Source organism: Lactuca serriola, chromosome 4 (assembly GCF_051521515.1).
Source record: "Lactuca serriola cultivar US96UC23 chromosome 4, Lser_US96UC23_V15, whole genome shotgun sequence".
NCBI classification, from domain to species: domain Eukaryota; kingdom Viridiplantae; phylum Streptophyta; class Magnoliopsida; order Asterales; family Asteraceae; genus Lactuca; species Lactuca serriola.
The window spans coordinates 23,943,878-24,015,966 of record NC_136411.1 but is presented as its reverse complement, the minus strand read 5'-3'; the positions used below and the strand labels follow the sequence as shown (position 1 = coordinate 24,015,966).

General features: G+C 37.9%; 3 protein-coding genes across 3 annotated transcripts; 2 read left to right on the top strand and 1 right to left on the bottom strand.

The window, feature by feature from the left end:
• The first annotated feature begins 31,833 nt into the window (after positions 1-31,833).
• Positions 31,834-32,690, top strand: LOC145101199 (uncharacterized). The gene has a single exon (XM_079038370.1). It carries the CDS (start codon positions 31,932-31,934, stop codon positions 32,493-32,495), a length of 564 nt encoding a protein of 187 aa, XP_078894496.1. The 5' UTR covers positions 31,834-31,931; the 3' UTR covers positions 32,496-32,690.
• A 147-nt stretch (positions 32,691-32,837) lies between these two features.
• LOC145101198 (sec-independent protein translocase protein TATC, chloroplastic-like) lies at positions 32,838-34,587 on the top strand. The gene is made up of 4 exons (XM_079038369.1): positions 32,838-33,199; positions 33,376-33,668; positions 33,756-34,046; positions 34,157-34,587. Exons 1-4 carry the CDS (start codon positions 32,956-32,958, stop codon positions 34,364-34,366), a joined length of 1,038 nt encoding a protein of 345 aa, XP_078894495.1. The 5' UTR covers positions 32,838-32,955; the 3' UTR covers positions 34,367-34,587.
• Positions 34,576-37,486, bottom strand: LOC145101197 (protein DETOXIFICATION 12-like). Its single transcript, XM_079038368.1, has 7 exons — positions 36,976-37,486; positions 35,900-36,444; positions 35,710-35,796; positions 35,432-35,488; positions 35,090-35,328; positions 34,787-34,992; positions 34,576-34,713 (listed from the first exon to the last, which is right to left on the bottom strand). Exons 1-7 carry the CDS (start codon positions 37,216-37,218, stop codon positions 34,654-34,656), a joined length of 1,437 nt encoding a protein of 478 aa, XP_078894494.1. The 5' UTR covers positions 37,219-37,486; the 3' UTR covers positions 34,576-34,653.
• Between the last annotated feature and the right edge of the window lie 34,603 nt (positions 37,487-72,089).

Genomic DNA, 72,089 nt, shown 5'->3' with positions numbered 1-72,089 from the left:
ACTCAGGCTGCTAGCTACAGTCAGACATACACGCCAATGAGTGGCAATTGTTATCAACAGTTTAAGCGCTTATCAGTCGTTTATTTAAGGTGTTCATGTCTTAGTATGGTTATAATAACTCATTAAAAAGATATTAACAACACGTTAGTGTATAAACAACTAAACGTAAGTACATCTTCAAAGTACCAGTTTACAAAATGCAAAGTACAATGGTATACTATAGTTTTCAATAACAGCTGGTGAAGCCAAGCACACTCTCGAATACAAGTTTTACAAATACATTGGTTTACAAATAGGACGGTTTTATGGGAATAAAACTACTTTTCACATACCACAGAAAATATGGGATTTTCTAGAAGTGTTTTCATATTCAAAATACAAAGACACCCATTCAAACATAAAGACTTATGTACTCACTCAACTTATTGTTCATTAAGAAGGTATATGTTTTCCATATATATATATATATATATATATATATATATATATATATCAAAACCTTGGGATGTCATGTTCCGATACAGATCAAAAGCATAAACAAGACATTATAAGCCTTTCAACAGTTATTTACAACTACTGGCCTATAATCCAAAAATCTCTCGTTGTACTCCGACTATGCTCGGGGTCCACTACCTGTAACATAAAAAGCTGAGTGGGTCTGTCTTGGGATCCTGGTGAGCATATAGGGTTTTCAACCCACAATAATAATAAACTTACTAAGTTCATCAATCAACAATAACCCTGATTACCTGTTCCCGTTATCCTCACTTTATGCCCCTAAACACTTGTCACAAGGGACCTAGCTTAAAGAATATCATCGGGATAGACACTACTGCAAAGGGGTTTCCTCAGCCATACATGTCCTAAAGGTAACCATGAGGGGGATGGAGTACAGCGAATGAACACTCTCAGTTCATTAACACCTACAGGTTGCGGACCTGCTAATGTTTCCCACTGGACTGTCTAGAAAGTCCATGGTCGTCATCCAAACTCCGCTAGATGACTGGATCTCAAAACACATCGAGGCCTCTCATCAATTTTATTTTTATCACACATCACTATCTACCCATGTTCTACCCAACATATTTGTAGATAAAAATACTTATACAGTTTAAAACTTGTATAAAACATCAACACAACAATCACCTCGAATAAAAACCACTTCAATTGTCTCACATATCCGAATAAAGAATCCAAAGAGATTTTTAACGAGACAAAAGGGGGGTTAAAGACCACTCAATAAAAAAAATATCTTAATTTTATTTAATATATTTGATAATAGTTTCATTCCCATAAAACCGTCCTATTTGTAAACCAATGTATTTGTAAAACTTGTATTTGAGAGTGTGCATGGCTTCACCAGCTGTTATTGAAAACTATACTATATCATTGTACTTTGCATTTTGTAAACTGGTACTTTGAAGATGTACTTACGTTTAGTTGTTTATACACTAACGGGTTGTTAATATCTTTTTAATGAGTTATTATAACCATACTAAGACATGAACGCCTGAAATAAACGCCTGATAAGCGCTTAAACTGTTGATAACAATTGCCACTCATTGGCGTGTATGCCTGACTGTAGCTAGCAGCCTGAGTGCGGGGTTGTCAATCCCAATATAGATCTACACACAACTTGTGTTCGATCCCCTGACTGGAGATTCTGGTTATAATGTCAAGGCTTTACCTTGGTTGTCTAAAATGAATTAAACAACCTGAATTGAATGTCTCATAAAAAGCATATAAACGTTATATGTATATTAGTTATGAAAACCCAATCATTCTTAAATAAATGATTGCCAGTATGTTCTTGAATCAGTATCCCGAACATGTATTTGATAAGTGTAAACCCTTGATTTCTTTTGAATTAAAACCCTTGTTGCATGTAAAACAGTGTATTCATATGAATTATTGCTCTATGTATCATAAATTATACCTATTATAATTTATATGTACTTTATGAATTGGTAAATAACTATTTTTGCATGAAATCCTTTGCTCAACATGTTACAAAGGGTAATTAAACTGATGAAATAAATCTTAGTTATATTAAATTATATATACAAATATGTATATTTGGGAAAAATATAAGTTTATAAAAGAGTTCAAGATTTGGAGTATTTTTGATGTTTTAAAATCATTTTATCGTGATTGGAAATCATTTATTTATAACACAAAGTTGTTGTGTTATACTTGTATTTCCCCTTTTAAAACAGTAGAAATTATGAAAATACGGGGGTATGAACTCACTTGATAGGTGGTAATACGGGCAACGTTTCGTTTCCCGGAAATTAGTTTGTTTGGCGAAAAACCGGCTTAAATCGGGCAGAGTTTTGACAGGAGAGAGGATGAATTCTTGAGAATTTCGAGGCTTCACGGCTTACTTCGGGCTCGAGTCTTGATACCGGGGCTTTAGGGGTTGTATATGAGCTTAGGGGAGTGGAGAATGTGAAAGAGAATGATTTTGGGGGTGAAAAAGTGAAAAATTTCGGAAGCCCTCGCATGCTATATATAGCCCGAAGGTTCGGACCCGAAGCTGCGCGAGGGTGACACGCGTTTGACAGATAGCGAGGCGAGGGGACTCTTCGGACCGGAGGCTCGCTGCTGGCTGGCTCGGATTAGTCTAACCCTCGGTCCAATGGAAAGAAGACACGTGCGAAGGAGCGGGTGCGAGGGAATGCGAGGGGCGTGCGAGGAGCGTGCGAGGGTGAGGTCCGGTGTGTCTCATGCGAGGCTGTCCGGTTCTTACTGGACCTCGGACTTGGTCAAATCAGGAGGTGACACGCGAGACACTGGTCCACTCAGCAGCCGACACGTGGAGGCCTCGCATACGAGGTGTGACGTGGCGTTACTGTTCATGCGAAAATTCCCGGTTTTTGCTATTTTTCTTTATTTTTTTGCCAAAACTTGTAAAATTCATAATTTTTGCATACGAACTCCGTTTTTGACGTTCTTTATATGCACGCGTAGGTAAAATTATACTCTACGACTTTCGTTTAGACTTCTTCGGCTAATTTTGACTTTATTTTTAATATTATTATTTTAAACAGACAGGGACGTGAATCCGTTATAAATTCATAACTTCTTCATACGACGTCCGTTTTTGTCTGTCTTTTTACCGTTGTACTACTAATGACGAGACCTTCAATTCTTGTTTAGGTTGTGTCGACTAAAAACCACTCGATCTTTATTTCGAGTTTTTAGCTGTACACTGCTATACTGAAACTTAGAAAAATCATAACTTCCTCATACGAAGTCAGATTTTGACGTTCTTTTTATGAAAGTTCTCGGTTTAACATAAACTATAACTTTCATTTAGTTTGTTAAGGCTAGAAAGCCTTTTATTAAAAATTTAGTTTTTACACTGAACAATGTTTTGCCGGTTTTGTCGCGGATTTTCGATTGGTCATAACTTCTTCGTTATAACTCGGATTTTAGTGTTCTTTATATTTTTGGTAACCTTGTTACAATCTCTATCACTTGGTTCAACCCAATTTAGATTATTTAATAATTTATTTTTGAGGGTCAATTTTATTAATATACATAGTATGCCAAAATTTCTCTTTATTTATTTAAAAAGAAGTACAAATTGACCTACACTACTACATAAGTTTGAAATAACAGTTTGTTACATTATCCCCCCGTTAGAGAGAATTTCGTCCCGAAATTTACTTTACAGATAGACTAGGGAAAAAGATGTGGGTATTTTTGTTGCATTTGATCCTCCTGCTCCCATGTGAATTCAGGTCCCCACTTTGCATTCCAGCGAACCTTCACTATCGGGATGCGGCTTTGTTTGGTTTTCTTAACTTCCCTGTCTAGTATCTCTACGGGTTCTTCCACAAAATTGAGCCTTTCGTTTAACTCGATTTCCTTGAGTGGTATCACAAGAGTCTCGTCGGAAAGACACTTTTTCATGTTCGAAACGTGGAAGATAGGATGAATGTTACTTAGTTCTTGGGGTAATCGCAGTTTGTAAGCTACAGGGCCGATTCGGGCAAGAATCTCGAATGGTCCTATGTACCTTGGGTTCAGTTTGTCACGCTTTCCAAAGCGTATCATGCCTTTCCAGGGTGAGACCTTTAGCAAAACTCGGTCGCCAACCTAGAATTCCAAGGGTTTTCTCCTTTTGTCTGCGTAGCTTTTCTGTCTATCTCTGGAAGCTTTAAGTCGTTCCCGAATTTGTACGATCTTTTCGGTAGTTTCTCGAATAATTTCTAGACCAGTGAGAGCACTGTCAGGAGTTTGAACTCTAGCTAGCTGCGTGTCATCCACTTCAGCCCAGCACAGAGGGGATTTGCACTTGCGACCATAGAGGGCTTCGAATTGAGCAGCTTTTATGCTAGTGTGATAACTGTTGTTATAAGAGAACTCAACAAGGGGTAAATGAATATCCCATGCCTTTCCAAATTCTATCACGCAAGCTCGTAACATATCTTCTAATGTTTGAATCGTCCTTTCACTTTGTCCATCGGTTTGCGGATGGTAGGCTGTACTCATGTCCAGCATAGTTCCCAGAGAGTTTTGTAAAGACTGCCAAAAACGAGAGGTGAATCTACTATCTCGGTCTGAAATAATAGATATTGGCACACCATTTAGTCTAACAATCTCCTTGAGGTATGTTCTGGTTAGCTTTTCCATCTTGTCAGTCTCCTTGATTGGTAAGAAGTGTGCGGATTTGGTTAATCCATCGACAATTACCCAAATAGTATCATAACCACTTGATGTCTTGGGTAACTTGGTTATGAAGTCCATTGTAATCCGCTCCCACTTCCATTCAGGGATTTCAGGTTGTTGTAATAAGCCTGAAGGTTTCTGGTACTCTACCTTAATTTTGGCGCAAGTAAGGCACTTGCCCACAACGGTAGCGATTTCGGCCTTCATGTTAGGCCACCAATATAGCTTCTTAAGGTCCAGATACATATTGTCTGAACCTGGGTGGATGGAGTATCGGGTTTTGTGTGCTTCATTCATAACCACATCTTTGTAACCACCGAACTTTGGTGTCCAGATACGGTTCATGAAATAATAGACTCCATCATCCCTGACTTCGAAGTTCTTATCCATTCCTCTTAGAGTTTCACCTACTACGTTTTCGGGTTTCAAGGCTTCAAGTTGAGCTTCCTTGATCTGCGTGGACAGATGCAAATGGATTGTCATGGTCAACGACTTTACCTGGCGTCCCGAGTATTGTTTTCTACTAAGGGCGTCAGCTACTACGTTTGCTTTACCAGGGTGATAAAGAATTTCACACTCGTAATCATTCAGTAGCTCTACCCATCGTCGTTGTCTCATATTCAGCTCTTTCTGATCGAAGATGTGTTGGAGACTTTTATGGTCCGTGAATATTGTGCATTTCGTGCCATATAAGTAATGTCTCCAGATCTTTAGAGCAAACACCACTGCTCCTAGTTCAAGGTCATGTGTTGTATAATTGACTTCATGTGTCTTTAGCTGTCTTGAGGCATAGGATATAACATTTCCTCTTTGCATAAGAACACATCCAAGCCCTTGATTAGAAGCATCACAGTACACTATGAAATCGTCTGTCCCTTCAAGGAGAGACAAGATCGGTGCACTACACGAGGCTCGCTTCAGCATTTGAAACGCTGTTTCTTGTTTTTCTCCCCAGCTAAAAGTTACACCCTTATGGGTCAGAGTAGTAAGAGGCTTAGCTATTCGAGAGAAATTTTGAATGAATCTGCGATAATAGCCAGCAAGACCTAAGAATTGACGGATTTCTGTAGGTGTTTTAGGTGCTGACCAGTTTTCAATTGCCTTTATTTTGGAAGGGTCGACGTGTATTCCTTCTGAACCGACCACGTGACCTAGGAAATCTACCTTCCTGATCCAAAATTCACACTTTAAAAACTTCGCATAGAGCTTCTCCGATCTAAGAGTTTGTAATATTTGACGAAGATTTTGGCCATGTTCCTCTTTGCTCTTTGAGTAGATAAGGATATCGTCAATGAAGACTATAACGAATTTGTCCAAGAATGGACGACACACTCTGTTCATTAGGTCCATGAACATTACAGGTGCATTCGTCAATCTGAATGGCATCACTATAAACTCGTAATGACCATAACGAGTTTTGAACGCGGTTTTGGGAACGTATTCCTCCAAAATTCGTAACTGGTGATACCCGGATCTTAAGTCTATCTTCGAGAAGTAGTTCGCCCCTTGAAGTTGGTCGAACAAGTCGTCAATGCGAGGCAGAGGGTATCGATTCTTGATGGTAAGTTTATTCAGCTCGCAGTAGTCTATACATGTAACACCTAAAGTTTTGAAGGCCAAGAAAGGAAAGAAAACCCTAAGTTTAGGGGTCGACTCGGCGAGTCCAAGGAGGGACTCGGCGAGTCCGAGCGGGATCCGGGTCGAGGCGTAAGTGACCAACTCGGCGAGTCGGCCATGTGGACTCGACGAGTCTGGTATGTGCTTGGAAAACCCTAAATTCGGGACTTGGAGCCTATATAAACGTCTTAATCTTCTTCCTAGGGTTCCTTACTGCCTCTTTTGCCCTGGATACCAAACCCTAGCCGTCATATCCTTTGATTGAGCCATTTATTGCCTTGAAGAGTGCATTAAGCTTGGAGAAAGAAGAAGAATCTTGAGATTGCAAAAAGGGGCCTGTAGATCCGGGATTGGGAAGACATTTCTGAGCTTTTGGAGGTAATAAGCTAGTCCTTGGACTCCCTTGCACCTAGATCTATGTGTGTGTTAGGCATTCTTGGCATGACAGTAACCATTCCGAGCTAGAAGTCCAGATCTGAGGGTGCTACCTCAGATCCATGTTTGTTTTGGTCTAGTGTCCCATAAAGTATCTGCCCTTGAGCTCATTATGGAGCCTTCTTGCCTTAAACCCTAGTTTATGGTGTATTTTGCTTAGATCTCCTTCTCTACACGTAAAGTTTGCAACTTTACGTGAGGAATAGGCTTGGGAAGGGTAGATCTACAGATTTGAGTCCCTGCATGACTCAAAAGTCCTCTGCATGTATGAAGGACCGGATGGACTCGGCGAGTCCTCTGAGTGGACTCGGCGAGTACTTGAAGATGAGGAGGAACTCGACGAGTGGGATGAACATATCGTCGAGTCGGATGAAGTTGGGCATGAACTCGGCGAGTTGGAAGAACAACTCGACGAGTTGGATGAGGATTGCCTTGTACTCGGCGAGTCTGTTCTTGGACTCGGCGAGTCAGGTCGCGGAACCCCAAACCCTTCGAGTTAAGACTCGAGTCAGCGAGTCGAGCAAGGACTCAGTGAGTTGGACAGGACAGGATTTGGGAATCAGAAGACTCGGCGAGTCAAGTCGCGATTGGAAGGACTTTGAGCATAAGAACTCGGCGAGTCAGTAAGTGGACTCGGCGAGTAGGGTTGACCTGGAAGGTGACTTTGACCAGAACTTTGACTTAGACCAGAGTTGGCTTGGTAGTCTTTAGGGGGTCAGTTAGACTCAGTGTCGCATTGTTATTGGTAGCTCGGGGAGCGGGTGGAGCCGGAGTTCAGAGAGTTGCCGGGCAGCGGCTAGTGGGATCATCAGCAAGTTCAGCCAGTGCAGGTGAGTTTCCCTTTGTGTGAATGGGTCTAAGGCCACAATGTCGGCCCATGTAGTTATGAGTAGAAGACCCGGGGGTTAGCCCTAGGCACAGTATGTTAGTACGATATTCGGGACGAGGTCCAATGGTAGAGGGCGGGTGCCCAAGGAACGGTTTATGTGATAGTTTATACTTGTTGTCTGTGTGATACTTGTATGTGCCTGGTAGGGAGGTGAGTGTGGGCGAGGTCCCGTATCTCACCAATAGCAGAGTGTGGATGGTGTTCCACATCTCAGTAGCAGCAGAGCAGGGGCGAGGCCCAAGCTAGGGAAGGAGTGAGGGTGGACTGGGCCCTTACCTCACTATCAGCAGGAGTATGGACGGGGTTCCATGACTCATCAGTAACAGGACACGGGCGGGGCCTAGAGATAGGCGAGGCCTTAGAACAAGATCCGTTAGTAGGTATTTAGCTTATGTGATGTGATGTGATATGTTTATGTGCTATTATATGTTAGTGGGCGGGGCCCTGTGACAGGCGAGGCCTAAGTGAAACAGATTTGTATCCGAGCGGGGCTCGAAGCCAGGAGGGGCCTGGAGTGGCGGGGCCGTTGTAGGGGGCGAGGCCCAGGATAGGGGGCGTGGCCCAGTAAGTGCAGTATGTGGTTATGCATGGTATGTGGTAGGGTGGGGAACTCACTAAGCTTCGTGCTTACGATTTTTAGTTTTGGTTTCAGGTACTTCCGGTAGCGGATGATGGAGCTCGGGATGATCGCATGTCACACACCATAGATTAGTCAGCTTGGGAATGTTTTACTCTGATAATGAACATGTGTTTTGAAAACTAATACTCAGTTTATGTTTTGAAATGATGATTTTACTTTAAGTAATATTTTATTAAAAGAAATTTTTGGTCTTGAATTTTGGGACGTTACAATACACATGCGGAATGATCCATCCTTCTTCTTTACGAACAAAACTGGTGCTCCCCAAGGTAAGAATCTTGGTCTTATGAAACCTTTGTTTAGGAGTTCGTTAAGTTGGATGGATAATTCCTGCATTTCAGATGGTGCAAGACGATAGGGGGATTTGGCTACAGGAGTAGCTCCAGGGATTAAGTCGATTCAGAATTCGACTTGTCGTTCGGGAGGCACCCCTGGAAGTTCATCGGGAAATACATCGGGAAAGTTTCAGACCTCAGGAATGCTTGCGATGTCTTTCACTTCTTGATTTTTGTCTACCACATGAGCTAGGAATGCACAATACTCCTTGCGAAGGTATTTCTATGCCTTGATGCATGAAATGATCTGAAGGTTCGTTTCGGGTTTGTCGCCATAGATAATAAGAGTTTCGTTAGTTGGCAAGTTCAAACGAATAGCTCTTTCATAGCATAGGATGTCGGCATGGTTGGGGCATAACCAATCCATACCTATTATGATGTCAAAACTTTTGATAGAGACCGGCATAAGGTCTATTGGGAAAGACAAATCATTTAAGGTAAGGGTACATCCTATGTATATATCATTGGTGGATTCGGATTTCCCGTTAGCCATTTCTACTGTGAAGGTTTTATTTAGTGGTTGGGAGTTCTGATTTAGTACATGTTTAAAGTTATGGCTCACGAAGCTCCTCTCGGCACCACAATCAAAACGAAGGCATGCATAAGTATTGTTGAGAAGGAACGTACCCGTGACCACAGCAGGGTCTGCCACTGCTTCTTCGTGACCTAGTGCTAGAATTCTCCCAACCCCACCGGCATTTCCAGCTTTTGGACAATCTTTCTTGAAATGCCCCACGTCACCGCATTGGTAGCATGCTCGACTTACTCCAGCGGCCGATACTTGGTTAAGGGGTTGAGGTGGTGTTCTACAGAATCGGGCAGTATACCCTTTCCTGTTGCAGTTACGACACTGCATTTCAGGGCAATTTCCAGTGTGGTGAAAATTGCACTTGTTGCATTTAGGGAGGCTACCGACATAGGGCTTAGTTGGTGTTGGGTAGTTAGGGGCAACAACAGGTGCAGTAGTAGGTATGGTAGCAGGCACAGTAGTAGCATGGACTGTCACTATTTGTTGCTTCTTTGAAGGTTCCAAAGGATATTTTCCCTTCCTTTTGTTCCAACCCTTCTTCTTGTTGTTGCTGTTGTTCTCCATAGGTTGTTCTGGGGCAGTAACCATAGAGTTTTGACGGTTTCCGTGGTCAATAAGTGACTGTGCCAGTTCCTTGGCACTGTCAAAAGTGACAGGTTTAGATGCAATGACACTTGCTTGTATTTGGGGCGACAGTCCCCAACTATACCTTTCAATCTTTTTGCTCTCTGGAGCAACCATCTCCGGACACAGAATCGCCAAGTCACAGAATCGATTCGTGTAAGTCATTATGTCGGCACTGGCCATAGTAATACCCCAGAGTTCTTACTCTAGTTTCTGAATTTCCCCTCGTGGGCAGTATTCCCGCATCAACATGGTTTTTAGGTTCTCCCAGCTTATAGTATTAGCCACTACCAAAGTTAGTGACTTAACATGGCCATTCCACCATGTTAGGGCCCTATCTAAGAAAGTAAAGGCAGCAAATTTAACTTTGCTACCCTCTGGACAGGAGCAAATTTCAAAGACTGCTTCTATCTTCTCAATCCACTTCCTTAAAACCATCACTCCTCCAGTTCCATTAAAGGTCCTGGGTTTGGCATTCGATAAGTCTTTATAAGTGCACTCTCTCGAGTGCTCATGACCCTCGGTAAGGTTAGAAGGACGTGGACCAGCTCCCGACCCACTAGCACCAGGAGTATTGATATGTGATAAGGCAGCCGCTACAGCTGCCGTGACTGCCGCTTGGAACATGGCATCATCAAATTGAGGGGGTGGTGGTGGAGGTGGCGTCGGTGCTTCCGTTTCATTGTTACGTCTTGGATTCCTACGAGGAGGCATCTTTTTCTATAAAAGTCAATAGATAAAAAGATAGTGAGATATCAAGAATGAATATGATTTTGATATCTCTGAACTTAAACACTTAATTCAACAAGAATCTTGTAAAGAATTGAAAATGGATGTCCATTGCAAGTACAACTTGCAACTGGATAGATTAAAATGAAGTGGTTATTTTTCAAAGAGTATGAAAGTACATGTCGATTGTATTGGTATATTAAGTATATGTAATTTGGAAACTTAACCCTAAAGTAGGTCTTTAATAAACCACAATATTGCAAAAGTATCGACATCAAACCGGCCTACCGAAAATAAAAAATTTCGCGGTCATATTTGAAAAGTATGAAAAATAACACTGGAATGTATCCAAAATCCCAACACTTTGGAATGGAATGTTTATGTAAATTGTAATAACTCTTGTTGAAGTAAAGTGATTATTATTTTATTGATACTTGATTTATACATATCCTGAAAGTAGTCTATACATTCAGTATATTAAACTAGAAAGTAGTGTAACACTACTTGCGGCGGTTGCTACGACGGTTATTGGGTTCCGCTTCGTCTTGCGATTTCCAACGCCTTTCTTGGGCAGCTTGATGCTCCCTCAGTCCTCTGATCTCTGATTTGGCAGCATTAAGTTGCCTTTGAAGGGCTTCAGTATGGTGTTGGGTATCATCTTGCATCTCGTCAAGACGAAGGATATCGGCAGCGTTAGCCTGCGCAGCCGCATTCACTTCTAGGATACGATTGATTGACATCCTTGATTGATCGAATTGTCGGGCAATTCGGTTCACTATAACTGGAAGAGCTCTGTCGGCTGTTCCTTCTTCCGAGACGTTATAAAAACCTCGTGCCATTCCGTAGGGAGGGCGTTGGCTGTCTTGTCGACTCCAATAGTTTATGTATTGGCCCCACTCGGGTATGGGTATTGCTTCCTCTTGTCTCGGGGGGCGTATCCCCGGGTTGCAAACTTGTGGCTCTGTATCTGTACCGCTTGATTCGCTGTCCTCAAATGGTTCTTCATCTGAGTCTTCTTCTGGATCCTCCTCCGGATCCTCCACTATCCATCCTTGATTGCCATGATTTGGAAAATAAGGGTCCCCTGGTAGATGATGTCGTGCCATTGTGTCTATACGAGAATAAGGTTATGAGAAATGCCTGAAAAAAAAAACTAAAGCATATCGATGTTTATAATATTCTTATAATATTTTATGTTCTGTTCTTAAAGTTTCTTCTGTAGTTGGTAAGTTTTAGACATGTCACAACACTACTATCACTCCCAAACACATGTTGGTCATGTCTGAAATTAATATAGTTGATCAGGCTATATTAAGTCTAGATATGATTACATAACTGCCCGGGTTTTAACTGTAATGTTCAACATCCAAATACTTTTAATTTCTTATGACTATGTACTTGTAGGTATGGGGGTTAGTATACTTCTTGTAAAAATACTTGGAATTTTTAAAAGTATACTTGTAGTTAGAGTTCTTAGCCCCAATGTATTTATAGTTTGTATATATTTTATGGATTGATATACTGAGTTCACTATAAACAATGCTCTGATACCAATTTGTCACACCCCCAAACCAGACGGCGGAAATGTCCGGGGGTGGAGGACTTCATTTGTAGTATCACAACACATGTATCATAGTAATCAAAGCACAAACAACCATTGTATTTAAAAGTATAATATTTACATGTGTTCAATCATTGTATATTGAAACCAAAATAGTTATACAAATGAAGAAGGTAAGACTCCTAATGGCTCCATCTTCTCAAAAAGCTCGGGGAGTACCTGTTATTATTTCCCTGATAATACAAGTAATTTGAAAAGAGAGTATCAACAATAAGTTGAGTGAGTACATAAGTCTTTATGTTTGAATGGGTGTCTTTGTATTTTGAATATGAAAACACTTCTAGAAAATCCCATATTTTCTGTGGTATGTGAAAAGTAGTTTTATTCCCATAAAACCGTCCTATTTGTAAACCAATGTATTTGTAAAACTTGTATTTGAGAGTGTGCCTGGCTTCACCAGCTGTTATTGAAAACTATAGTATACCATTGTACTTTGCATTTTGTAAACTGGTACTTTGAAGATGTACTTACGTTTAGTTGTTTATACACTAACGTGTTGTTAATATCTTTTTACTGAGTTATTATAACCATACTAAGACATGAGCGCCTGAAATAAACGCCTGATAAGCGCTTAAACTGTTGATAACAATTGCCACTCATTGGCGTGTATGCCTGACTGTAGCTAGCAACCTGAGTGCGGGGTTGTCAATCCTGATATAGATCTACACACAACTTGTTTTATCAGGGATATAATAACAGGTACTCCCCGAGCTTTTTGAGAAGATGGAGCCATTAAGAGTCTTATCTTCTTCTTTTGTATAACTATTTTGGTTTCAATATACAATGATTGAACACATGTAATTATTATACTTTTAAATACAATGGTTGTTTGTGATTTGATTACTATGATACATGTGTTGTGATACTAAAAATGAAGTCCTCCACCCCCGGACGTTTCCACCGTTTGGTTTGGGGGTGTGACAATTACCGGGAGTTGAACAAGGTAACGGTGAAGAACCGTTACCCACTTCTGAGGATAGATGATTTGTTTGATCAGCTTCAGGGAGCGTCTTGGTTTTCCAAGATCGATTTACGCTCCGGGTAACATCAGACGCAAGTCAGGGATGAGGATGTGCAGAAGACTGCTTTCAGGACCCGTTATGGTCATTATGAGTTTGTGGTGATGCCGTTTGGGCTCACCAACGCTCTAGCCGCATTCATGGATCTCATGAATCGCGTGTGCAGACCGATGTTGGATCGGTCTATGATAGTGTTCATTGATGATATCTTGGTTTATTCCAAGACCCAGGAGCAGCACGAGGAGCACCTGAGGGAGGTGCTAGAGATCTTAAGGAGGGAGAGACTTTCGCGAAGTTCTCCAAATGCGAGTGCTGGTTGCGCGAGGTGCAATTCCTTGGTCACCTCGTCAACCTGAAGGGTATTCTGGTAGATCCGGCCAAGATAGAGGTCGTGATGCAGTGGGAGGTCCCGAAGTCTCCATCTGAGATTCAGAGCTTTCTAGGTTTGTAGGGGCGCAAACGAGCCGAGCCGAGCCAGAGCTTTGACAAGCTCGGTTCGGGCTTGTTTAAGTTATACGAGGCTCGAGCTCGAGCTCGGCTCGATTCGAGCTTTCTTGTACTGAGTTCGGCTCGAGCTCGTAAATAATTATATAAGCTCGGCTCGAGCTCGGGCTCGACTTGTTTTTTGTTCGACATGCCTAAATAAGCTTAAGCTCGGCTCGAGCTCGTTAAGAAGCTCATTTATTAATATCATAAGTTCCTAATTTCCCAAATATATTTTTTATTTTAGTATATAAAAATAATAATAAATTACATTATATAAAAGCTCGTTTAGGCTCGCGAGCCTAATCGAGCTTAGTGACATAGGCTCGAGCTCGAGCTCGTTTAATAAACGAGCTTAATATTAAGCTCGAGCTCGGCTCGGGATCGTTCAAAATCGGTTTCGAGTCGAGCTTTTAACAAGCCAATCTTAAGTAGCTCACGAGTAGATTGGCTCGTTTGCACCCCAATAGGTTTGGCAGGGTACTACAGGAGATTCATCCAGGGTTTCTCCAAGATAGCTGTACCGCTCACCCGACTGACTAGGAAGTCAGTGGTGTTTCGCTGGGGGCCTGAGCAGCAGGCAGCATTCGAGACCCTTAGACAGAGATTGTGCGAGGCACCAATTCTTGCCCTGTCAGAGGGAGTAGAGGATTTTGTGGTCTACTGTGATGCTTCGATCACAAGTATGGGAGCAGTGTTGATGCAGCGAGGCCGTGTGATAGCTTACGCCTCGAGATAGTTGAAGCCTCACGAGGCTAACTATACCACACATGATTTAGAGTTGGGGGCAGTGGTGTTTGCCCTCAAGATTTGGAGACATTACCTCTATGGGGTCTGTTGTACCATTTACACAGATCACAAGAGCTTGAGGTACCTCATGGATCAGCCGAATCTGAACATGAGACAGAGGCGATGGTTAGATGTATTGAAGGATTACGATTGTGAGATCCTTTATCACCCAGGGAAGGCCAATGTGGTGGCCGACGCCCTAAGCCGCAAGGCGGCAGTGGCTAACTCTATAAGCTGGGAGGATTTAAAAGCTTTAATGCTGAAAGAATATTGCCCAAGAGGCGAAGTGCAAAAACTGGAAGAGGAACTCTGGAACCTCAAAATGTCGGGGACGGATCTCGAAGCTTATACCGCCCGATTCAATGACCTAGCACTCCTCTGTCCTGCAATGGTCACCCCAGAGGAGAAAAAGGTAGAACGATACCTTTGGGGGCTATCATCCCAGATTCATGATAGTGTATTGGCCTCAAGACCAACTACCTTTGACAGCGCCAAGGAGTTGGCACAACAACTCATCGACCATCGTGCCAGCCATGACACTACGACAACCACGCCAATTTTTGCTGTTCATGCTGCCACAACCCTCACCACGCCAACTCCCATGAAACAATACGCTGGAACCCTTCCGAAATGTAACAAGTGTAGCTTCCATCACACTGGGGCTTGTAGAGAATTGCATTGCATGAACTGCAATAGGAAGGGGCACACTACCCTTTTCTGTAGGGCACTGGTACGACCCATCAACCAGTTCCCCGGCTTTGGAGTAAGCCCAGCCTGTTACAAGTGTGGAAAAACAGGACACTTTAAAAGGAACTGCCCAAGTGCAAGAGATGCCAGTGGTGGTGGAAGGGTGCTTGCGATCACCGAAGGAGAGACCACCCCGGATCTGCCCGCAAATATCAGTACGTGTTTCTAACATCGACGTTTAAATTCCAAATCTCTTTATATGATTAAATCTAGCATCAATTAAAACATGCATAGTAGTAATGCCAAGGATTCAACTGAGAGCGTAAACTATAAGAAATTCCAAGGCCGTCATGTGACATCAGGCGGGTTATTCCTTACCATAATCAATTTCTTGTACTGTAAGTACTTTTAGTTAGGCCTTTAGACGGCCAAAACTCTCCTGCTCCGGATGTAATGTAAGACCCTCTTCAAGGTCAATTTTCCCTAATTTGTTACATCTTAAGCATCAATGACGTTGTCAGTCGGATAAATTCTGTGACACTCTTTGATTCAAATACTCCCATAGGAGTCTATTTGAAATCCACTTTAGTCAAGTTGTTGGACTAGAGTAATTTCGCTCCGGGATCGTTCCCAATTCTCTTTCAAAGGTTGGATCATGTTATTCACCAACCAACGGAACCCGGTTTGAACGACAAACATCATGAGACCATTCTACGAATTTACTTCTACTCCGTAATAGGACTGCATCATAGGGATGTAGGTCAAACTTTCGAGAACATGCTTCTACTCTATAGGTGAACGGTCGAAATACATCTAGGTTCAATGTTAGCCCTGACCAGGAACTCTAGTTCATTAAGAAGGATTACTAAGAATGTTATTTGTTGTGATTTCCTCACTTATACATTCCCCAGTTATATATAACGAATACCTGGTAGACAATAGAATGTGAGAATTCTAACTTAGTTTCTTTTCCTCGTTGGGATGTGAAACTGAAGTAGAATCACACATTTTACTATCCGCCCAGTCTTGGTTATATCATAATGTGTATAAGCTAAGTTTTCATGTATAATAACTCATCTCTTGGTCAGAATCAAAATAATGTAGAGCCGACCTTAGTCACTCACAAACTCCTTGCCTGATTTCAAATTTCGGGACGAAATTCCCTCTAACGGGGGGATGATGTGACAACCGTCAAATTCTGGTCAATTCAAAGTCAAATAAAGTCAACAAGTCAAACCGGTCAACTCAACTAACCCTTGTGTACTAGGGCTTACGTTATGTATTTACTAAACAACTCGCTATTTTAACGAGAGATCATAAATCGAAAAGTGCATACATCTAGATCTCCTTAACCTAAAACTATGGTACGTGGCGAGCCAAACCGATAAAACAATGTTGCATACTCATCGGGAGTATGTGAAATCTCTCTCAAATATCTCTTTGTATGAGAAATCTCTCCAAGAATGTCAAATCTCTCCCAAATCTCTCTAAGTATGTGAAATCTCTCTCAAATATCTCTTTGTATGAGAAATCTCTCCAAGAATGTCAAATCTCTCCCAAATCTCTCTAAGTATGTGAAATCTCTCTCAAATATCTCTTTGTATGAGAAATCTCTCCAAGAATGTCAAATCTCTCTAAGTATGTGAAATCTCTCTCAAATATCTCTTTGTATGAGAAATCTCTCCAAGAATGTCAAATCTCTCCCAAATCTCTCTAAGTATGTGAAATCTCTCTCAAATATCTCTTTGTATGAGAAATCTCTCCAAGAATGTCAAATCTCTCTAAGTATGTGGAATCTCTCTCAAAATCTTTCTCAACTTTCTATAGTCACTCGGGGCATCCCGACCCTCGAATTTGGCGAAAACGGCCCAAAAACGGAAGTCTACGCGAAAAACGGACTTAAGGAGCCGAAACCCCTCTTAGGACCCGAAAGTCCTCTTAGGACCCGAAAGTCCCCTTAGGACCCGAACCCTTCTGAGCCGAAGGCTGCTGAACCGAACCTCACTCAAAGAACCGAACCCGAAGGCTCCTGGAACCGAACCTCGCATGCCTCACCCGAACCCGAACCTTCGGTCCATTTCGGGTCAAGGTTCCCTCGGTCTAGTTCGCTTCTGACTTGCTTCGGACCGAGCCTTCGGACTGACCCCTCGCCCTTCGCTTCTCGCTTCTGGTTCGCACCTTTCGCTTCCGACTCGGCACCAGCAAGGACCGAACCTCGGCCTAGGGACCGAACCTCGGCCTAGGACCGAGAGGTCTCGCTGGGAATGCTTTTCTTCCCGGTTTTCGACTAAATTTGCGTTTTAGGCCCGTTTTTAATTGTTTTAACACGAGATTTTCACCCAAAACTTTATTTTAACATATAAAGACCCATAATTATTAAATTATCACATTTTTTTAAAGATAAAACCTTATCCAAAAGAGTGGGTGAAGTACAAAGGTGGAGTGTTGACTTTCCTTTAAGTTATGACACAAGCAACCACTCCCATACCCACTCCATGTCACTATTCACCACCAGCCCATACCTTGTCACTTCCTTGTTCTTTTTACCTCTCTAACAAGTTATTCCCACGTTTTTGAGAGCTAGATATTTATTCTCTCTCCTCACTTCTCTCATTTTCTCTCTTTTCACCAAAAAGATCAAACTCCTTTCTCTCTCACTTCCTCCCTCTAGAATTCGAGATTCAAGGGCTGATATTGGGTTTTTCCTCCACACTTGGTAAGCAAAATCCATTCTCCTTATGATTATTTCACTTCTTTCTAGTCAAATCATGGATATCTTACACAAACTCCATCATAATTGTGTTAGATCTTCGAATCTTCAAGTGATCCTTCCAGTGTTCTTGGGTTGAACACTTCTCTTCTTCAACACTCATCTTCTGAAATCACTCAAGGTGAGTTCATACCCCTACATTTTCATGTTTTCTTAAGTTTTTAGGGGGGGAATACAAGTTAAAACACCAAGAACATAACTAAACTTTTCTAACAGCCTTCATCAGAAAAAGTTCAACTCCATTCACGGACTGTTTTGGACAACTTAAACATTTTAGTTTTCAAAACTGTTTTAGGTGCATGTAGTTCCACTTCTTAGCTTTAAAATGACTACTTGCACATCTCCATACGATTTTTCTACAATTTATGGTGATTTTTACAAAACTGCCTATCATTTCAAACATCAATCCAGACCAATCTGTGATTATGGACTTTTTCACACAAGTAAGAGGTCATTAAAAATTATAATAAAAATTATGAACAAACTAGACTCATTTTCCAAACTCTCAGAAGTTACAGAACTTGATTTGGACATTTTATGATTTTTCTACAAATTTTCCAATAACAGTTACAAAAAATGTTATTAACAGAAAAACACTATAAATTTCATTTCACCTTGTAACATGTTGAGCAAGGTATACATCATTATGTGATTATGTGTTGTTGCAATATATGACAATTTTGTATTCTTATATAGACATACATCAGAAAACAAATAGATTTTTACCTCCACAAGTATGGTAAATATATAAATGATATTACAAGGCTATATCCATTAAAATACAAACATTGGTAAATTATGACAAGTAAGGCTTATGCTCACTACCCACACAAATATTTAATAAACTATAATAGGTATAGTTTAGGGTTATTTTACATAACAAACACATGATTAAAGGTTTTACACATACAAAAGAGTCATTACCACTATGGATAATTATGATAAACTATAATAAGTATCGTGAAGCCATTATACCCCCACAAACGAACACGCTAGTTATAATCGGTATAGTTATGGCATATATATATTACAAACAAAGTGATAAACTATAATAGATATAGTTTATGTTTCATCTACACTATGAACTTAATTACAAGAAAGGAATTCACCATCACCACCACTTTTGATAAGCTATAATATGCATAGTTCATGTTCACTACCACTATCACTATTTGATGAACTATGATATGTATAGGTTATATTCACCATCACCACCACTTTTGATAATCTATAATATGCATAGTTCATGTTCACTACCACTATCACTATTTGATGAACTATGATATGTATAGGTTATATTCACCATCACCACCACTTTTGGTAAACTATAATATGCATAGTTCATGTTCACTAGTCACTATCACTATCCGATGAACTATGATATGTATAGTTTATGTTCACAGTCACTATTACTATTTCATACACTACACTAGGGTTTGGTTCCGGTTTCTGGATTTAAGTCCACATTAAATTTTCGCATTGTTAGACTTCAACTATAATCGTTGAGCGTATATGCTTGAGTCATACAAGAATTTAGTCTGGATTGGCTTAGAATTGGTGGTGCCCGCCTCATCTCCTGTTCCTCGTTGGGTTGTGGACCTAGGGTAGACCCACTATATTCAACGTTTTATCTAACCTAAATCTTATATAACTTATATACGCTGGACGATTATAGGGGAAATCTACGGGTCATTCTAGGGTTCATTAACGCATCATATAGAAATATTCTATTCATACTTAACTTAGAAAATATTGGATTTTATGGAAATCAAACTCTATCGATTTTACAAGGAAAATGGTTTCTACTTCAAACAAAACTCTTATGAACTCACCAACTTAATTGTTGACACTCTTTCAAAACTACTTGTATTCTCAGGAAATCAGTGAAACAGGAAAACTTCAGCGCTTTGAGGATGGGACGTTAAACCGTCAATAATTTATTTTTGTCATCATAATGTAATTGATTTTGAAACATGTAAACATATACTTTGGTGTAACTTTTTCAATTATATTTATGATGGTTGTATTTACTTTGAGCACCATTATACACGTTGTTGTGATACTGTACATGAAGTCCTCCACCCCCGGACGTTTCTGCCATCCTTGGTTTGGGGGTGTGACAAAGGTCAAGGCAGAACACCAGAGGCCTCACGACAAGATGCAACCGTTAGACATTCCAGTGTGGAAATGGGAAGACATCACCATGGATTTCATCATAAAGCTTCCCCGGACTGTACGTGGAGTGGATTCGATTTGGGTCGTTGTGGATCGGTTGACGAAGAGTACTCATTTTATACCGATGTAGGAGAGTATATCGGTGGAGAAGTTAGTCGATATTTATGTGCGGGAGGTGGTGGCACGGCATGGAGTGCCTGTCTCGGTGGTGTCAGACCGAGACGTCCGTTTTATTTCTAGATTCTGGAAGTGGTTTCACGACGAGATGGGGACTCGTCTCCTTTTCAGCACCGCTTTCCACCCTCAGATGGATGGGCAGAGCCAGAGGACGATCCAGACTCTCGAGGACATGCTTCGGGAACGTGTTCTAGATTTCGGTGGCAGTTGGGATACGTATCTTCCGTTAGCGTAATTTTCGTATAACAACAGCTACCATGCGAGTATTGACCGCCATCCTTTCGAGATGTTATACGAGAGGAAGTACAGGACCCCGATCTGCTGGGGCGAGGTCGGTCAGCATGTCATTGGGAGCACCGAAGTGGTGCTCAAGACGACGGAGTTGATCCAGCAGGTTTGTAGTAGATTACAGACTGCGCAGAGTCGGCAGAAGAGTTACGCCAACAGGAGGCGTTCAGACTTAGAGTTTCAGGTAGGTGACATGGTCCTCCTGAAGGTATCACCCTGGAAGGGTGTCATCAGATTCCGAAAGAGGGGCAAGCTGGGCCCCAGGCTCATTGGTCCTTTTAGGGTCTTGGCCCGGGTGGGTCGGTTCGCCTACCGATTAGATCTTCCGGCAGAGCTTAGCCAGATCCACAACACTTTCCATGTTTCTCAGTTGAGGAAGTGTTTGGTGGACGAGTCAGCAGTAGTACCCATGGAGGATATTCAGGTTGATAGCAGCCTAAATTATGTCGAGAGACCAGTTGCGATCTTAGATCGGAAGGTAAAAACCTTGAGGAACAAGGTAATTCAGTTAGTGAAGGTGCAGTGGCAGCACTGGAAGGGTTCAGAGTGGACATGGGAGCCCGAGGAGGAGATGCGGGAGCATTACCCAGAGTTGTTTCTAGATTCAGCGGCAGCAAACTTCGAGGACGAAGTCTGAGTCAAGTGGGGGAGAGTTCTGACACCCCAAATTCTGGTATGTTATTTAAATAATTATTTTTCAAGATTTCAAGAGGAACTCGACGTGTTAGTAGCCAGACTCGTCGAGTAGAGTCGGGATTTTGAGCACGTTTAAGTTGGCTACTCGGCGAGTCCATATTTTGGACTCAGCGAGTCTGCCAGTCTGGATGAAACCCTAATTTCAAGGGTTTGCACCCTATTTATTTAACTTTTTGGGACCCCAAGTCAGCCCCCATCACCCCCTAGAGCATCCTTCTCGAAACCCTAGAACTCTCTTAGCTTTTTGTGTGTTTTGGTGTGATTCTTTGAAGATCTTGTGAGAATAAGGAAGGTAGATCAAGGGGAGAAGAAGGAAATCCAAGATCTTTGTGGCATTTCAGAGTATAGGGAGGTATAACTCGACCTTTTTCTGTTTCTATGCTTCAATCCCCTTTGGGAAGCCATTAAAGCCATTCTTGAACCATTTCTTGGCTTGGTAGTAGCATAGAGAACTCATTGGGATGAATAGCCTTCGGATCTAACTAGGTTTGAGTTCCAGAAGCTTAGATCTAGTACCTTTATGGAGCCATTTTTCATGAAAGCTCTAGATCTACTCTTATAGTGTGCTTTGAGCATTAAAACCTTCATTTGATGTTATTTACACATAAAGATGGAAACCGTTGATCCCATTGACAATGTGTTGCCCCTTCTTCGGTCCAATAGTGTAACACCCCAAATTCTGGTATGTTATTTAAATAATTATTTTTCAAGATTTCAAGAGGAACTCGACGAGTCAGTAGCCAGACTCGTTGAGTAGAGTCGGGATTTTGACCACGTTTAAGTTGGCTACTCGGCGAGTCCATATTCTGGACTCGGCGAGTCCGCCAGTCTGGATGAAACCCTAATTTCAAGGGTTTGCACCCTATTTAAACAACTTTTTGGGACCCCAAGTCAGCCCCCATCACCCCCACAACATCCTTCTCGAAACCCTAGAACTCTCTTAGCTTTTTGTGTGTTTTGGTGTGATTCTTTGAAGATCTTGTGAGAAGAAGGAAGGTAGATCAAGGGGAGAAGAAGGAAATCCAAGATCTTTGTGACATTTCAGAGTATAGGGAGGTATAACTCGACCCTTTTCTGTTTCTATGCTTCAATCCCCTTTGGAAAGCCATTAAAACTATTCTTGAACCATTTCTTGGCTTGGTAGTGGCATAGAGGACTCATTGGGATGAATAGCCTTCGGATCTAACTAGGTTTGAGTTCCAGAAGCTTAGATCTAGTATCTTTATGGAGCCATTTTGCATGAAAGCTCTAGATCTACTCTTATAGTGTGCTTTGAGCCCTAAAACCTTCATTTGATGTTATTTACACGTAAAGTTGGAAACTTTACGTGTTAATCAAGCCCCAAGAACCCAGATCTATGAATGGAATGAACTGGTTTCAAGCAGAATCGAGTATATAGTGATTGCATGTATACGACTCGGCGAGTCGTTCTTCAGACTCGGCGAGTCGATTCGCGAGTCCCCTGTTTTCCCCTTTCGAGTTATGCCGAGTGGGACCAGTGAGTGAGAGATGGAATCAGTGAGCTAGAGGTTAGAATCATTCGTGGAAGAACTCGGCGAGTCAATGCCCTGACTCGGCGAGTCCAAGGCAATCTTCATGCCTCAAGAACAGACTCGACGAGTTGTTCATACAACTCGGCGAGTCACAGTCAGAGTGTTCATATGTTGAAGGAGAACCCGATGAGTTGTTCATACAACTCGGTGAGTCGGATGTAGATTGACTGAGTGTTAGTTCGAAGAGGAACTCGTCGAGTCTATGCCGAACTCGACGAGTAGTATTGGGCTGAAGCAAGAAAGTGAGAGTAAGGACTCGACGAGTTGGTTACCCAACTCGACGAGTCAGGTCAACTGAATGTTGACTTTGACCGATAGGTTGACTTTGACCAAGGGTAAGATAGTCTTTTTACCCTCAGTATTATTATCAGTATTTGATTGAGGGTACTTATGGAAGTTGTAGCCGGGGTGAAGCCAGAGCCGCGACAGACAGATTTCGGAGCATTTCTTTCAGCAGCTAGGCTACGAGGTGAGTTTCCTTCCAGTAGGAATGGGTCTACTGCCACAATGTCGGCTCGTTTAGTTAGCAGTAGTTCCGGACTTCAGTCCGATGCAGTAGTTAGAGTGCTTGATGTCTTTGTGATTCAAGCACGTTTTGTGTTATGTGTTCCGGACTCTGTTCCGATGCAGTATGTCGTATATGTATTCATGCTAGTTGATATGTTTATGCTATGTTATGTTCAGTTAGTTTTGGACTTCGGTTCGGTGCAAGGGACAAGGTCTCAATCACTTCCAGACTTCGGTCCGATGCAGTTAGTTCCGGACTTCGGTCCGATGCAGAGGGGAAGGCCCTAGTTAGTTTCCGGACTTCGGTCCGATGCAGTGGGCAAGGCCCAGTAGATGCTTTATATGTTATTGTATGGTATGTGGTAGTTTGGGGGGGGGGGGGGAACTCACTAAGCTTCATGCTTACAGTTTCAATTTTGGTTTCAGGTACTTCCGCAAGTAAAGGGAAGAGGTCGGGATGATGGCATCGCACACACCACAACTTCAGCTTTATTCCTGGGAGTTTTGTTCAGATACTTAGACATGATTTGATACAGTTTTTGACATGACATTTTATTATGTCTTTTGAGACACCCGTCGTATGGTTTTATTATATGACACTTAGTGTTATGACGTTTATTCTATGTAAAAACAAAAATTTTTGGGTCGTGTTTTTGGGATCTTTCAAATAGGGTTAGCACGCCACCTTCATTCTATGGTTTCCATATATTTATTGAAGGTGATTCATTTATTAATGATGCAACACTGATAAATATGGATGAACCTGTTAACTACAAGGAAGCGATGGCAGGCCTTAAGGCTGCTAAATGGAAAGAAGCAATGGATAGTGAGATCCAATCCATGTATGATAACCAAGTGTGGACCTTGGTTGATCAAGCACCTAGTCGAAAGACATTGGGGTGTAAATGGATCTTCAAGAAGAAGACTGAAATGTATGGTAATGTAGAGACTTACAAAGCTAGGATGGTAGCAAAAGGCTTTACTCAAACCTAAGGGATTGACTATGATGAGACCTTTTCACCAGTTGCCAAAATTAAGTCAATTAGGGTAATGCTTGCCATAACTTCTCACTATGACTATGAAGTATGGCAAATGGATGTCAAAATTGCTTTCCTTAATGGGAAATTGCCTGAGGATGTTTACATGGCTCAACCAGAAGGTTTTGTTCATGCCAAATTCCCTAAATAATGTGTGTAAGCTTGAGAAGTCCATCTATGGACCAAAACAAACATCTCGTAGCTAAAATCTTTGCTTCCATGAGAAAGTCAAAGAGTTTGGATTTTCTACAATTGAAGATGAATCTTGCATGTATGTCAAAGTTAGTGGGAGCATTGTAACTTTTCTAGTTTTGTATGTGGATGACATACTCCTAATAGGAAACAATGTTCCAACCTTGAAAGAAGGTAAGTCTTGGCTTGGGGAATAAAGATTTTAAGTATTGGTTAAACCCTTGCTGCAAAATTCATGAGTACTTAGAAATAGAGATTTTAAGTATTGGTTAAACCCACGCTTAGAGATCACTTCATGGATTTAATCATGAGTAATTCTAAGACGATAATGTATTTTATTCTTAAAACGGATATATGTAAGTCATATTTTACGAATCGGTTTACTCCAACGCATCTTGTAACCGAGTGCTATAAAATGTATTTCCATTTATAACTTAATGAGTGAAACTGAATGATTATATAGTTGAAGTTTATTCGTTCCTTTTACCTTAATAGAAAAAGTGATATATTTGGGCCCCTCGGTGTTTTGATGTTGACATTATAGTGTTGGGCCCAGCCAGGACTAAATTAATGTATTCGATTAGTAGTCTAATGACGTCATCACAAAATGAGATTATCAGAAGACAGAATATTGGACAAGAGGTTGATTCTAATCCATATCTTATGTTCATACGATATCGGGAAGACCGAAGTAATGGTTGATCACTTATCTTAAGAACAACGAAGTTTGGTAGTGTTTTGAAAGAACTCTTTTGTAACAACCCAAAAATATAGATAAAACTTTTGTTTTTAAATTCATTCAAAACATACGATAATCATATCAAAATAGTCGAAAGTGTACCACAACAACATTTTATCAGAGTACAAATTCCCAAAATCACATAATGTGGAAACTTATAGGTGGATGCAGTGTGATCATGCCAGACCCTTCCCCTTCGAGCTGGAAGTACCTAAAACATAAACCAAAAACCGTAAGCACAAAGCTTAGTGAGTTTTCCCCAAAATACCCCATACCATACAAACATAGAGTCAAGCATATCTGGGTGCTTGCAATCCCTTCAGTCTATTTTAACTGGGTACAATCAAGCATATTTGGGTGCTTGCAATCCCCTCCGGTCTATTTGAATCGGTATCGGGTCTATTTCACCCCTACCACTACCACATAATATCATAACAAAAGAATTACAGAGTTATCAAGCAAATACATGCATTACTGACAAATGTCACAAAGACAATCATCATAAACTAGTAGGCGAGCATTGGTGCCTTCGACACATGAATATAGTGAAGGAAACTCAACTCAGACTGAAGGTATCAAATCACACTCAGCGGCTGACTCGCGAAATCCTCTCCCTAAGTCACAAGTATAAAATCCTAATTAGCAATTAGGTCAATAATCTAACCCGAGGACCTAAACCCTAATTCTTGACATAAAAGCAAAAATGATTGCGTAACCCTTGCCTTAGTGGGCCTACCCCACCAAGGCCCAAATCCAAACTAGTCAAAAAAGGCATTCAAAGCCCAACTACAAGGCCTTATGGACCAATATGGCCTAAGAGCTCCTAGAAAGGCCTAAAGCCCATAAATGTCCTGCTACTGCAGGTATGCCTGAGGCCTAAACCTATACAAGGCAAAAAGCCCAACAAAACTCGAGCCCAAAATCTCTTAAGCCCACAGACTATGTATGCACGACGTGCATGGATCGTACGACCGACGTACATAGTCGATCCAAAATCGAGGCACTGGCCTAGTACGCATATCGTACCCAAGAGTATGCCCGACGTACTGGTCAGTCAACCCAAAGATGCTCCAAAATTTAAATCCAATCTCATAGAAGTGTATTAAGCCATAAATTTGCAAAGTTTATGCTCTTGCATGCCTTAATGGGACTCAAACCATGAATTAAGCCTTCTATCTCTCTTAAGTGGCCACCAACTGATGCATGGTTGAGTCTTAACCTTCAAGATACAACTTTTATGATTCATGCACCCCTAAGAGTAAAAAAGGACACCTTAAATGGTCTGGAGTAGCCCATACTCGAAAAGAGCAAGTTATGGGGACCAAAAGATGCTAAGTTCTTCCCTAAACCAATATCTAAGCTTAGAATGAACAAGTTTCAGACTTTATACCTCCAATGAGCTAGAAATAATGCACAAACTCTGGATCGACAAGCTTCTTATTCTCATTTGCTTATCCTCAAGCTTCCTTCTTCTTCTTCAAAATCACAAAAGAACACCCAAGAACTCTTTGTAGGCTCAAGAATGCTCTCAAGATGGATAGGCTTTTGAGATTAGCACTAAAAGGAAATGGGGGCTGAAAAGGAGATGAACTTGAAGGACTTAATGAGCTTAAATAGGGTGCAAACCCTAAAAATTAGGGTTTGCCCCTGGCTTGAGTACGCCCAACATACGCATGGGTACGCCCAACATACACATGGATCACCCCCGATGCACGCATGGAAAGGAGTATGCCGTGCGTACCTAGTGTACGCACAACATACTCATGACCCCTTCATTAGTTTTTAATTGACTAATGGTCTAATTTCATACCTGACGACTCGGGTGTTACATCTTTACTGGTTATTCGAAATTGCACAAGCAATTATAGTTAACGACTTATCCAAGTGGAAGACTGTTGGATTAAGGTGCCTAAGGTCCTAACTAAATTTGTATAATATTGATGAATAAGAGTAAAGTCCTTTTTCGGTTGCCCCCATAACTAAGAAATTGTCTAGATTGACTTTAGAGAGATAAATGATTTATTAATATATTATATGACTAATATATTAATTAGAAATATTTATAATTAATTTATAATTATTCAGAATTAAGTTGGAATTAATTATGGGTTAATTAGAATTAATTAAAAGTTGAAAGACTATAGCTATAATTGTTCAAAAGTTGAGTAGATGACAAGTTCTAGAACCCTTATGTTATTGACGTTTTTGGAGGCTCTCTTGGAGCCTTCTAGAAGCCTTCATGAGGATAAACTAGGAACTAGATAATTACCTTATATGAAATAATATTATTTTATGTTTAAATCAGGGTTTGTAGGTGTTTCCTTGTCAGCTATAAGTAAAACTGTTAGCATTGGAATTTTCGGCCTAACTTTCTAAGAAGATCAAATTCGAGAATTTCATACCTCTCCCCTCTCTCCTAAATATTTAGGGTTCTTAAGAGTTTAAGATATTTTTCCGCATTATTACATATAAAACCCATCAATTTATAATAAGTTTAGATGACAAAGTTGAAAGAATACGAGTTAGGAAAGTTTTGGGTGATGTCATAAGGAAGGAGTGGTTGAGTAGAACTATGAAGTATGGAAAAAAAAGTAAAACCGAAAAGAAGTCTTGATCTAAATGGTTAAGTCTTTTCCACATCATAAAAAGACTTAATCCAAAACAAAAAATCGTTTATATCTGGTTTTGGTTTTTGGTATGTCGAATGTATGTATTTTTAAAAAAAATTCCATTTAAATAAACATGAAATTTTCGAGTTGAAATTCTCAACCTTAACATTATTTGTTTGATTTGTGTATACTTTACTAGTTGTGAGACCCGTATATTATACGAGTTGATTAAAACAAAATGTTAAATACAAACGATTAAATAGAAATTTTATTTGAATTTGAAATTAAAATAAGTGAAAATTATGTGAAAAAAACATGCAAAAAATAAATTAACTAAAATTATGTGTTTAGTGTACTAAACGAGTTAATTATAACAAAATGTTAAACATAAAGGTTTAAACTGTAAATTTATTTGAAATTGAATTTAAAATTTAAAATTTAAAATTAATAGTCATTATGGTAGGTTTAATTTATGGAAACTAAATTAATGATAGATTGAAAATGAAATTGAAACAATGACAAGTGGAAAATAAATATATATCTCAAAATTATGACAAATTTATATGTGGTTAATTTTATGAGAGAATGACATGTGGCAAAGTCATTTTCATTTATAGATTTATTATTATTATTATTATTAGGGTAGATTTCATGTCACTTAATTTAATTAAATAATTTTAAATCTCTTACAAAAATTGTTTATTCCGTATCGAAATTATGTCAGTTTTGCCACCTCTAATAGCACACGTAGATTCCTATATATTTTATAGTCTTTTTATATAAGCATTTGTTAGAATATTTTTTTTTATAGAATTTGTATTATTTGGAATTACTTTTGTATATACTTATATTTAGTGGCAGTTTTAGTATTTTCTCATAATTAACTAAATTAATTGTTGTATTTTGTATCATTGGGAAGTTATGTTCCTTTTCTACTCGATCAAAACATCGACAATGTTACAGCCCTTTGAAGTCTCAATCTTCATTCTTGATCAATTTGGATTCCACTCATTAATCCTAATATAGTATTAGGGTAATATGTATTGTTCTTGGTCTCTCATCATCCCAATCATATCCTTAGTAGTGTTCTTCGAGTTTTGGTCAGAAAAACCTTCAGATCGCACGACCATGTCATGATTCTTTAATAGATAATAATATTAAATGGTTCAAACCTCACCCAAAAAATTCTACATAAACATTTTATATTTTTATTGGTTGTATTCTTCAACTGCTACTCGTATTTTTTGTGCAAGTTAGATAGAATAAGGCCATCGGGTATGGAGGGGATTTCTAGTTTCTACGCATGAAATCCGAGTGGGCGCACTTGAGGACGCGTGAACACCGTACTCAAGCCTAGTAGTCGTGTTGTGGAGTGAAGTTATTCACGGATGATCATAGAGGCTGTGATTGGTTAAAGGATCGAATCCATCTGTTTCTCCTCTACCTTCCTTGTTCTCCTCTGCCTTTTTCCATATTTATCTCCACAATCGACTCTATTCTCTCGCCTCTTGTCTCTCTATTGTGAGAAGTGATGGAAAGAACGAAGACTGGGATGGACCCGCCAGTGATGATGAACGGAGGTGATTTCCGATTAAGTAACGTTGCATCGTTTTGTACGTAATATGGATTTGGAACCGACTAGTGTTCTTGAATCAATTTATTCAGGAGACAAGACTTTTCTTATCCTTGTTATATATGATGTCTTTTGCTATTGCTTAGGTTGGAAATATGTGAGAGATTATAATCATGAGATAGTAGATGCTTGATGAAATGCATATAAATTGTTTGATGAAATGCATCAATGAGATGTTTTGTCGGATAAAGTTTCTAGCATATAAACCGTTTAATGAAATGCATCAATGCGATGTTTTGTTGGATAAACTGTTTGAAGTGTTGATAATGTGCAGAAACTCATAGAAAGCTGTATAGATTTTCCAAATGATTAAGCTAAAATCCTTGGAAACATTGAAGCTCATGATGTATGAGATCTTTGGCTGTTTAAAAGTTCTCTATCAGTATATAGATTAACCATGACCTTCTTAAAATTATGTTTTTTATTTAATTTAATGTAAAAAAATAAAAAATATAAATGATGTGGAGTGGTAACCATATCCAAGAGTTAGTGGTGTGGTAGTAAGGATGTAATGAATATGATGGGGGCACTCATAGCGTCACCTTTATAGTTTATAGTGAAGATGTAGTGACCATATCCCATGACATAACCTAATGCTCTTGTTTCTAGGCAACATAGGGTCTACACTCATGACTTGTGCCATTCGTCCATTCAGAATTATACCATTCAGAATTATACTTGAGCTCTACGAATTCTAGCCTAACCCCTATGGTTTCCATCCAAATTGGACCGACAAGTGTAACATTTTTATGGTACAACATGATAAATATTATGTTGTATAATTGTTATTAAAGTTAAAACATAGTATCATCCTTAGTACATAATAAATCTAATCTTATAGAAGTACTTCAAAGAAATCAAGAAGTGGTGCAACAGCTTCTATCAAGTTCTAATGACACGTACTCATCATCCATCTTTGATGCAACAACACACCCAACCTTATAGATTTATTGCAGAAAAACAAGAGCAAATCTACCAACTTACGGTGGGTTCTGTGAGTATTATATAACTTTCATCATCCTTGAATAATACCATGCAATACCCTTGGGTGTTTGATTCTATTTGATATAGCCATATAACACCATGCAAAAACTTATTCATCATCAAAAAGTCACAACAATGATATTAGGGAAAATGACTTAAAAGCCCAACGAAATTTCCAAACCATTCAAAAAACCCCAATCATGTTTTGTTTGTTCAAAAAAACCCAACGAACTTAACCTTTTGTCTAAAAAGTCCAACAAAGTTTCAAACCGTTCAGAAAGTTCCAATTTTGTTTTGTTTAAGTTCGTTGGGTTTTTTTTGAACAGTCAAAACATGATTGGAGTTTTTTAAACGTTTTGGAAACTTCGTTGGTCTAACAAGTCATTTTATCGATACGGTAATAAGCCACGTCGTCTGTTTCTCTTATTTGACTTTCAGGAAAGTCTAACTTAGTTGGGCTTTTTAGACAAAATGTTAAGTTTGTTGGGTTTTTTTGAACAAACAAAACATGATTGGGGTTTTTTGAACGGTTTGGAAACTTTGTTGGACTTTTAAGTCATTTTCCCATGATATTATATTATTTGTAGTTATGAAGTTTTGGTGGGTGTTTAAAGCCTAGAAGTGGTGAATCGCCTTTTGATTCATCTAAATATGGACTTGAGCATGTAATTAGTGATATTATCTTATTTGGATATAGTTACAAGTGTTTTATGTTTACGTCATATATCCAAATTTGAATTTGACTAAAAATGAGTTGCAAATAGCATTCTAGAACACCTTCACATGCGGAAAGAGCTTTGAAAAATCCTTTCCAAGGTTTCATGTGTAATGGTTCATATGTGACTTAAATAATGATGTTGTGACCTCTATACATGTTTTATACTTTTGATCTTCTCTTGTAATTTATACTTTGAGTAACCATTTTTCAAGGGTTTACTTTGCGAATTCCCTTATAACGAGGAGCAATGATAATATGAAATTAGAAGACTTTGGGGTTGGGTCTTTATTCCATATCATACATCGCAATTTTTTACACTATTTATTTTTTATGATGTTTATGAGTTCATGATATCGATAACATTCTCTGCAATCCTTTACACAAATTGAGTTTAAAGAGTTTCAATGAGTTCTAAGAAAGAAAGGGTTAACCATTCAAGACATTATATTTAAAAAATATAGCATATTACTACATTGTATTTTGAAAACCTAAACGGTTTGATTTGATTACCAATTATAACATGATGTTTTCAATAGATCATATTTAAAATTATACACTATATTATATAATTACGAGATGTACTTTCTATTGATAGTATAATATATATTTTCACTTCTTACAATTTGATATTACACAAAACAGTAAAAAATATGACATTAAATGTTAGAAGAGTGGGTTATCGGTTATTACATTCAAATGGTTTATTATCCAAAACTTGCACCTTTTTTTTTGAGCGAAGAAAGAGACACGTAAGATGTAAAAAATGAGGTCTCGTTTCGATGCATTTGTACCTCACATTCTCACGTATCCTCCTCTTCATATTTATCATCCCCCTTCCCCCTCGCTGCAACAGAAACCAAAAAGAGACCGAGTTTTCAGAAATGGCCCCGGAAACTAAAAAGCAATCGGTGTTCCCAACGGACACGGAGGAAGTGAAGGTCATTTTCAACCGTTTCGACACCAATGGCGATGGTAGAATCTCCGAGGAGGAGCTAATCGGCGTCCTGAAGTCATTCGGATCCGATACATCTCCGGACGAGGTGAAGCGAATAATGGCCGAAATTGATACCGACTCCGACGGCTCCATTAGCCTCGATGAGTTCGTGGGATTCTGCAAAGGAATCGCCGGAGAATCTGAAATCGACGACCTCAGGGAAACGTTCAAGCTCTACGATCAAGACAGCAACGGAAAGATCTCCGCGACCGAATTGCATCAGATCTTGTGTAAATTGGGGGAGAACTACACCGTTGAAAGTTGTGCGAATATGATTAAGTCGGTTGATGCCGATGGGGATGGTTTCGTCGATTTTGAAGAATTCAAGAAGATGATGTCGAAGAATTAATGTCACATATAATCACATTGTAGAATAGTAGGTGGGGTTACACTGATTGTATATTTCATGCAAAAACTTGATATATTTTTTTTTTTTTCTTTTTTGGTCCATGGATTTAATCATTCCCTTTGGCGAAATATCGGTTGAAAATTATTGTAACGTGTTTTTTGATTTCAAATGCACAAAAATATTATTTTAGTTAAATTTGTTTGTTGTATCAAGTTTTTGAGATTATATGATATTTCATTTCTATATGCTGCATATTTAAAAGGGTTTGATGGTAATTCCGAAAAACATGAGGGGGTGTATGTGTATGTGAACGCACATTTTCCTTAAAAATAACATTGCGCGCAAGATCGGAGATTTGGATGTAGTAGGTAGGTTTGCTAACATGCACTACGCCTTCCAAACCAAATTCCCCTAAAACCCCAGAAAATCAAAGTTCAAATTTAACCGGAAAGCAAGAACAATGGGAAGTACAAATGCGCTCGTCAATCTTCAGTTCAACACAAACAATTGCTTCAATTGTGAGATTTCTAGAACAAATCATTCAAATTCCTTGCAGATCAATCAAAAAAAGACGTATCTGAATATCTCAAATAAGAGGCAAAATAAGTTTGATAGAGTCGTTTGTTTTGCTGTTGAGGATATGAGGGATATGCAAAGAAAGCTTGGTATCGGGTTTGGAGGATCAATTGTTGAATCTAAACCTAGTAAGTGAAAAACCTAATTTCATTTCTTGTTTTTAAATCGATTATGACTAGGGTTTATGTTACATATTGAAGAATTGATTAATGTATTTATGCTTCTAGTACCCTAATTCGTTCGTAATTTGATCGATCTTCTTTTGGGGTTAATGAAATAAGTTGCATTCTATCCTTTGTTATAGAGGTGGTTGATGAGATAATAGAAGATAAACACTCAGAAAAGGAAGGCGCAATTTATAAATTTCTTTATCCGGATAAAGAACTTCTTCCAGAAGATAAAGAAATGAGCATCTTCGATCATCTGGAAGAGCTTCGGGAACGGCTTTTTGTGTCCGTTTTGGCTGTCGGAGCCGCCATCTTGGGATGCTTCGTGTACTCAAAGGAACTCATAAAGCTTCTAGAAGCTCCCGTCAGTACTCAAGGCGTTAGATTCTTACAATTAGCCCCCGGAGAGTTTTTCTTCACAACTATAAAGGTCAGAAATCAGAATCCAATTTATAAAACATTTTATATAAAATAGTTCAATTTTTCATGAAATTCATAACATTTGTTGTAATTATAGGTTTCTGGGTACTGTGGCATTCTTTTAGGAAGCCCTGTGATTCTATACGAAATCATAGCTTTTGTACTTCCGGGGTTAACAAAATCAGAAAGGAAATTCCTAGCCCCAATTGTTCTTGGATCCTCGATTCTATTCTACGCCGGAATCGCGTTTTCCTATTCCGTTCTCACTCCGGCTGCTTTGAACTTTTTTGTTACATACGCAGAAGGGGTTGTGGAATCATTATGGTCGATTGATCAATATTTTGAGTTTGTTCTCGTGCTCATGTTCAGCACTGGATTGTCATTCCAGGTAAACTTATTTGAATCGGAATTGGAATCTGGTGAACGGAATGGAATTGGATAATGTAGATGGTTTTTCAATTTTGTTTGTTGTTGATAAGTTGATTAATGATCATACAGGTTCCAGTGATACAACTGTTACTAGGTCAAGTTGGTTTGGTGTCAGGGGATCAAATGTTGTCAATATGGAGATATGTGGTTGTTGGGGCAGTTATTGCGGCGGCTATTGTGACTCCATCAACCGACCCGTTGACTCAGTTGCTTCTCGCGGGACCGCTTTTGGGTCTTTATTTTGGTGGTGCATACACCGTTAAGTTCATCGGCCGGTAACCTTTAGAAAAAATGTATACTGTAGAGGCATGACTGTCTGTCATCTGTTATCTATCTGTCATCTGTCATCTTTTACCTGACGTCCTTATGGGAATTGGGTATAGTTGTTGGAATGAGATTCAGTAATTTGAATTTTGAATTCTGAATCTTTGTATGTTGTAATATTGAAATTATGATATCGTTATGAATAAAACATATGCATTTTCTAGTTGGAAACAAAATATACAAACATCATTTAATCAACTTTATAGTTACATAAACAAAACACAAGCAAGTACACACTAACTTCACATTAGTCTCTCCACAGACGATTCCTCATTAAATAACCTCTCCCTCACCTTCGTAGCCTGTACAATAAAACCCGATCAGTTAGTTTTACATTTTTCTCAAGTTACGTTTAAAATCATGATTAGAGCAAACCTGTTTTTCGTAATTTGTGGAAATGGTTACAGTGGTGAGTAAAATAAGTTGTATTACAGCGCCCACAAGGATTCCAATCCATAGACCAATTCCTCGTAATGATGTGTAGAATCCCAAGAAAGCAGCAACCGGAATCCCAGCAAGATAAAAAGCAGCAAGATTGATATAAGCCCCAAGATGTTGCCACCCAACACCCCTCGCAACACCTATTTTATTTAATTCAATAGTAATATCTAATCAACAAATACAAATATTCATGTTTCTTTATGAACATAACAAACACTTTATGAGTTATAAAATAACCTGAAAGGGTTCCTTGTAGACTATCCATGATAATGTTTAAGCAAAGAAGAGGGGCCATTTTTGTAACATAGTCAACAACTTCCTTTTCGTTTGTGAAAATATACCCGAAAACACACCTACTCGCAAAAACACTTGTGCTAATGACACTTGTTTCGATGATGGCAAGGATAAGGACAACATAGACTGCCATACGGGCGCCACGTGGGTTTCCAGCTCCTAGCTCATTCGATACTCTTGTGCTGGAAATACAAAAAATATGTTTACTATAGAAAATTGGTTGCCCAATTTCAACTTTAATCTTTTTATATATTTATTTATGATTATTTATGATATGATACGAACCTGATTCCAGCCCCGAATCCGAATGCTATGGCGTAAAGTGTCGCAATAGTATTGAGACTGTTCTTACATCAAAATCACAACTTATTTTTTAATGAAAAAATAGGTTAATGACAAAATCGACAATCCCAAGTTATTGGGATTTACCCATTTAGTCATGAAAGTCTCGCATGTTTTGTTTCTCAGTCTACTTAGACATTTAATTAGAATCAAAGTATGTCCATATGGCGCTGACATGGCAAAAAGGGTAATTCGCAATAAGTTCAAAGGTCAATACATACCATACAGAAAGAACAGAAGTTTCAAGCTCCGGATTTGGGAGAAGACCGGATAACAATATTAGAATTTCATATGACCACCATTCAAGACTGCAAATATTTTAATGTTTAAAAATGTTAAATATAAAATGAATTTGCAAATATAATGAAATATATGGAGTAGTTTTTGTAGAAAGAGAGAAAGAGTAGCAACCAAATCATGACAGCGGAAGGGATAGCATAGCTAAAGAATTGTTTCATCCCATGGATCACCTCGATCGATATAGGGGAGCGTGTTTTTTCACATGAGGGAGAATATTTCATGTAAAAGAAAAGAAAGATTGCATTTAGCCACATTGTAATACCCATGGAAATTGCTCCCCCAATGTTTGCTAATGTGGTCTTGTATACAAGGGCATAACAAAGAGGAATGTGTAAAAGTAGAGCAACAGTTGAGCTAATGAGCATAGGCCATAGCATGCTTTGCATTTGGAAATAACGAACGAGTGGTTGTAGTACTGCATAGGCAAAGATTGCAGGGATGAGCCAAGTTATGAATTTTCCAGCTTCATGTGAGATTGAAGGGTTTTGGCCAATAACAAGGAGTATAGCTCCTGTATTTTTCCAGATGATGGAGAGAGGAATGCAAACGATTAAAAGAGAGAAAATGGCGGTGTAAGTTTGAGTTCCAAATTTTTTGTATTGTTGAGCTCCGTAAGCTTGTCCACATAATGTTTCCAGTGCACTTGACATCCCCATCTGTTGAAACAAATCCAAATCCAAAATCAAATTGTTAAATTAATGATCATAAATTCATAACAACAACGAATCTGTTATATATCATTTCATTATTATAGGAGAACAGAGTAACAAGATTCGAAGCAACACAAAGAACATGAAATGTAGGGATTCGATTTACATCTTAATAATTCGAATAAGTAATAAGACAGAGAGCTAAACTTTTGATTTTTTGAGATTTATCTACTTTCAGAACGCTTCAATTATACAGAATTGGATATGGATTCTGCTAGAAATCCACCAACAAGTTTAGTCTATCGTAGTAGAATTTGTCGCAGATCTGGATAAAATCAGCTAGTTTTCCCCCAAAAGTTCATCCTAATAACTCTGAAGTTTCGAAAGTAAACCATCACATTCAAAGTATGAATATTAACAAATTCCTGGAGAATTTTAGCATGTGACGGCATCAGCAATTCGTATTTAACGTCATCTAATGTTAAAATTATGAGAGAGAGAGAGAGAGAGAGAGAGAGAGAGAGAGAGAGAGCTGACGATTAAGCTGAAACCGGTGACGCTAGAAATGGAGATGGCAATGGCGGCGCTAGAAAGAGCAAGCTCACCGAGGTGGCCGACCATCATGACCGAGATAACCTGCAACAAATACTGTGAAAGAGTCACCGCCACCATTGGCGCTGCTATGTATCCGAATTTCTTAGCCTCCTCTCCAAATACGCTCCATGTTAATCTACGATGATCATTATCATCTCTTTCAATCAACGGCAATCCTCCTTCCATCCAGCCTGCCTCTCACCGCTGACTGCTGCCTCGCACTTACGCACCGCCGCACCGGCCTCAATCAGGAACTGGATAATTTTCTCGTCTTGTTGCTCTCAGACTCAGATAGTATTATGGGGAGCGATCATCATTTATGGCGTCACTCGGCAACTTTAATGCATTCACAAAATTCAGAACAAAATCAAAATATCATCGTAAAACAAAAGTTATTCTAGTGACCACTTTTTTGTATTTTATTATTTTGTTAAAATAAACGTCGCTGATTTCATCCGTAAGTTGGCAAATATACCCAAATACGTAAAAAGGCGAATGATTTTGAATTTTTAGCGAGTAACAAAAAAAAAAAAAAAAAAAAGAAAAAAAAAATTAAAAAAAAAACGCAATTAAAAAAAAATAAATAAATATCCGAATATTTCTCATTCCAACTTACATAAATACTTATCCTCCCTAATTCCTCCCATATAAATAAAAAACTTTTTAGCATATGTCTCATTCTTATTAATTTGGTCACATGTATTAATTTTTTTCTACATACCATTTTGTGGTTTTTTTTTCATTTTATTAATTTCTACATAATATTTAAATATAATAATCACAATAAACATAATAATAAATGCATATCAATTTTATTAATTGACTTTTCTTTTAATTTCAAATTTTCTAAATTAAAGTTTCATTAGTTTCTTTTATTTATTTATCTAAATTATTTGTTTAATTTAAAAAAAAAAACAAACCATTTAATTTTAATATATATATATATATATATATATAAGTATTTTTTTATGTATTTTTATGATTTTTAGGGTTTTTTTTTGTTTTCCATATATATATATATATATATATATATATATATATATATATGGTTAGGTTATTTTGTTTCTAGTAACTATTGTGTGCTAGAATGCACAGATCTAGACCATTGCATGAAATATAATCAAAGATCATGATTTGAGGGTCTATGATAGTAAAATATGATAACATGTATCATATAATCAAACAAATTTCAGCATAAGGACATTTTAGTCAATTAACCTATATTAAAAAAGGAAATTTTCGGATTTTTAGGGATAATTAATTCCTTTATTTTTAAAAATCTAAATATTTTAAATTAATTCAAAATTACAAATCTGATTTATTCTGTCAGAATGATAGAATGTTAACCATAAACCAATAAATATATATTTTTCGATTTTATTCTGTCAGAATGACAGAATACGAACCATAAATTAGTAAAATACATTCTGAAAAGACTACACAAAATCAATTCTTCAACTAATAATATACCAAATAGTTACATTGTATGATTGTGATTCATTGAATAATAACAACATTCTGAAAGAAAAAAAAACATCAAAATCTGACAAAAACACTAATCTATTCTGAGAGAATATTATTTTTAAGAAACACTTTATACACTGTAGCATAACACATTTTGGTATAATACACTTTAGTTCTCTATGTTTTATTTCTTCTCCACATCAATGTTAGCCTCTTCAAAACCTAAATCCACAAAGAAAACATAATCAAGTTTCAAAAACTAAAAAAATCAATGCATTCTAAGAGAATAAAACTATAAATTCTGACAAAAAGTATTAAAAATTCAATGCATTCTAAGAGAATAAAACTATAAATTCTAACAAAATGCATTTATATAAATAAATTCTAAGAAAGTACATTACATAATGCACTTAAATCATACTCTTTTCTTCTATATGCATAAACATTCTACAGCATGTATAAATGTATTCTGTCAGAATTACTAGCAACACATATTTTATGAATATTTATATTCTTATAGAATGAACATGTGTTTGCATTTTGATATGAAAAAGAATCCCCAACTTAACCATTTTCATTCTAACAGAATATACACCACTATTTTCTTATTCTAGTAAAATAATTTTACTAAAACTACCGGAATCTATGAAATCAACTTATAAAATAAGGGTAATTTAATTCTTTTGGTCAATTTGAACCAAAAACACCAAAATCAATAAAAATTAATTAATATTATACACTTCCACATCATAATCACAATTACTTTTCATGAAACAGTGAACTAAATAACCAATTACTTTCCATGAAATAGTGACTTGTGAATTGAATTTGACTTGTGAACTGAATTAGAAAACGATTATCTACATGTTCAAGGCAAACAACAATTAATATTAAATTACATTTCAAGATTTTCAAAACAGAAAAAATGATGCATTTGTGTTTAGGAATAAAATAAATAATTAATTCACCTTTGTTGATGTTCCTCTGTTGCCGATTACCAAAAAATCCACCGTCCAAATGAAATCAATTCACGAAATTACTGATGAGATATGGCCCAACATACGATGCAACAACACTTGTAATAGCGAAAAGGGCATTGATTGCTACTTTCATTCTTGTAAAACGATAAATCGATTTGTAATTTGATGGGTTTTGTGATAAGTATTTTCCGAAGGATTCAGAGGTAAAACTACCGGAATCTATGAAATCAACATCCAGGACTTCATCTTGGTCGCCTGCGAAGCCTTTGTATTTTCCCACTCGTCGCCTTCGATCATCAGTCCACACAAGGTAGATGGCGATTATGGTTGGATTGATAAGATGATGTTGATGAGATATGGCTCATTGATCGGTGGTTGGGGTTTTTGGAGAAAAACGGGCGTAGATATAGACGAGAAGAAACTAGGTTAAAAGTCAATAAATCAATACCATGAGCTAGAGATCGATTGTAGAAGAAGAAGTGGTGGATAGAAACGATGGGGAGTCCGATTTAGGGCTAATGTTTTAAATTTATATTTGCTTCTTGCATGATATCAGGAATTTCAATTATCTACCATAATTAACTATGCAAAGATTACTATAATACCCTTAAATGATTTATTTAATTATTTATTTTTTCTTACATCCCTATTGGTGCATTCATGCACACAATAATTGCTAGAAACATTTGAACCTAGCTCTCTCTCTATATATATATATATATGTATATATATATGTATATGTATATATATATATATATGTGTGTGTGTGTGTATGTATATGTATATATATATATATATATATATATATATATATATATATATATATATTCAAACTTCTCATGTTTAGAATTTCATATTTTTTTTCTTTAAAATGAATCCATATAATACATAGGTCTTACACCTAGTTTAAAATTATGATAATGTTATAAAATATTATTGAGAAAATAAAACTAAACACTAGTCATAACTTTGAATAGTCCTTATGGTATTGTGTTACCTGTGCATTTAGTCTTTAATTTGGGTTTTCATCTATAGAGTCCTTAAATATCAAATTTGTTGAACGTTTTGATCCTATTATTAGTTTTTGGTGCATGCCTAGTCCCCGTTTGACCTAAGAAGACTATTGTGTCCTTATATATTTCCTTTTTAATAATTTTTATATTTTGTTGATTATTTATTTATTAAATAAATATGTTTAATAAATAGGTGGGTCTCACCACCCATAACTTAAATGCTTAGCCCTTTTATCTTTTCACCTTCCCAACTTTCCTATCCATGGATCAACGAACAAAAGTAGTTGTCTCTTTTCTACACATCTGTTGTCGGAAAATATCGCTGCCCGACAACCCTCTATCTCTTTCCTTTCTTTGTCGCCAGATTGCTATTATAATATCAGTTCCAAGCAACTAATCATTTCCCCCATTTTCCTGATTCACGATTATATCACCACTGGTATTCCCGAAGACCCTCTCTAGTTCATGAATATGCACCGGAGAAGCCATGATCCACCAATACCCTCCACACTACCAATAATTTTCTCTCCGTGTGGCGATTTACCCACCACCACTTGAAACGTCCCATTTTCACAAGCAAAATTTTCATTTTTAAGTAAGGTAAAATCATCATTTACATAAAAACCAAGTTATGAAAACTCATTTATTCCAAAATATAGTTATTTGATAATTAGAGTAATATAAATACTGCAAAATCTCCATTGTTGTTGATGAGTGTGTACAACCACACCTTTGCTTTCTCATGATCACCAAAGGTATCTGAAAAACATTTAATCCACAACTGTAAGCCAAAGCTTAGCGAGTTTCCCCAAAATATCACAATACGCATACAATGCATGCACACATGAACCTTCAGTCTGTTTGACCCGCCTCGCAAGGCCTGAAGGGTTTTGAGCATTCTAACACTCCTAAGGTGTACATGCAACCCTAGAAACCTTGGATCTATGTTCTACTAAGATACATGCAAATTTGATTTTCCAAGCTTCTTTACCTAACTAGCATGGCATGTGGAACTTTGAAACATAAAAGCTAGTAGAAGAACATACCTTTCTTTTTGCTTGGATTCCTTGAGAACCTTGTGAGCCTAGCACCTCAAGTGTGATGCCTCAAATGTTTCACACAACACCACAACTCTTGGAATAACTTTGAGAGAAGTACACTACTTAAAATCAACTACCCCTCTTGTTCTACACATAGTAGTAGTCCCAATTTTTCTAGCCATGGGATCCTTTTATAGTTGTGTCACAACTGAAGGGTTTTGGGCATTCTAACACTGCTATGGTGTACATGCAACCCTAGAAACCTTGGATCTATGTTTTCTCTAAGATACATGCAAATAATAATTTTCAAGGTTTACTTCCTAACTAGCATGTTATGTGGTACTTGAATCATAAAACACTAGTTGAATTACATACCTTTTAGTAGTAATTGATTGCTTGGAGTTTGAGAGCCTAGCACTAATAATGTGGATGCCTCAACTGGAAGTCACAAATCACTACAAACCTTGGAAACCTTTAGAGAGAGTATGAACACTTGTAGAAATCGGCCACCTTTACTCACACACCATTAGTGCCATTTCAAGTGCCAAGGACTCCTTTATAGAGTGTGGTGGATTAGGGTTACATCCATGTAAACCCTAATACCCATGACCTTTCATTTTCATGAGATCCATGGGTTAAAGATCCATGGACTATCCATGAACTTACCATGCAAGCCTAGCCCATTCTAAATAAGCATTAGCCTACACTATATAAATACAAGAGTCCATATTTAATTAGTCATACTTTTGATTACTAAATTAATTCTAAATTAATATTAGATCAAGACTAATTAAATAATATGATTTCAGATTAATATATTAGAACTTATAATATATTAATAAATCATAACTTATACTATTCTCAAAAGATTATCCATATAAATTGATTGGGTGAAGTGCGACCATGCCGGGTCGGGTCAAGTACATTTCAAATATAGTTATGGACTTAGACAACTTATCCAACAACAACATGTAAACCCTAATTGACATGGCTTTCCATATTCCATGATCCATGGGTTTATAACCTCCATGGACTATCCATGGAGCACCTTATGGAGTTATGGGTTTTAGCCCAATTCAATAAACCATGGATCATTAGCCCACTATAAAAGAATGGATCATTTACACAATCAACCCCATATATTTAATTAGTCTCCTTTTGATCACCAAATTAATTCTTGATCAATACTAAATAAATACTATCATTAATATATTAGAACTTATAATATATTAATAAACCATAAGTGTCCTTTCTCTCATTTAGTCTATCCAAGTGTTGCAATGCCATGGAACCCAAAATGGACCATGCTAACTGGGTCAAGTACATTCCATAAATAGTTATGATCTTAGACACCTAATCCAACAGTCTCCCACTTGGATATGTCTAATAACTATAACTACAAGAATGACTTCAGGAACTGATCATCAATCGTAGCTCTTTCAAGGTCTCTCGGAATTAAGATGATGATGATACACCATTTAAGATAAGTGATCATATAATCCTTTATTCTAGATATCAGTCGGACAAGTACATGGAACAATGTCTTACTTATTGTCCGGCGGTTTGTGTCTTGATTTCCGATTTGTTTGACATAGAACTTAATTGAACACATCAATTTAGTTCTTACCGGGCCCGGTACATAGGTCAAAACAAAATCATCGAGGGGCATGGATATCGCTTCTAATCCAAAGAAGGAACAGATAAACTTCGACTCATATGCTTGTTCTACTACTTGTTGAATTATACACAAATGCACGTTTTATAACATCGAGTTACCAATGTGTTTTTGTACAATCAATGTATAACCAACTCATAGTCAACAAATCATATCTCTAGGTTTGAAGATTTATATGATATTACCATCTCACGATCACTCAAGATAAATTCCATGAAGTGATACAAGTGAGCATGGGTTGAATCCAATACTCAGAACTTATGAGCACTCATGAGTGCTGTAGCAACTCTTGCTATGTTTAAAACCTTAGACATCTACAAGACAACTTCATGACAGTCTTTATTCATACCTACTTCCAACATATGACTGACTGTGGATGGTTTCAATAACTTAGTCATTCGGGAAGAATGACCTAGTTATTCCGGAAGTCAAAACATGCAAAGTGAAACACAAGAATAATCGAATCCAATATGGTCTCATAACTTATGAATATAAATAGAACACCTTTTATTTATCACCATATTGATTACACATTATTCATTGTATAATGTTTCAACTAATCAACTTTATACTTGAATTAAAACAATAGTCATGCCATGCTCTAAGCATGCACACTATGTTTATCCAAATAATAGTCATGCCATACACCAAGTATGCACACTAGGTTTGTCCAAACATTAGTTATGCCATACACCAAGTATGCACACTAAGTTTGTCTATGATCTTTACTTTGTGAAATAAATCGATTGAACATAATTCCAAAGATTCTCATTCGACAATCCCAAATCCTTATTGTAAATGTAAGAATTCCAAATTCCTACCATTTACCGAAATCTGTTAGATTTTAACCTTATATGCACTGATTCTCTTGTAATGATTATGCACAAAGCCACAAAGACTTGTCAACAGTCATTACAGAGTATTCTAATGGAGATCAACTCCATGGAAACGAAGTCTCATATTCAAAGTACATTGCTTTGAACATCCTTCTTTCATTAAGTTCTCTAATCTTACACAGATTGAATAACTTCCACCTAGGGAGACATTTCCATATTCCCATTTTGACTATCACTTCTGAACAAGAGTTGCCTCTTTTCAGAATATGTCAATATGGTCCTTCCAAAATTAACACTATACTTCCAACTGTCCCTTAGCAACCAATCTTTGGTAAACCTTAGATTGTCCTCGACAATTGCTTAATCATTTTAGTCATATCCAATTCTAGACCTTTTCCCCTCTTAATGCCCCAAGACATTTGGAAAATGTAGTAAGGATAAATATTATAGCACATGTAATCGATCCTATAGCCAAAGCATATGGGACACGATTCATGATGTCTCACATAAAGACATGATTCTTGATCAGTCTTTTGCTACAATATAATTTTAATTTGCCATGTTTTCATAATTCGACTATGAGGAGGGATGCCGTAATCATAATCGAATTTTGAGAACGTAATATATATAGAATTTCCTTAAGTTGAGCCATTCCAACATAAAATTCATATATATATATATATATATATATATATATATATATATATATATATATCATTGACTAAAGATGATTAAAATCTCAATCTAAGCTTTTTAGAATTGAAATGAAGTATAATTTCCTCTCCCTTAATTATAGCAAAACAACTTTTCCCAATTGAAACTTTTGTTTTTGTAACATCCGGATTTCCAGGTATATTTTTTAAGTATTTATTTTTGAGATATGTAGAGTGACTCGACGAGTTGGTGCCTCAACTCGTCGAGTAGAGTCGCGGCTGGTGACGTGGATTAATGAGTCGACTCGATGAGTCCATTAGCCGACTTGCCGAGTCAACGCTGCTGAAGGAAACCCTAATTTTCCGGGCCTGTGGCCTATTTAAAGGCACTTAAGTCCTCCTATTGTGGCTACCATTCAGGAGAGAAAACCCTTAACGAGTCTTGAGGGCTTAGAGTATGTGTGTGTGTGTGTGAGAGAGAGAGAGGGAGAGAGAGCTATTGTGAGCTTTTAGTGGGTGTTTTTGCAAGGAAGAAGAGGGTTTCAAGCTAGAGGATCAAAGAAGGTTTTTGGATCTGCTGGTTTTCACACTCACGCTTCAGTTGGAGGTATTGAACTCGACTTTTCCCTTTCATTGATGTGGATCTCTCATTTTTAGTAGATTAGGGCTCTTCTTCTTCATCATTTTTGGGGTTTTTGTGAATTGGGGGTCATGAGGAAGTTAAAACCCCAGATCTGGACCCTAGGAGGTCCCAAACACCTTGAGGTCCTTGCTTTATCCAGCTTTGGTGAAGCTTTAAGTGTATAACCCCTTTTGTTTATGTTTTTGGCATTTCTTGCTCTAGATGCCATGCATGGACGTAAAGTCTATGACTTTACGTGACTTATGAGCCCTAAGAGTATAGATTTGAAGTTTGGGAAAGAATCCCGCCTTGAAATCATCTGAATGCATGGGAGTCTGAATAGACCCGTTGAGTTGATGGGTCGACTCGGCGAGTACTTAGGGTTTGTCCTGATTTAGCTGAGTCATGCGATGACCCGACGAGTTAAGCTTAGCTCGTCGATTTGGACTTTCTGAGGATCTCTGAGATACGACGGGACTCGATGAGTCGCACGAGTGCACTCGACGAGTCTGGTTGATTTGGACTATTGACTCGTTTAGACTTCTGTTGACTTTGTGAGTGGGTCAATTAGGAGCTTCTGGAACCTTGGAGGGGTAAGAGGGTCTTTTACCCATTTTAAGGGTTAGAAGAGAATAAGAGGACTTAAGGTGTAAATGAGTAAAATATGAATAATAATTGAGATGCTTGTCTAATGTGTTAGGCGGAGGCTAGTTCAGGATTTCCAAGTGCTTGTCTATTACCTACTAGCTACGAGGTGAGTCTTCTCACTATATCTTACCAAGAGTGGTAACTATGTGTGACCGGAATGTCTTATGTGCTTAAATGAGTTATGTGATATTATAATGATTCAGTTTATGTGATATGTATATGTTATACTCTGATCTTGCAAAGTAGGGACCGAAAGGTCAATATGGTTGGGACCGGAACGTTAGTATGGTTGGGACCGGAAGGTCAGTATGGTTGGGACCTGAAGGTACCACTGAGTCACAATGACCATAAGGTCTTATAGAGCTATGGCCTCAAGTGGCTCACATGTTGTATGTGGTATTTGGGGAACTCACTAAGCATGTGTTTATGTGTTTCAGGTACTTCCGAGGATCGCGGGAAGGCACCGGCTTAATTGTACACACACAGTTGAGATGGAGCTTTGTTTGTGGATCCTGGATTTTGATAAATACTTTTGAAAACTATTTTGAAATATGTTATGACTTTGATACTTGAGATTTTGAGAATTATGATATGTGATGTTGGTAATTTAAATTGAAAAATTTTGTTTGAAAATTTACGTTGTTACAAGTTGGTATTAGAGCCTTGGTTTGAGGGATTCAGATACACCTTTGGGTATGTCTGGACTCAAACTGAGGATTTGAGAAAAGTTTTCAAAAGGAAAGATTTTTCTAAAAATGAGTAAGAGAATTTTAGGAGAAAGAGGAAACGAGCAGTGTGTACAATCAGCCAGTGCCCGAACGGTGATTTCCCAAAATACCCTTACTTATGTGTTATAAGATGGTATAAGATACGTTATGCATGCTAAAAGGTAGGCTAGGTATTTCATAATTTAGGACTATAGTGGCATGATATATTATGCCTTAGCCTAGGGGTTTGTTATCTATGATTTGCTTGAGTGCAAGTAGGAAGCAGGAATGAGCGTATGATAGATCTACTATGAGAGTAGTCGATGTTTGACGAGATATAGAGTGCTTGTGAGCTAGGATCCTAGGAGGAAGACTTGGGACGAACACAAATGCGGTGTGAAAGCTAGAATCCTTAGGATGCTAAGGAACAAGTGGGCGGGAGTGATCGAGTGTGAGAATTCTTGATCGAGTATCTGATTATTTTGTGTTATGTTTCAAAGACATCATGGTGAGTACGCGCCATCACCCAGAGAGTAGTGGGGCCAGCGATGAGGAGATTTGCAAGATGATTCATGAGGAGGTGGCCGCAGCGGTCCGTGAGGCTATCCCAGAGATGTTTGGGTCTATTAAGACCACACTGATTGAGACGTTTGATGAGCGATACGTTGCTGTTACTCAGGCGGCTGCTCCTGCAGCCACCACAGCTGTCGCTGCTGCCAGGCCACAGGGGGGGTGACTCATTGCTGTACCGAGAGTTCAGCAACATGAAGCCACCAAATTTTGATGGGACTCAAGATCCGATTGCAGCGATGAGATGGATCTCTGACATTAAGGGATGTTTCTACACCTGTTCTTGTCTGGAACATTTAAGGGTATGGGTCGCGCTGAACCAGCTTCGCCTGGGGGCGAAGGACTGGTGGAAGTTTGTGACGGCCATCTTCACTCCTGCAGAGCTCACTGCAGTGACTTGGGAGAGGTTTACTTCTATGTTTCTTGATGAGTATGTTCCTCCGGTTGAGAGGGAACAGTTGGCCCATGAGTTATTATCCCTCAAGCAGGGAACGGGGTCTGTGACAGTGATTACGAGGATGTTTCATGAGAGGGCGTTGTTTTGCCCTGAGCACGTGTCTTCCGAACAGGCACGTATGAGCCGCTATTTGAGAATTTTGAGGAGGGATATCCATGAGTTCATAGCGAACTCAACATACCGGACATTTTCCGAGCTCCAGGTAAATGTCCGGAAGAGGGAGATTGAGCTAGAGACTCAGGCCAGGGAGGAGGCGAAGTCTCAGACGAGGGATAGGCGGCCGACATACTCTCAGCCGGCAGCCAAGCGGGCAAGACCCGTTGATTCGGGATCTGGAGGCCAGAAGGTCCGCGCTTGTGGGAAGTGCGACAAAGGTCATGAGGGAGTCTGTCGAGCAGGTGCTTGATACAAGTGTGGCAAGGAGGGGCACATAGCCAAGGATTTCCCCAAGGGGTTCATAGTTTGCTTTCACTGTAACCAGACCGGCCATCGGAAGGCCGAGTGGACGCAACTGTTGCAGGGGTTAGCGCAGGGATCTGCACCTGCTACTATTCGAGCTCCTAAGAGTTGACCAGTAAAGGCCGAGGCACCGAAGGCTCGCGGGAGAGCCTTTCAGTTGACAGCAGAGGAGGTCCGCGCAACACCCGATGTAGTGGCTGGTATGTGATCTCTTACTTATGACATTTGAGTTATTTTATGCTTATATTGTGATTTGCGTAGGTACTTTTCTTGTGAATTCTGTACCTGCTTTGGTGTTATTTGACTCGGGTGCGAGTCGATCCTTTGTATCTTTAGCTTTTAGTCGCCACATCAGTATACAACGAGAGGCGTTGAGTCGACCTCTGAGAGCCTGTATAGTGGACGAGCATGCGGTGTTTGTGACTGATGTGATCCGGGGATGTGTGCTTGAGATTTTCAGAGTTGAGTTTCTGATAGATCTGGTACCGATCGCGATGGGTGATGTCTGTGTTATTGTGGGCATGGATTGGCTGAGTCGATTCGGAGCTATGATCAATTGCAAGCGTCAGATGGTGATGATATGAGACCCCAGTGGGGGAGTGCTTACTGTATATGGAGAGGGTATCGGATCTAGGTCAGCATTTTGTTCGGCTGCCAGAGCGAGACAGCGTCTTCTACAGGGTTGCCAGGGTTTTGTAGCGTATGTGATGGATACACGAGTGACTGTCGAGAGATTGAGTTCGATCGCAGAGGTTCCGATAGAGCGTGAATTTCCGGATGTTTTTCCCGAGGAGTTACCGGGTGTGCCTCCAGAGAGGCAGGTGGAGTTCCGGATCAATTTAGTATCAGGGGTGGCACCTATTGCCAAGGCACCTTATCGTCTTGCGCTGCCCGAGATGCATGAGTTATCCTCGTAGCTGCAGGAGCTGTTGGGGAAGGGTTTTATTCGACCGAGTAGCTCGCCGTGGGGAGCGCCGATCCTTTTTGTCAAGAAAAAGGATGGTTCACACCGGATGTGCATTGATTACCGGGAGTTGAACAAGCTGACGGTCAAGAACTGTTATCCATTACCGAGGATTGATGATCTGTTCGACCAGTTACAGGGCATGTCTTGGTTTTCTAAGATTGACTTGAGGTCTGGATATCATCAGATGAGGGTCCGCGAGGAGGATATCCAGAAGACGGACTTTAGGACTCGTTACGGTCATTACGAGTTCGTGGTGATGCCTTTTGGGCTCACCAACGCACCGGCAGCGTTCATAGATCTCATGAACCGGGTGTGCAGGCCTATGTTGGATCGATCGGTGATTGTGTTCATCGATGATATTTTGGTGTATTCGAGATCTAGAGAGCAGCACGAGGAGCATTTGAGAAATATTCTGGGTATATTGAGATCAGAGAGGCTCTATGCCAAATTCTCCAAGTGTGATTTCTGGTTATGAGAGGTTCAGTTCTTAGGACACCTCGTTAACCAGAATGGGATTTTGGTCGACCCACCCAAGATAGAGGTAGTTATGAGATAGGAGGTGCCGAGGTCCCCCACTGAGATCAGGAGTTTTCTAGGATTGGACGGCTACTATCGCAGATTTATAAGAGATTTCTCCAAAATTGCCATTCCTCTCACCAGATTAACCCGGAAGGGCGTTACTTTTGCTTGGGGTTCCAAGCAACAAACCTCGTTTGAGACTCTTCGCCAGAGATTGTGCGAAGCCCCAGTGTTAGCCCTTCCCGAGGGAATGGAGGACTTTGTGGTTTACTGCGATGCATCTATATCTGGGTTGGGTGCGGTGCTTATGCAGAGAGGGCATGTGATAGCATATGCATCAAGGTAGTTGAAGCCTCATGAGATGAGGTATCCCACCCACGATTTAGAGTTGTGGGTGGTGGTGTTCGCCCTCAAGATTTAGCGCCACTACTTATATGGGGTTCGGTGTACCATATACACGGACCACAAGATCCTGAAGTATCTTATAGACCAGCTTAACCTGAATATGCGCTAGAGGAGATGGTTGGACGTGGTGAAGGACTATGACTGCGAGATCCCGTATCATCTAGGCAAGGATAATGTGGTAGCTGACGCCATGAGCCGTCGGGTAGAGAGTGCCCCGATTCGAGACATGTGTATGACGATGAAAGTGATGAGTCCGGTTTTGGATACCATCCGAGAGGTCCAGGCGGAGACGGAAGATACAGGCACGATTTACTTCCAGATTTTGGAAGAAATTTCATGAGGAGTTGGGCACACGACTACATTTCAGCACTGCGTATCACCCGCAGACATATGGGCAGAGTGGGCGAACGATACAGGCACTCGAGGACATGCTGCGTGCATGTGTCATGGACTTCGGAGGAAGTTGGGACACCTACATACCACTGGTTGAGTTTTCCTACAACAACAGCCACCACTCGAGCATTGGTATGCCTCCCTACTAGCTTATTTACGGGAGAAGGTGTCGGACTCCCATTTGCTGGGGAGAAGTGGGACGGAGAGTGATGGGTGGTACCGAGATAGTGCTAAAGACAACCGAGCAGATTCAGTAGGCCAAACAGAGACTATTGACGGCCCAGAGTCGCCAGAAGAGTTATGCGGACAGGAGACGATCCGGACTAGAGTTTCAGGTTGGAGATTTTGTACTCCTGAAGGTTTCCCCATGGAAAGGGGTGATCCGGTTCAGGAAGCGGGGCAAGTTAGGGCCTCGATATATTGGACCTTTTAGAGTGACCGCCAAAGTGGGCAAGGTAGTGTACCAGTTGGAGCTACCTGCGGAATTGATTCAAATCCATAACACCTTCCACGTATCCAAGTTGAGGAAGTGTGTGGCCGATGAGACGGCAATAGTTCCACTGTAGGACATTCAGGTTGATGCGAGCATGAATTATATTGAGAGGCCGATCGCGATTTTAGATTAGAAGGTGAAGGTATTGAGGAATAAGGAAGTGCCCCTGGTTCAAGTCCAGTGGTAGCATCAGAGGGGGTCTGAATTGACTTGGGAGCTAGAGTCAGAAATGCGGGATTATCACCCTAAGCTATTTGCAGAGCATAACTTCGAGGAAGAAGTCTGATTCTAGTGGGGGAGAATTGTAACATCCGGATTTCCATTATATATTTGAAGTATTTATTTTTGAGATATGTGGAGTGACTCGACGAGTTGGTGCCTCAACTCGTCGAGTAGAGTCGCGGGCTGGTGACGTGGATTAATGAGTGGACTCAACGAGTCCATTAGCCGACTCGCCAAGTCAACATTGCTAAAGGAAACCCTAATTTTCCGGGCCTGTGGCCTATTTAAAGGCACTTAAGGCCTCCTATTGCAGCTACCCTTCAAGAGAGAAAACACTTAACAGAGAGAGAGAGAGAGAGAGCAATTGTGAGCTTTTGGTGGGTGTTTTTTCAAGGAAGAAGAGGGTTTCAAGCTAGAGGATCGAAGAAGGTTGTTGGATCTGCTGGTTTTCACACTCAAGCTTCAGTTGGAGGTATTGAACTCGACTTTTCCCTTTCATTGATGTGGATCTCTCATTTTTAGTAGATTAGGGCTCTTCTTCTTCATCATTTTTGGGGTTTTTGTGAATTGGGGGTCATGAGGAAGTTAAAACCCCAGATCTGGACCCTAGGAGGTCCCAAACACCTTGAGGTCCTTGCTTTATCCAACTTTGGTGAAGCTTTAAGTGTATAACCCCTTTTGTTTATGTTTTTGGCATTTCTTGCTCTAGATGCCATGCATAGGCGTAAATTCTATGACTTTACGTGACTTATGAGCCCTAAGAGTATAGATTTGAAGTTTGGGAAAGAATCCCGCCTTGAAATCATCTGAATGCATGGGAGTCTGAATAGACCCGTTGAGTTGATGGGTCGACTCGGCGAGTAGTTTAGGGTTTGTCCCGATTTAGCTGAGTCATGAGATGACCCGACGAGTTAAGGTTAGCTCGTCGAGTTGGACATTCTGAGGATCTCTGAGATACGATGGGACTCTACGAGTCGCACGAGTGCACTCAGCGAGTCTGGTTGATTTAGACTATTGACTCGTTTAGACTTATGTTGACTTTGTGAGTGGGTTAATTAGGAGCTTCTAGAACCTTGGAGGGGTAAGAGGGTCTTTTACCCATTCCAAGGGTTAAAAGAGAATAAGAGGACTTAAGGTGTAAATGAGTAAAAGATGAATAATAATTGAGATGCTTGTCTAATGTGTTAGGCGGAGGCTAGTTCAAGATTTTCGGGTGCTTGTCTATTACCTACTAGCTACGAGGTGAGTCTTCTCACTATATCTTACCAAGAGTGGTAATTATGTGTGACTGGAAGGTCTTATGTGCTTACATGAGTTATGTGATATTAAAATGTTTCAGTTTATGTGATATGTATATGTTATACTCTAAGCTTGCAAAGTAGGGACCGGAAGGTCAGTATGGTTGGGACCGGAAGGTTAACCGAGTTGGGACCAGAAGGTCCCACTGAGTCATAATGACCGAAAGGTCTTATAGAGCTATGGCCTCAAGTGGCTCACGTGTTGTATGTGGTATTTAAGGAACTCAGTAAGCATGCGTGCTTACGATGTTATGTGTTTATGTGTTTCAGGTAGTTCCGAGAATCGCGGGAAGGCACCGGCTTGATTGTACACACACAGTTGAGATAGAGCTATGTTTGTGGATCATGGATTTTGATAAATACTTTTGTAAACTATTTTGCAATATGTTATGACTTTGACACTTGAGATTTTGAGAATTATGATATGTGATGTTGGTAATTTAAATTGAAAAATTTCTGTTTGAAAATTTACGTTGTTACAGTTTTCTATAATTAATATTGCTAACTTGCAACACTTATCATAATTATCATGCTCCCACTAACATGATGATTATTAGCATAACACTTATGCTCCCACTAGCTTTAACATGTACTCAGAAATCAACTGGACTTCTAGAAATCAATACTTTATTGACTTTCTTACCAAAGTTTAGACTTCTGATACGAGATGCTTTGATAAAAGCTTTATCAAAATCATACACCTTTCCTTAGATAACACACATGTGTGTCCAAACAATTTCAGAACTATGAAAAGGGATGTCGTAATCATAGTCTCAATTGTTTAGACCTTTGTCATTCCTCACAAGTCCATGTTAGTGTGTTGGTTAACCACACACGCTCCACCAACGACTTTAAGAATGCAAATATCTCAATTGCTATCTTCTTAAAACCACTTAGTTAAAGCGTTTCCTCACCATCATTTTCATGAATTGGAGAGAAACCTTATGACACTTAGATTTTATGGTGTATGTGTTCCTATCCAAGTGAATTTGTCAAAACCATAATCAGAAGACAAGGTTAGTGACAAATCCAAACTCTTATGGACTGAACTTTTGCATTCTTAACTTCTTTCCACCTAGCAGAACAAGGGTCTGCCATCGCTTCCAAGTTGTTATGCAACAATTGAGAACTCTCAGAACTCATATGCAAAGCTAACATTAACTGGAATGGGCACAGAAATAGGAATATGTCACACGATATGTTATAAACCTCAAGTCGTGTGCTAGTGATAAACTACAGGCTTTATTCTTAATTAGATCTTGAACCTCATCCATGATCTTTTAGACTCCCACTGTCCTCTTGACATATAAGACTCTCTTGCCAAGAACCATTCCTTGACTAACAAATATTTAAGAGATATGCAGATTCTTATCAAGACAACCACTTCACACAATTGGCCTTAGTTGGTCTTTGTTTTATCCAAAACATCACAGCTTACCAATTTCAAATGTACATGTGTAGAACACATTTTACTCTTACATTTGACAAGTGTTAATAAACCTTCTTTAAGATGTATCACTCAAGTTACAATCTTGGAGTATGACTCTAAGAATTGTTTTGGAACGAAGTATGACTCATCTTCTTGATTTAACCAATTCAACAATTCACAATTCCTCTTCTTATCCATAGGAATGCACTAAGATGTCCTTAGAGGACCAATTGGATATGGTTTCTTAATAATTAAGATGGTCACAAAACATGATACTAAAGTACTTTCCCATCTTTTCAGATTTGAGAAACTTTTATCTTTCTACCAAATTTGATTCTTCTCATTCCTTCTGCCTTACATCGAAACTTTTTTAATGCTTCAGAATTATACTTAAACTTGTAAGTATAATCACATTTACTAAACTTTAGTAGATCATGACGAATAGTCTTATCGATCTTTTTGGGTGGATTTGACCAGTGCACAAGAATGTGTACTCGATCCCTTAGTCCTTCACTTGACTCACATATACATGTGAACAAGGAATTAGTCTTATTTTCCAAAGATGAAAATTTTCATTCATCATACTACTTGCATGATTCCAAGTTTCAGTCCAATTGAAAACTTGGGTGATGAGAATCTTTGCTTATTTGGTAAATTTAGGCACTACCACAAATGAAAGAATCAAATTCATATTTCCATTATTGCTAGAAACATACAAACATCAATTTTCCATAAATGCCATTGCAAGGAGATATATAATAAAATAAAATTTTATTTATATATTAAAATGCGGGAAAAACTTTTTCCTTACAATGCAACTTTAAATGAAAACTATGCTATTACATATTTTCTAGCAATCTATCATAACTCCTAGGTAGTAGCTCAAGAATCCGATCTTCGAACTATGCGATTGAAATCCGTCTTTGCGATCAGATTCATCATACTCTTCCTTTAAGTTTTCTTCGCTTTACTTGATCCTGCCAAACATCAAAATCTAACCAAGTCACATTTTGTATTAAGAATCATCAATTAGGAACTTAACAGAGTTAGATAGTGGACTTTATCCAAAGTAGAATATTTTTTTGACTTTACCATCCTTATGATCTTTCAGGTAAATAGGGTAGCTTCGCAACCAATTTCCCTTCCTTTAGAAATAAAAACATATGGACCCTTTGGGGATGGTACACGGGACTATCTCAGACTTAGCATTTCTCTTTATCATTTGGTCAATCGAGTTGACTATGGCCGATCCCTTTCCATTGGGAAGAGAAAGCTTTTCTGGATATTCAATGTTACCATTGTCAATGTCCATGGAAGTTTGGGAAGTTGATCTTCTAATCAAATTTGCTTTACCAGTGCTCCAAATCATTGCTGATCCAGCAACATCAAGCAAATAGGTAAGAATTTGCTTTATTAATGTATTATGAGAATAATATATTAAAGGAGAACTCATATTGTTTAATTAATATTAGTCAAGAATTAATTGATAATTAATTTTTTGGCTAAAAGAGATTAATTAAATTTAGGGGACTGGACTGCAATTATTGGATAATTGAGTTATTGGGCTAAGGAATGCTAAAGGAACAAGGGGTGAACGAAATTATGATACGAGCCCATCATATTTTCGTCCATGGCCTTATCCAGAAGGTTCCATGGGCTGCTTAGAGTTTAAGCTGTCCATTAGGGTTTTGACTGAAACCCTAGCAGCCCACACAAGTATATAAAGGACCCCTTAGGCCCCAAAAACGTGGACAACTGATTCTCTAGGGTTTCTAGTCGTTTTTGGGCAGCCTCCTTTCTTCTCCTCTTCATCCAAGTTGCATAAGGTGTTTGTGACTCCATTAGAGGTGCAACACTTGAGGCACTAAGCTTTCTAAGGCCAATCCAAGCAAGGAATTGATTGTTATTGCTATATAACAATCAAAGGTAATTCTATAAACCCTAATTCAATTTATAATATGTTAGATCTAAGTTTATTAGTCTTGGATTCAAAGCATGTACAATAGAGAAACCTAGATCCAAGCATTAGGGTTTGTATGAGCACATAGGACTGTTCTTATGCATAAAACCCATCAGTGGTATCAGAGCCTTGATTGGTTCCAGTTGTATGTGATGCTTAACTGCTTTATTTGATGAAAATCGAGTTTTTGGCCCCTGCCCGACTCAAGTCGGCGAGTCAGTATCTGGACTCGGCGAGTTGACCTCTGACTCGGCGAGTCAGTTCGTCAGGTAGAGGGATTTTCGGGTTTTGGCTGCTGTTTTGACTTGGACTTGATGCTTAATTTGTTTTATAAAGTTAAAATCCGAATTTTATCTTAATTAAGTGTTTATCCATGCCAAAACAATAGATAATTTCAAATCTTTTAAATATTGGTTGTTTATGTGATAAATATGGATTATTTAAAGTTATTTGGTAATTATCTAATGACTATAATTAAGATTAGGTCAAATATATATAATTATGAAATTAATTGTTTAATTTGAATTATTTGTTGTTTGATCCCTAATGTTTTGAAATGTTTCAAAACTTGCCCTCAAGTTTTGGAATTTAAAATTTGACTAAAAGTTTAATTTTGAAATGTTAACTTCTAAAAACCTAGTAATTTGAAAAGTTCAAATCACACCCTTATGGTTTTATTAATTAATTAACATGTATAATTAAAAGTGATTTAATAAATCCATAAAGTTTTGGTTTACATTTAATTAAATTAAAAGTATAATTCACTAAATTAAACCACCTAGTATTTTAAAAGTGTAAAATACACCCTATACTATATATAACATTAAAACTCTAGTATTATATATGTATGAGTAAACAGTCAGTCTTACCGTTAGTAGGCCTCATTCACAAAGCTGGTCTATAAGGGGTGTTTAAGGAAATTGCCTATAAAATGGCGATTGAATGGGTATCCACTCTTACCCACCGCACTCTTGACTAGTGGAGGGTCGTTAGCCGAACGGGTAGGATAGGACAGAAACCTTCCATTATAAGTATAATGAAGTACAAAGTAACTAAATGCTTTTTCAAATTCCCAAATCATAGTTACTTTAGAAAAAATGTGAAATTGTATGCTAATCCATAGAATTACACTTCATACCCCTGTCAAACGTTAGTGGAGCGTGTGTGGTTAACCGGCACACTAATTTGGGGATGACATTGGTAGCTAAGGGTGACTCGATGTTTGTCATAGATCAATGGAGCGTGTGTGGCTAACCGACACATTGATTAGGTGATAGTAGCATTGGGTGCACCACGTGATTCGTATGGTTATTCACACCTTGTTTGTGATCCTCGGCATCCCAGTCACAAATAGTAGGGCATAATCGAGATTAAACATGCCATTGAAAAGTTCAATGAATCTCAAAAGATCTAGGAGTTTCAATTCATTTAAAGCTTAATCTTCCTTTTCGTTTTTCATGGTGGAAATTGGTAAATCGTCATTTACCTACCTTCAAATATTTTGCAACTAGATTACGGCATCCCTTTTCTAGGTTGTAGAATATTGTGTTGGATCCTAGCTTGATGTTTCATTTGGGTGTTACATCAAGAATTCTAATCAACATAACTTGAATTTTCTCCCGTTTTCTAGATGTCTGAATCTTACAATGGTCTTCCCAAATCCTTTGGAACAAGCTTTCCAAATGAAGAGGACGTTCCGAGATACAATCAAGGAAATGAGAGTCATGCTACACTTCCTCCACCTCCTCCAATCGTTCTCCCTGACCCCACAAGTTCAAAGGCTTGAAAAGTTCAAGCTCACTCAAGCCCTTTTGGAAAGTAAAAACGAAGATGGGAAACCTGTGTGTGCACACGTCTTAGAGATGAAGTCACACATTGATAGGTTAAGCAGTTGGGTGTCGAGATTTCAAGCGAGTTGGCTGCTGACTGGGTTCTTCAGTCACTTCCTGAATCATATAGTGAGTTCGTTAGAGAGTACTATATGATGGATCACGACGTGACCCTCATTAATCTCACCTATTTGCTTATAGTTACTGAATCAGCAATGAGTTGGCGTGCTGGTCAAGCAAACTTGTCTAGTGAATCAAACTCCCAAACTTCAATGGACACTGGCAACATTGGAAGTGCAGAAAGAACTAAGTCTGTGATTGTCTGATGTGTTGTGCCAAAGGAGTCCATTTGCTTTTATTGCCAAGAGAAGGGGCATTGGAGACGAAGCTGCCCTAACTACCTGAGAGATCTAAGAGATGGGAGAGTCAAGACGTTTGGCTCTGCTTTAGGTAAAATCCATTATCTAACTCTTTTGAGTTCCTATTCTAGATTCTTAATACATGATGTGATAAGATTACATTTTGATGTTTTGTAGGATCGAAGAAAAGAGAGGAAGCTTGAGGGAAGAAGTGAGCTGAATCTAATCATGAAGAAATGGATTTCGATCGCATTACTTGAAGAATGGATTCTTGAGCTACTACTTGGAGTTAGAATAGATTGTTAAGAAATATGTGATAACATAGTTTTTCAATTGAATTGCATTGTAAGGACAAATTTTTTCCACAATAAAATGAATTTTGATTTTATCTTATTTATTTATCCTTGCGATGGCATGTATGAAAAAATTGATGTTTGAATGTTTCTATTATTAGCAACAATGGATTTGATTCTTAATTATGTTATTTGTGGACATATCAAAAGTTTACCAAATAGGGAGAGTTTCTCATCACCCAAGTTTCAATTGGACAGAAACTTGGAATCATGCAACGTGTATTGTATGATGAATGAAAAACTTTCACATTTGTGAAATTTAGACTAATTCTTTGACAAAGTGTCAATTGAAGGACTAGGAGATCGAGTACACTAGGTCGTACGTTGATCAAGTCTACCACAAGAGTGACAAAGATATTCGTCATGATTTACTAAAGTTTAGTAAATATGGTTATACTTATAAGATTGAGTATAATTCTGAGTTAACTGAAATAGTTTCAATCAATAGCAGAACGAATAAGAAGAATCAAGAAGGGAAAAAGATAAAAGTTTCTCCATTCTAAGAAGAAGGGAGAGTACCTTTTATTGTGTTTTATGATGAAGTCTTAATGATTAAGAACCATATCTCAATTGATCCTCTAAGTGAGTCTTAGTGCATTTTCATGTCTAAGAAGAGGAATCGAGAATTGTAGAAATGGTTAAATCAAAGAGTCAATCATACTTCGTTCCAATATCAAGTCTTAGAGTCATACTCCAAGATTGTGACATGGAGTGACAAGACTTAAGTAGGTTTATAACACTCATCAAATGTGGAATTTGGAAAAGTTTTCTTATTCTTGCACATTAGAAATTGGTAAGTTGTGATGTCTTGGATAAGACTAAGACCAACTAGGACCAATTTGTGAAGTGTTTTGTCTTGATAAGAACTACACTAACTCTTGAATATTTTCTTTGTCAAGAAATGTTTCTTGACAAGAGAATCTTATATGTCAAGGAGTTAGTGGGAGTCTTAATGGTCTTGAAAGGTTTCAAGAACAAATCAAGAATATACCTTATCGATCATCACTAGCACACGACTTGAGGTTTGCAACCTATCGTGCCGACATTATTTTGTTTTTGTGCCATTCCAATTGAGTTAATTGCGTATGTGAGTTCTATGAGTTCTCATTTGAATGCATACTAGAGCCTTAGTCGATGGAAAGTACATTGATATGTAAGGACAAGTTACTAAACTACTTGGAAGACATGGTGGGCACTCGTGTTACCATAAGGCAAGAAATCAAGATTAAGAAAGTTCAGTCCATATGAGTTTGGATTTGTCGCAAACCTTGGTTTTGGCAAATTCACATGGATAGGAACTCATACACCATAAAATCTAAGTGTCATAAGATTCCCTCCTTCATGAAAATGACTGTGAGGAAATGCTTTCACTAAAAGAGATTTTAAGAAGATAGCAATTGTGAAAATTGTATTCTCAAAATTCGATTATGGTTACGGCATCCCTTTCCATAGTTCGAATTATGAGATTTGGCAATTAGTTTCAACATTTGGAACTTAGTAACATAAGTTCTGAATTGTTTAAACACACATATGAGCTATCTAAGACAAAGGTGTATAAGGTTAAGAAGCCTAGATAAAGGCTTATCGAAGCATCTGGTATTAGAAATATGAATTTCAGAAATTCAATAGGCATTGTTTTCTGAAAGTTCATTTGTTTTCTGAATACATGTCAAAGCTAGTGGGAGCATAAGTGTTATGCTTATATGATAATAATCATCATGATAGTGGGAGCATAAGTGTTATGCTTGTATGATTATTATGGCGAGTATTGCAAGTTAGCAATATTAATTATAGAAAAACAAAGATTCAATTTGCAAAGTTTCGTGGGTTGAAAAGTTGTTTTAATATAATTAAGGGAGAGAATATTATACTTCGTTTCAAAATCTAAATCTTAGATTGAGAAATTTTAATATTTTCAGTCAAAGGATACATTGTGTGTTCTTAAAATTCGATTATGATTACGACATCCCTCTTCATAGTTCGGATTGTGAGAACATGACACATAAAATATTATGGCAAAAGATTGGTAAAGTATCATATCTTTATATAAGACATTATGCATCGTGTCCCAGACGCTTCGGGTATAGGATCGATTGCAAATGCTATAATATTTTACCATTCTAAAATTTTCTAAATGTCTAGCGCATTAAGAGGGATAAAGGACTAGAATTGGTTTTGACTAAAATAATTAAACAACTATCAAAGGATGATCCAAAGTTCGCTGAGGATTGGTCGCTTGTGAGTAGTTGGAAGTATGGTATTGGATGGACCATATCGACATTATTATGAATAGATAAGATTCTGTTAAGAATGAGTTGTCATATGGCAAATGTGGAAATGTTTCCATATTAGGAGTTGGATATTGAGATTCTATGCTTAGATTAGAAACTTTTATGCAGGAAGGATGTTCAAATGAATGTACTTTGAATGTGAGACTTCACGTCTATGGAATTGTCTTGTAACAATGTCCGATAGAGTACTTCATAATTTCATTAGCCAAGTCTTGGTGACTTTTGTGCTATGACTTTATGAAAGGATCGTTGCATAAGATGTTAGAATCTAGCATATTCTAATAGTAGCAAAGAACCTTGTGTTCTTACACTAATGATAAGGATTGGGAATTGTGAAATGAGCATCATTGAAAAGGTTTTTCAATTGATCTATTTCACAAAGTAAGGACCATAGGAAACATAGTGTGCATGCTTTATGCATGGGACAGCTATTGTTGTAATTTAAGTAATAAGTTTATTTTCTGAAACAGTAAACGATAATAATGAGTAATCAATATGGTGGTTAAATAGAAGTGTTTTATTTACTTTCACAAGTTTGAGGCCATATAGGATTAAGTATTATTGTTATGTTTCAATTTGCATGTTTTGACTTCCATAATAACTAGGTTATTCAAACATCCACAGTCGGTCATACGTTGGGAGTAGGTATGAATAAAGACTGTCATGAATCTGTCTGTAGATTGTATGAAGTGTTTAGACATAACACAAGTTTGCTGCAGCGTTCATGAGTGCTTTGATAAAATTAGAGTATTGGATTAAACCCACGCTCACTTGGATCACTTCATAGATTTATCACGAGTGATTAGTGAGACGATAATATTGTATATTCTTGAAACCGAGACATGTGAGTTGTTATTTGTTGGTCGGTTGCACATTGATAATAAGTAAACGCACCAGTAACTTGGTGTTATAAAACTTATTGTTGTGTGTGATTCGATCAGTAAATGCAAGCGAGCATTTGAGTCGAAGTTTATCCATTCCTTTTACCCAAAGTGGGATAAAAGCGATATATGTGGGCCTCTCGATGATTTAGTGATGACACCTAAGCGCTTGGCCAAGCCGGGACTAAGTTGATGTGTTCAATTGTAGTCTGTTATCAGTCGTCATAAATCGGAAGTCGGGAAACAGTATAGAAAGAATGATTGAAATTCATGTCTTTTGTCTATACGATATCTTGAGAATGGAGGAATATATAATCCCTCATCTAGAGGACACGCTATCTGATAAGATCAGAGTTGACAGTGGCTTTTGAAAGCTACGATTGCTGATCAGGTTCTGAAGTCATACGAAAAATAGTTATTAGACTTATCCAAGTGGGAGACTGTTGGATTAGTGTCTAAGTCCATAACTATTTTGGTATGTACTTGACCCGATTATGAGCATGGTCCTTTTGGGTTGACTTCACCATAGCAATATGTAGGATGAATTAAGGAGAAAGAGGTTTAAATATGATTTATTAATGTATTATGAGAATAATATATTAAAGGAGAAATCATATTGTTTAATTAATATTAGTCAAGAATTAATTGATAATTAATTTTGTGGCTAAAAGAGTTTAATTAAATTTAGGGGACTGGACTGCAATTATTGGATAATTGAGTTATTGGGCTAAGGAATGCTAAAGGAACAAGGGGTGAACGAAATTATGATGGGAGCCCATCATATTTTCGTCCATGGCCTTATCCAGAAGGTTCCATGGGCTGCTTAGAGTTTAAGCTGTCCATTAGGGTTTTGACTGAAACCCTATCAGCCCACACAAGTATATAAAGGACCCCTTAGGCCCCAAAAACGTGGACAACTGATTCTCTAGGGTTTCTAGTCGTTTTTGGGCTGCCTCCTTTCTTCTCCTCTTCATCCAAGTTGCATAAGGTGTTTGTGACTCCATTAGAGGTGCAACACTTGAGGCACTAAGCTTTCTAAGGCCAATCCAAGCAAGGAATTGATTGTTATTGCTATATAACAATCAAAGGTAATTCTATAAACCCTAATTCAATTTATAATATGTTAGATCTAAGTTTATTAGTCTTGGATTCAAAGCATTTACAATTGAGAAACCTAGATCCAAGCATTAGGGTTTGTATGAGCACATAGGACTGTTCTTATGCATAAAACCCATCAGTGGTATCAGAGCCTTGATTGGTTCCAGTTGTATGTGATGCTTAACTGCTTTATTTGATGAAAATCGAGTTTTTGGCCCCTTCCCGACTCACGTCGGCGAGTCAGTATCTGGACTCGGCGAGTTGACCTCTGACTCGGCGAGTCAGTTCGTCAGGTAGAGGGATTTTCGGGTTTTGGCTGCTGTTTTGACTTGGACTTGATGCTTAATTTGTTTTATGAAGTTAAAATCCGAATTTTATCTTAATTAAGTGTTTATCCATACCAAAACAATAGATAATTTCAAATCTTTTAAATATTGGTTGTTTATGTGATAAATATGGATTATTTAAAGTTATTTGGTAATTATCTAATGACTATAATTAAGATTAGGTCAAATATATATAATTATGAAATTAATTGTTTAATTTGAATTATTTGTTGTTTGATCCCTAATGTTTTGAAATGTTTCAAAACTTGCCCTCAAGTTTTGGAATTTAAAATTTGACTAAAAGTTTAATTTTGAAATGTTAACTTCTAAAAACCTAGTAATTTGAAAAGTTCAAATCACACCCTTATGGTTTTATTAATTAATTAACATGTATAATTAAAAGTGATTTAATAAATCCATAAAGTTTTGGTTTACATTTAATTAAATTAAAAGTATAATTCACTAAATTAAACCACCTAGTATTTTAAAAGTGTAAAATACACCCTATACTATATATAACATTAAAACTCTAGTATTATATATGTATGAGTAAACAGTCAGTCTTACCGTTAGTAGGCCTCATTCACAAAGCTGGTCTATAAGGGGTGTTTAAGGAAATTGCCTATAAAATGGCGATTGAATGGGTATCCACTCTTACCCACCGCACTCTTGACTAGTGGAGGGTCGTTAGCCGAACGGGTAGGATAGGACAGAAACCTTCCATTATAAGTATAATGAAGTACAAAGTAACTAAATGCTTTTTCAAATTCCCAAATCATAGTTACTTTAGAAAAAATGTGAAATTGTATGCTAATCCATAGAATTACACTTCATACCCCTGTCAAACGTTAGTGGAGCGTGTGTGGTTAACCGGCACACTAATTTGGGGATGACATTGGTAGCTAAGGGTGACTCGATGTTTGTCATAGATCAATGGAGCGTGTGTGGCTAACCGACACATTGATTAGGTGATAGTAGCATTGGGTGCACCACGTGATTCGTATGGTTATTCACACCTTGTTTGTGATCCTCGGCATCCCAGTCACAAATAGTAGGGCATAATCGAGATTAAACATGCCATTGAAAAGTTCAATGAATCTCAAAAGATCTAGGAGTTTCAATTCATTTAAAGCTTAATCTTCCTTTTCGTTTTTCATGGTGGAAATTGGTAAATCGTCATTTACCTACCTTCAAATATTTTGCAACTAGATTACGGCATCCCTTTTCTAGGTTGTAGAATATTGTGTTGGATCCTAGCTTGATGTTTCATTTGGGTGTTACATCAAGAATTCTAATCAACATAACTTGAATTTTCTCCCGTTTTCTAGATGTCTGAATCTTACAATGGTCTTCCCAAATCCTTTGGAACAAACTTTCCAAATGAAGAGGACGTTCCGAGATACGATCAAGGAAATGAGAGTCATGCTTCACTTCCTCCACCTTCTCCAATCGTTCTCCCTGACCCACAAGTTCAAAGGCTTGAAAAGTTCAAGCTCACTCAAGCCCTTTTGGCAAGTAAACACGAAGATGGGAAACCTGTGTGTGCACACGTCTTAGAGATGAAGTCACACATTGATAAGTTAAGTAGTTGGGTGTCGAGATTTCAAGCGAGTTGGCTGCTGACTGGGTTCTTCAGTCACTTCCTGAATCATATAGTGAGTTCGTTAGAGAGTACTATATGATGGATCACGACGTGACCCTCATTAATCTCACCTATTTGCTTATAGTTGCTGAATCAACAATGATTTGGCGTGCTGGTCAAGCAAACTTGTCTAGTGAATCAAACTCCCAAACTTCAATGGACACTGGCAACATTGGAAGTGCAGAAAGAACTAAGTCTGTGATTGTCTGATGTGTTGTGCCAAAGGAGTCCATTTGCTTTTATTGCCAAGAGAAGGGGCATTGGAGACGAAGCTGCCCTAACTACCTGAGAGATCTAAGAGATGGGAGAGTCAAGACGTTTGGCTCTGCTTTAGGTAAAATCCATTATCTAACTCTTTTGAGTTCCTATTCTAGATTCTTAATACATGATGTGATAAGATTACATTTTGATGTTTTGTAGGATCGAAGAAAAGAGAGGAAGCTTGAGGGAAGAAGTGAGCTGAATCTAATCATGAAGAAATGGATTTCGATCGCATTACTTGAAGAATGGATTCTTGAGCTACTACTTGGAGTTAGAATAGATTGTTAAGAAATATGTGATAACATAGTTTTTCAATTGAATTGCATTGTAAGGACAAATTTTTTCCACAATAAAATGAATTTTGATTTTATCTTATTTATTTATCCTTGCGATGGCATGTATGAAAAAATTGATGTTTGAATGTTTCTATTATTAGCAACAATGAATTTGATTCTTAATTATGTTATTTGTGGACATATCAAAAGTTTACCAAATAGGGAGAGTTTCTCATCACCCAAGTTTCAATTGGACAGAAACTTGGAATCATGCAACGTGTATTGTATGATGAATGAAAAACTTTCACATTTGTGAAATTTAGACTAATTCTTTGACAAAGTGTCAATTGAAGGACTAGGAGATCGAGTACACTAGGTCGTACGTTGATCAAGTCTACCACAAGAGTGACAAAGATATTCGTCATGATTTACTAAAGTTTAGTAAATATGGTTATACTTATAAGATTGAGTATAATTCTGAGTTAACTGAAATAGTTTCAATCAATAGCAGAACGAATAAGAAGAATCAAGAAGGGAAAAAGATAAAAGTTTCTCCATTCTAAGAAGAAGGGAGAGTACCTTTTATTGTGTTTTATGATGAAGTCTTAATGATTAAGAACCATATCTCAATTGATCCTCTAAGTGAGTCTTAGTGCATTTTCATGTCTAAGAAGAGGAATCGAGAATTGTAGAAATGGTTAAATCAAAGAGTCAATCATACTTCGTTCCAATATCAAGTCTTAGAGTCATACTCTAAGATTGTGACATTGAGTGACAAGTCTTAAGTAGGTTTATAACACTCATCAAATGTGGAATTTGGAAAAGTTTTCTTATTCTTGCACATTAGAAATTGGTAAGTTGTGATGTCTTGGATAAGACAAAGACCAACTAGGACCAATTTGTGAAGTGTTTTGTCTTGATAAGAACTACACTAACTCTTGAATATTTTCTTTGTCAAGAAATGTTTCTTGACAAGAGAATCTTATATGTCAAGGAGTTAGTGGGAGTCTTAATGGTCTTGAAAGGTTTCAAGAACAAATCAAGAATATACCTTATCGATCATCACTAGCACACGACTTGAGGTTTGCAACCTATCGTGCCGACATTATTTTGTTTTTGTGCCATTCCAATTGAGTTAATTGCGTATGTGAGTTCTATGAGTTCTCATTTGAATGCATACTAGAGCCTTAGTCGATGGAAAGTACATTGATATGTAAGGACAAGTTACTAAACTACTTGGAAGACATGGTGGGCACTCGTGTTACCATAAGGCAAGAAATCAAGATTAAGAAAGTTCAGTCCATATGAGTTTGGATTTGTCGCAAACCTTGGTTTTGGCAAATTCACATGGATAGGAACTCATACACCATAAAATCTAAGTGTCATAAGATTCCCTCCTTCATGAAAATGACTGTGAGGAAATGCTTTCACTAAAAGAGATTTTAAGAAGATAGCGATTGTGAAAATTGTATTCTCAAAATTCGATTATGGTTACGGCATCCCTTTCCATAGTTCGAATTATGAGATTTGGCAATTAGTTTCAACATTTGGAACTTAGTAACATAAGTTCTGAATTGTTTAAACACACATATGAGCTATCTAAGACAAAGGTGTATAAGGTTAAGAAGCCTAGATAAAGGCTTATCGAAGCATCTGGTATTAGAAATATGAATTTCAGAAATTCAATAGGCATTGTTTTCTGAAAGTTCATTTGTTTTCTGAATACATGTCAAAGCTAGTGGGAGCATAAGTGTTATGCTTATATGATAATAATCATCATGATAGTGGGAGCATAAGTGTTATGCTTGTATGATTATTATGGAGAGTATTGCAAGTTAGGAATATTAATTATAGAAAAACAAAGATTCAATTTGCAAAGTTTCGTGGGTTGAAAAGTTGTTTTAATATAATTAAGGGAGAGAATATTATACTTCGTTTCAAAATCTAAAGCTTAGATTGAGAAATTTTAATATTTTCAGTCAAAGGATACATTGTGTGTTCTTAAAATTCGATTATGATTACGACATCCCTCTTCATAGTTCGAATTGTGAGAACATGACACATAAAATATTATGGCAAAAGATTGGTAAAGTATCATATCTTTATGTAAGACATTATGCATCGTGTCCCATACGCTTCGGGTATAGGATCGATTGCAAATGCTATAATATTTTACCATTCTAAAATTTTCTAAATGTCTAGCGCATTAAGAGGGATAAAGGACTAGAATTGGTTTTGACTAAAATAATTAAACAACTATCAAAGGATGATCCAAAGTTCGCTGAGGATTGGTCGCTTGTGAGTAGTTGGAAGTATGGTATTGGATGGACCATATCGACATTATTATGAATAGATAAGATTCTGTTAAGAATGAGTTGTCATATGGCAAATGTGGAAATGTTTCCATATTAGGAGTTGGATATTGAGATTCTATGCCTAGATTAGAAACTTTTATGCAGGAAGGATGTTCAAATGAATGTACTTTGAATGTGAGACTTCACGTCTATGGAATTGTCTTGTAACAATGTCCGATAGAGTACTTCATAATTTCATTAGCCAAGTCTTGGTGACTTTTGTGCTATGACTTTATGAAAGGATCGTTGCATAAGATGTTAGAATCTAGCATATTCTAATAGTAGCAAAGAACCTTGTGTTCTTACACTAATGATAAGGATTGGGAATTGTGAAATGAGCATCATTGAAAAGGTTTTTCAATTGATCTATTTCACAAAGTAAGGACCATAGGAAACATAGTGTGCATGCTTTATGCATGGGACAGCTATTGTTGTAATTTAAGTAATAAGTTTATTTTCTGAAACAGTAAACGATAATAATGAGTAATCAATATGGTGGTTAAATAGAAGTGTTTTATTTACTCTCACAAGTTTGAGGCCATATAGGATTAAGTATTATTGTTATGTTTCAATTTGCATGTTTTGACTTCCATAATAACTAGGTTATTCAAACATCCACAGTCGGTCATACGTTGGGAGTAGGTATGAATAAAGACTGTCATGAATCTGTCTGTAGATTGTCTGAAGTGTTTAGACATAGCACAAGTTTGCTGCAGAGTTCATGAGTGCTTTGATAAAATTAGAGTATTGGATTAAACCCACGCTCACTTGGATCACTTCATAGATTTATCACGAGTGATTAGTGAGACGATAATATTGTATATTCTTGAAACCGAGACATGTGAGTTGTTATTTGTTGGTCGGTTGCACATTGATAATAAGTAAACGCACCAGTAACTTGGTGTTATAAAACTTATTGTTGTGTGTGATTCGATCAGTAAATGCAAGCGAGCATTTGAGTCGAAGTTTATCCATTCCTTTTACCCAAAGTGGGATAAAAGCGATATATGTGGGCCTCTCGATGATTTAGTGATGACACCTAAGCGCTTGGCCAAGCCAGGACTAAGTTGATGTGTTCAATTGTAGTCTGTTATCAGTCGTCATAAATCGGAAGTCGGGAAACAGTATAGAAAGAATGATTGAAATTCATGTCTTTTGTCTATACGATATCTTGAGAATGGAGGAATATATAATCCCTTATCTAGAGGACACGCTATCTGATAAGATCAGAGTTGACAGTGGCTTTTGAAAGCTACGATTGCTGATCAGGTTCTGAAGTCATACGGAAAATAGTTATTAGACTTATCCAAGTGGGAGACTGTTGGATTAGTGTCTAAGTCCATAACTATTTTGGTATGTACTTGACCCGATTATGAGCATGGTCCTTTTGGGTTGCCTTCACCATAGCAATATGTAGGATGAATTAAGGAGAGAGAGGTTTAAATATGATTTATTAATGTATTATGAGAATAATATATTAAAGGAGAAATCATATTGTTTAATTAATATTAGTCAAGAATTAATTGATAATTAATTTTGTGGCTAAAAGAGATTAATTAAATTTAGGGGACTGGACTGCAATTATTGGATAATTGAGTTATTGGGCTAAGGAATGCTAAAGGAACAAGGGGTGAACGAAATTATGATGGGAGCCCATCATATTTTCGTCCATGGCCTTATCTAGAAGGTTCCATGGGCTGCTTAGAGTTTAAGCTGTCCATTAGGGTTTTGACTGAAACCCTATCAGCCCACACAAGTATATAAAGGACCCCTTAGGCCCCAAAAACGTGGACAACTGATTCTCTAGGGTTTCTAGTCGTTTTTGGGCAGCCTCCTTTCTTCTCCTCTTCATCCAAGTTGCATAAGGTGTTTGTGACTCCATTAGAGGTGCAACACTTGAGGCACTAAGCTTTCTAAGGCCAATCCAAGCAAGGAATTGATTGTTATTGCTATATAACAATCAAAGGTAATTCTATAAACCCTAATTCAATTTATAATATGTTAGATCTAAGTTTATTAGTCTTGGATTCAAAGCATGTACAATAGAGAAACCTAGATCCAAGCATTAGGGTTTGTATGAGCACATAGGACTGTTCTTATGCATAAAACCCATCAGTTAAATCCAAGCTAGTGTGCCGGTTAACCACACGCACTCTACTACCGACTTAAGCAAAGTGCAAAGTGTAATTTAATGGGTTAGCACCAAATTCACATTTTCCTAAAGTAATTAAGATTGAGAATTTATAAAAGGTTTAGTTACTTTATATTTATCATTATACTTATAATGAAGGTAGAATTATAGTCCGTGTCATACCCGTTCGGCTAACGACCCTCTACCAATCAAGGAAGTGGTGGGTGAGAGTAGACATCCATTAAACTGCCATTTTATAGGCAATAACCTTATACCCCTACCTTATAGACCGACTTCATGAATGAGGCCTACTAACGTGTTGGGTACAAAGTTATCCATGTATGAATTTGTAAATTGTTTAACTTTTGTATACCCACTTGCATGTGGTAACTTAATTTAGCCTTATAACATGAGAGAGAGAGAGAGAGAGAGAGAGAGATGTAAACACCTCTATATAAGGTGGGTTCATACCACTTGTAGAGGTGTGCTTGAGAGATGTAAAATTGAGAGTGTTAGTGTGTGTTAATTATGTAGATTTAGATCTAGATCCTTTTTTGTAACACCTTTCATAATCGAATGCATCTCTTAAACACCGAAATCACCGTGTTCTTTAATTCCGCATGTCAAACCAATGTTCATAATTCACATCAATTGGTATCAAAGCGGGTCTTCGAAGATCAACATGATTTTTTGAAGAAACGATTCTCGGTTTGGCTAAATTTGTCACAATTGGAGCATTTATGGTGAGTCTCTCTATGATCTCTCTAAATCTCGTTAATTCGTGTGTTGCGTTCTTGATTTTTGATCATTTTGACTTGTTGGATCATTTTTTTTTGAAAAACTCACTTGTTATGATCCAATAATTTTTTCATTGATCAAGCTCAGTCCAATCTCATATTCGTTTGATTTATTTGATTCTAAATTAGGGGGTGTTTGGCTTAGCTTTTCAAACCCCAAAAGTCTTTTTTTGGAAAAGTTACAAAAAGTCAGGATTTCTTGACTTTTCCAAAAAGTTCATTTTCCTTATGTAAAAACTTCAAAAGTGGCTTTTAAAAGTAGTTTGCCAAACATCTTTTGCTTCTTTTTCTTTTCCAAAAAGGACTTTTGGCTGTGAAAAGCTAAGCCAAACACCCCCTTAGAAATGGTTCATTTTAATCCAGATCTAGTCCAAAAATCGACTTTAATTTTGATCCACATCTGGTCCAAAAATCGAGTCCAATTTTGACATTCACGTTACTGTTCATATGTTTGGTTATTTGAGCCCAATTTATGATTTTGTTCATATGTTTGGTTATTTGAGCCCAATTTATGATTTGTTTACTATTCATTGACATGTTCATTTGACTAAGCACAATCTTATTTCAATCTTAAATCATATTGGTGAGCCCAAAGATTTAGCAAAATTCGATCATATTCATTATTATATGTTTGCATCGGTGTTGTTGTCATAACCTGCTTCATGAGTTATACTTTCGGAAAGATCATCATGTTATTGATCACGAGCGTTCTTGAGTACTAGTTTTTGTTTCTGCGATTTTGAAAATCGATTATAAATTTCTTGTTAATCAGCTCTTGTGAATTGATTCAATATACTGTGTTAATCACAGATATCGATTATGATCAAGTCAAAGTTGAAAAATCATCAAATTGATCCTTTTGATTTCGATGAAACTGATCAAGAACAGTTAAATATGGTGAAGAACAGTTGAAAAACACTTTCTGCTCTAAAATTGGACATTAGATACATCAATTTCGTGTTTATTGATGTTTGACTTCGAAAAGTAAATTCCAGAATAGTCAAACTCGATTTCTATGTGATGATTCGTTGAATTGAAAGGTGAAATTGGCTTATACAAGTTATTTTTGGGATATAAATGTCGAAATCATGTTTAATTTGGTGGTTAATTTCGAAATTGCTTTGATTGGAGTTCTTGGTGTCAATGACAATTCTTATGACATTGTTCGACTCTTGAACTATGATCTGGAAATCAAAGTGGTTTTGTGGTCCATATTGATTTCGAAATTCTAAGAATTAGTGTTGAGAAGAGTTGATTTCGACATTTGGTGTGGAATCGAATTTTTATGTCGAGGCTATTTGGACTGATTGTTTATGTGTTCGCAACATATGAAGATGATTGGGTTTATAGTTTCGTTATGGGTTATTGGAATTGAGTTCAACATTTGCTTAAAGAATTTCGATTTTAAATCATTGTTTACTTGGAGGTCAAATGCTTCACAGTATCGTGTTGGAGCTTTACTACTGGATTCGATTGTCACATACGATGGGATAGTCAAAGAATGGTCAAAGATCGAGAAGTCGGAATGGACTGAATATTCGATGTGCGACTAGTTTTGGTTGATATCAATTATGGGAAGTCAGTTGAGAATTGAAAGTCATGCCTTTGACAATCGAATGGTTCAAGGATTGGAAAATCAAATGTTTGGGA

Coding starts and splice junctions, on each gene's coding strand:
- LOC145101197 (XM_079038368.1), bottom strand. CDS start 37,218: ATGGAAGGAGGATTGCCGTTGATTGAAAGAGATGATAATGATCATCGT. Junction 35,489..35,709: donor ACTTCTGTTCTTTCTGTATG/GTATGTATTGAC, acceptor ATGTAAGAACAG/TCTCAATACTATTGCGACAC. Junction 34,993..35,089: donor TCTACAAGGAACCCTTTCAG/GTTATTTTATAA, acceptor TAAATAAAATAG/GTGTTGCGAGGGGTGTTGGG.
- LOC145101198 (XM_079038369.1), top strand. CDS start 32,956: ATGGGAAGTACAAATGCGCTCGTCAATCTTCAGTTCAACACAAACAAT. Junction 33,200..33,375: donor AATTGTTGAATCTAAACCTA/GTAAGTGAAAAA, acceptor CCTTTGTTATAG/AGGTGGTTGATGAGATAATA. Junction 33,669..33,755: donor TTTTCTTCACAACTATAAAG/GTCAGAAATCAG, acceptor TTGTAATTATAG/GTTTCTGGGTACTGTGGCAT.
- LOC145101199 (XM_079038370.1), top strand. CDS start 31,932: ATGCATTTGTACCTCACATTCTCACGTATCCTCCTCTTCATATTTATC.